The sequence below is a fragment of the Dermochelys coriacea genome, chromosome 2, assembly GCF_009764565.3.
Source record: "Dermochelys coriacea isolate rDerCor1 chromosome 2, rDerCor1.pri.v4, whole genome shotgun sequence".
NCBI classification, from domain to species: domain Eukaryota; kingdom Metazoa; phylum Chordata; order Testudines; family Dermochelyidae; genus Dermochelys; species Dermochelys coriacea.
This window is the reverse complement of record NC_050069.1, coordinates 255,134,970-255,207,058: the sequence shown is the minus strand read 5'-3', so window position 1 is coordinate 255,207,058 and position 72,089 is coordinate 255,134,970.

Genomic DNA, 72,089 nt, shown 5'->3' with positions numbered 1-72,089 from the left:
CCAATCTTCCAATTTGTCTAGGTCCTTCTGTATCCTATCCCTCCCCTCCAGCGTATCTACCACTCCTCCCAGTTTAGTATCATCTGCAAATTTGCTGAGAGTGCAATCCACACCATCCTCCAGATCATTTATGAAGATATTGAACAAAACGGGCCCCAGGACCGACCCCTGGGGCACTCCACTTGACACCGGCTGCCAACTAGACATGGAGCCATTGATCACTACCCGTTGAGCCCGACAATCTAGCCAGCTTTCTACCCACCTTATAGTGCATTCATCCAGCCCATACTTCCTTAACTTGCTGACAAGAATGCTGTGGGAGACCGTGTCAAAAGCTTTGCTAAAGTCAAGAAACAATACATCCACTGCTTTCCCTTCATCCACAGAACCAGTAATCTCATCATAAAAGGCGATTAGATTAGTCAGGCATGACCTTCCCTTGGTGAATCCATGCTGACTGTTCCTGATCACTTTCCTCTCCTCTAAGTGCTTCAGGATTGATTCTTTGAGGACCTGCTCCATGATTTTTCCAGGGACTGAGGTGAGGCTGACCGGCCTGTAGTTCCCAGGATCCTCCTTCTTCCCTTTTTTAAAGATGGGCACTACATTAGCCTTTTTCCAGTCATCCGGGACTTCCCCCGTTCGCCACGAGTTTTCAAAGATAATGGCCAAGGGCTCTGCAATCACAGCCGCCAATTCCCTCAGCACTCTCGGATGCAATTCGTCCGGCCCCATGGACTTGTGCACGTCCAGCTTTTCTAAATAGTCCCTAACCACCTCTATCTCTACAGAGGGCTGGCCATCTCTTCCCCATTTTGTGATGCCCAGCACAGCAGTCTGGGAGCTGACCTTGTTAGTGAAAACAGAGGCAAAAAAAGCATTGAGTACATTAGCTTTTTCCACATCCTCTGTCACTAGCTTGCCTCCCTCATTCAGTAAGGGGCCCACACTTTCCTTGGCTTTCTTCTTGTTGCCAACATACCTGAAGAAACCCTTCTTGTTACTCTTGACATCTCTTGCTAGCTGCAGCTCCAGGTGCGATTTGGCCCTCCTGATATCTTTCCTACATGCCCGAGCAATATTTTTATACTCTTCCCTGGTCATATGTCCAACCTTCCACTTCTTGTAAGCTTCTTTTTTATGTTTAAGATCCGCTAGGATTTCACCATTAAGCCAAGCTGGTCGCCTGCCATATTTACTATTCTTTCGACTCATCGGGATGGTTTGTCCCTGTAACCTCAACAGGGATTCCTTGAAATACAGCCAGCTCTCCTGGACTCCCTTCCCTTTCATGTTAGTCCCCCAGGGGATCCTGGCCATCTGTTCCCTGAGGGAGTCAAAGTCTGCTTTCCTGAAGTCCAGGGTCCGTATCCTGCTGCTTACCTTTCTTCCCTGCGTCAGGATCCTGAACTCAACCAACTCATGGTCACTGCCTCCCAGATTCCCATCCACTTTTGCTTCCCCCACTAATTCTACCCGGTTTGTGAGCAGCAGGTCAAGAAAAGCGCTCCCCCTAGTTGGCTCCCCTAGCACTTGCACCAGGAAATTGTCCCCTACGCTTTCCAAAAACTTCCTGGATTGTCTATGCACCGCTGTATTGCTCTCCCAGCAGATATCAGGAAAATTAAAGTCACCCATGAGAATCAGGGCATGCGATCTAGTAGCTTCCGTGAGTTGCCGGAAGAAAGCCTCATCCACCTCATCCCCCTGGTCCGGTGGTCTATAGCAGACTCCCACCATGACATCACTCTTGTTGCACACACTTCTAAACTTAATCCAGAGACACTCCGGTTTTTCCACAGTTTCGTACCGGAGCTCTGAGCAGTCATACTGCTCCCTTACATACAGTGCTACTCCCCCACCTTTTCTGCCCTGCCTGTCCTTCCTGAACAGTTTATAACCATCCATGACTGTACTCCAGTCATGTGAGTTATCCCACCAAGTCTCTGTTATTCCAATCACGTCATAATTCCTTGACATCACCAGGACCTCCAGTTCTCCCTGCTTGTTTCCAAGGCTTTGTGCATTTGTATATAAGCACTTGAGATAACCTGTTGATCGCCCCTCATTCCCAGTATGAGGCAGGAGCCCTCCCCTCACAGACATTCCTGCCTGTGCTTCCTCCCGGTATCCCGCTTTCCCACTTACCTCAGGGCTTTGGTCTCCTTCCCCCGGTGAACCTAGTTTAAAGCCCTCCTCACTAGGTTAGCCAGCCTGCTGGCAAAGATGTTCTTCCCTCTCTTCGTAAGATGGAGCCCGTCTCTGCCCAGCACTCCTCCTTCATGGAACACCATCCCATGGTCAAAGAATCCAAAGCCTTCTCTCCGACACCACCTGCGTAGCCATTCGTTGACCTCCACGATTCGACGGTCCCTACCCAGGCCTTTTCCTTCCACGGGGAGGATGGACGAGAACACCACTTGCGCCTCCAACTCCTTTATCCTTCTTCCCAGAGCCACGTAGTCCGCAGTGATCCGCTCAAGGTCATTCTTGGCAGTATCATTGGTGCCCACGTGGAGAAGCAGGAAGGGGTAGCGATCCGAGGGCTTGATGAGTCTCGGCAGTCTCTCCGTCACATCACGAATCTTAGCCCCTGGCAAGCAGCAGACTTCTCGGTTTTCCCGGTCAGGGCGGCAGATAGATGACTCAGTCCCCCGGAGGAGAGAGTCCCCGACCACCACCACCCGCCTTCTCCTCTTGGGAGTGGTGGTCGTGGAACCCCCAACCTCAGGACATCGCATCTCATGCCTCCCAACCAGCAGAGTCTCCTTCTGCTTTCTCCCCCCAGACATATCATCTGGTCCACTCTCCGCATTGGTACCTGTGGAGAGAACATGAAAGCGGTTAGTTACCTGTGTCTGTGTTACTGGAACCCGGACATTCCGCTTACCTCTTCTGGAGGTCACATGTTGCCAAGCTTCTTCACTGGCCTCTTGGCTCCTCTGTGCAACCTGCTCTATATCTTTAGAGCTTTGTGCCCCTAGAAGGCTATCCTGAGTTTGGTCCAGAAAATCCTCAGTCTCTCGTATACAACGCAGGGTCGTTACCTGTTGCTCCAGACCTTCAATCTTCTCTTCCAATATGGAGACCAGCTTGCACTTTGTACAGACAAAGTCGCTTCTGTCCTGTGGAAGAAAGACAAACATGGCACATCCAGTGCAGGTCACAACAGCTGAACCCCCCCCCTTCCATATCACCTACCTACTATGAGCTTCCTCAGAGACGTTGGCAAGATGTAAGCCTCACTGGGCTCACTCCAGGTGAACTCCCAGGCAAACTCCTGCTGTGAGCTGCTCTGCTGTCCCCGCTGCTCCGCTGCCGCTCAGCTGGTTCGCGAGGCTCTGGCTATTTTTAAACAGCCAGGCTTCCCTGACGCAAACACACAGACACCCTAATGCCCGCCCCCTGCAGGCTAGCAGCCAATCAGACACTCACTCAGGCTCTCTCCCTGCCCTCCCACTTGGGAGATCATGCTATCCTTTTCCTTCTACATTTCCTACTGACCAATTGTCAATTCCTCTCCTATAAGGACTTGACTCCCTATCCCCTGGAATCAGACATTTCTGCATTCATTCCTCCATCTTATGTTTAATCCTTTTCTTTCCCCATATACCATGCAATCCTGTCAGCTAATCTTCACAACACACAAACTGAACATAGGTGGTCAGAGTCTTAGCTAGCATAAATCACCTAGCTCCACTGAAGTCAGCAGAGTTTTGACCATTGGAGAATCTTACCCTGCATAACTCCCCTCTGCTCACCCTGATAACACTTGCATTTGTTGATGTTTCTCTTAAGTGCAGTTTAGCCCCTAAAGAGAAGTTTAGTGAATGTAGAGAAACAGCAATTTTAAATGAAAGATAGTTACCTGCAATCAGCAGCAGCTGTAGCAAATCAGTCAGTGAGGCACCACACTCTTCCCACACAATTAGCTCCAGCTGTAGCAAGCCACCCTAATAAAGATAATGGCCGTGGTAATAACAAAAATAAACAAACAGGTTGGAATCACAAGCACATCATCCCCCTTCCCCCTCTCCAGGGAGGAACTGAACAGGTTTTAAAGTACAAATGCATCTCTCTAAACACAGCAAGACCTCACCAATGCTCTTTCTCTAGTCAGAGCAGTTAAGGCAAGGCTTGGATCTTCTGCAAAGTTCATGATTTAAGTCTATGTTTTTTAAAATGCTCAGTGATTTTGGGGCCTCCATGTTTGCATATCCAACTTTAGACAAGGACCTTGATTTTAGAGGGGCTGTAGAGGCATCTGCAATTTCCGATTTGATCGGAGCTGTGGGTACTCAGTGCATTCTCAAAATCGAGCCTAAGGAGTCTTATATTGGGCATCCAAAATCAGTAGCTAGTTTTGAAAATTTGGACCTTCTTCTGCTGTCTGGTTCATCCTCTACTCACACCTTCAGGCCCCACTTTTTCTCACAAACCATTCACTCTTTAAACACTCCTGTCAGCGCTTTTAGTAGGATCTAAATATAAAACCAGTCAAACATCCACCTCATCCAATAAGCTAAAATTTAAGATGGAGGATAAACAAGTAAATGCCAGATGCAAAAAGATTGGACAGTCTTTGATTTTGGCACAGCACAGAAATTACTCAAGGCCTGATTCTTCTTACGCTGCCATATCTCTGTGGATTCCAATAGCGTTATTCCTGATTTACACCAGAGATCAAAATTAGGCTCACGGTTTCCAAATGATAGTCATCCCCCAAAGAGATTGTATGCTTTCTAGGGGTTCTGGAGAAACCTCTGGGATCTCCAATTCCCGCCTTTGCTAGGGTGACCATATGTCCCATTTTGGCTGGGACAGTCCCTTTTTTAAGCCCTGGCCCGGCCGTCCCGATGGTTTGGCAAAAGAGGGCATTTGTCCCATTTGCTCTTGCCAGCTGATCAAGTTGGCAATTGCAAATGGGACAAATGCCCACTTTTGTCAAAAAAAATGGTGTGTGCTATGGAAGAACGTGCAGGGGGCAAGCAGAGATGCCAGCCGTTTGCAGGGCGGGGGCTGGGCTGAAGGGGGGCACAGGCAGGGTTCCAGTGACCAGCAACAGCCTCGAATGGGGGTCCGGCAGGGTTCCAGTGACCAGTGACAGTCGAGGCAGGGGGAGGGGCTTCGGGTGAGCAGCTGGGGCGGGGCCCCAGTCAAGTGGCTAGGGCCAGCCCTACGTGGTGTCCCATTTTTCCTTTGGGAAATATGGTCGCCCTATTCTTTGCTCTCCCCACTTCTCTCAAGCCACCCATCTCGTGGTAATCGTCCCTCAGAGCATCAACCTTTAGCCAGCCAGAAAAGTCTATCAACTTCAGACTGCAAAGTCCCTGGGTAGAGACCTTAGACCATATTCATCCCTGGTGGAACCTCACTGATAGCACTAGAATTACACCAGGGTGAATCTGGCCCATTGGGGGTTCCTCGCAGTGTGTAAAATGCCATGTAAAGCAGAGACATTGAAGAATAATAGCAGTACAGCACAACCTCTCCTTAGGGAACCAGCACACTGCTTGCCCAGTGTTTCCATAGTTGAACTTCTGAAGCTACAGAGAGGGCTGGATAATCTGACTGGGATTATCCCTACCAGAGATAAATTTGGAACATCGGGATTACCACTTACATCCTGGTGCCATGGGATGTTGACCCTCAAATCCATTGATTTCAGTGGAAGTTAGGAGCCTAAATACCTTTGAGGATCAGGACCAAAGAGCTTCTGCACAATGACAGGGAGCTCTGCGGGGATAACCTGAGCCTCATGGCGAATCAGGATGCCTCCACCCGATTGGTCCTGGGAACCAGAGCTCTGGGGCAGACCCACTCAAGACCATTGGAGCAGCTTTTATAAAATGCAAGCATGTTCCTAGCAATGTTCCAGATACATTTGTGTTGCACAACCACAGACATTTCATGACATAAATCAGTCCCTATTTTAGAAAATTAAATAATAAAATCAGTGGATCAAATTGATAGATTTTTAGAAGGTGAGTCTCTTAAAAGTAAATTGAGTTCAATAAAGTCAAAGTAGGCTCCCCCCAACCTCCATTGGCTCCCAAAATCTTGTTAATTCCAAGCACTCGTCACTCACAACTGCGTTACATACAGAGATCACTGCCAATAATTAGGCATGTGTTGCCAATGCAACGGAAATCCCAGCAGAACTCCTATATAGCTGATGAAGAATTGCTGTGGTAGAGTTCTTGGAAATTGGAGACAGAAAGAAAAGGGTAATTCCTGAGGGAACCTCATTCTCATTAGTCAGTCATTATATAAAACTGCTCCTCTGTTAAAAGATGGATCATTTACTGAGAAGTCTGTTTGAAGTAATGTTTCCTTGTAGAAGAAAACACCATGTTTCTGATACAGCTCAGCTATGAAGAGCGGAACTTCTGCTACAACAGGGAATGAAAAACATCTGGCCAAATCCTCAGCTGGTATCAGAGGACCTGTGGAGATCTAGATAGACCCCATTTCGTTTTATATGGGAACAAATAAAGCCTAAGTAGAGTGTTGACTAACAAAACTGTGGGATCCCAAACCTGCTTGTGTTTACCAGGGTTTGGCACATCTTTCAGTGTGTGTGTGTGTGTTGCAGTTTTTCTGGAGTATGGCTAATTTTATTCTGGGCAGAGGCTTGTGCCCAAAGTAAAAATGTGTCCTACTCCAGTGATGTGTGCTCAGTGCCATCTATAAGGATGGACAGACTGCTTTCCCTCAGTGTACTGGCCCATACTATAGACCCCAGAGGAAGGGGCAGGGTATATGTGGAGCCTTAGTCTTGACTCCTCTCTGCCCAGTCTGAGTGATTTGTTCCCTGGAGATGGCAATGACTAAGTAGGGACTACTGTTGCATAATGAGAGGGGGAGGCTTTTTGCATGCTCCCCACAACTCTTGTGCATTCATGCAAAGGCCAGTCAAGATCTAGCTCTCTGGGTACATGGCTAGTCTTTTGGGGATGTCTTGCATAATGTCAGGGGTGTCTACTGAGTCCCATTCTTGCCTCCAGCCAATGAGATACTGCTGAGAGAAGACTGAAGAATCTAACCACCTGTCAATCGCATCCACTAGGTCAGGGGTTGGCAACCTTTCAGAAGTGGTGTGCCAAGTCTTCATTTATTCCCTCTAATTTAAGGTTTCAAATGCCAGTAATACATTTTCACATTTTTAGAAGGTCTCTTTCAATAAGGCCATAATATATAATGAAACTATTGTTGTATGTAAAGAAGGTTTTTAAAATGTTTAAGAAGCTTCATTTAAAATTTAATTAAAATGCAGAGCCCCTCAGACCGGTGGCCAGGACCCGGGCAGTGTGAGTGCCACTGAAAATGAGCTTGTGTGCCACAGATTGCCTACCCCTGCACTAGATCATACAGTGATTTGAGGGGCAACATTGTAGCTTGAAATTGCCACCCATATCTGAGAGGAGCATGGAGGGAGTTAGTGATCTGTGGCTGGGTAAAGGGTAGGCTAGGGACATAAGAGGAAGGGCCAGGGCTGGTAGGATGTACATCCTCCCCCACAAGTCCTGAGGAAGATTTGGTGGTGAGCTAATGCAGCTGGGGGGCTCATGCAGCAGTAAAGGGAGGTTCCTGGGGCAGCAGTGGTTGGAGGAAGTTCTGGCAACAGTGTTCCACGGGAGCGGCTCTTTCAAGAAATCAGAGAGAGTCACAGAGGACCCTGGAATGGACAAAGACACAAGGCACTGCTGAGGGATGATGGCTGGACTAGGGGTTTGGGTACTAGCCTCGGACTTGGGAGACTAAACTTCAGTTCCCTGCTCTGCCACAGAGTGTTGTGACCTGGGGCAAGTCACTGAAGGCTAGATTTTCAAAGGTATTTAAGCACCAAATGGAATCTATAGGAATGTGGCACCAAGGTGCTTTTGAAAATCCAAGTAGGTACCTATCTGCAACTTTAGGCAGCCAAATACCCTCGAACAGCTGGCCCTTCATCTCTTTGTGCCACAGTTCCCATCTGTAAATTGGCACACGGGGGCGTTGTGAGGGCAAATGCAGTAAAGATCGTGAGGTGCTCAGATACAGCAGTCAGATAGGTATCATAGGCACACAGGACTCTGATCTCCTTTGAGTCTCTTCAGTACCACTGCTCAATTCTTGGAGGAGGGATTCAAACCCTGGTGGGGGTCATAGGAACTGACTTCCTCAGTTTCCAGCGGGTGCTTGAACCCCACTCCACCCCAGGCCCAATCCCCACTCCACCCCTTCCCCCAAATCTCTGCCCTGCCCATGCCCCACCTCTTCCCACCTGGTTCCACCCCTTCCCCCGCCTCTTCCTGCCCCACACCTCCCCCTCCTCTCCAGCACCTCTTGCATGCCACTGAACAGCTGACCACAGTGGGCAGGAGGCACTGGGAGGGAGGAGCTGATCCATGGGGCTGCCGGTGGGTGATGAGCACCCACAATTTTTTTTCCGGGGGTGCTCCAGCCCCAGAGCACCCATAGAGTTGGCGCTAATGGTGGGAGTTTCTGCCTGCCAGATTCCCTGTCTGCTGCAGAGGATCATCTGAGCCCACATAAAGATTTCTGCCTGTCCCAAGAACCCAGGCTGATATGTAAAGGGAAAGGTTTCAGGCAGCTCTACTTCACTGTTTCCTGCTGCACAGTTACAAATAGTAAAGCACGTTTGTTGAGAGTGCGCTGCTGAGACACACAATGCACTGCATTGGTTTGCCTGGGCTTTTGATAACATCTTCTAAGTAGGGCACAGCTGGTCTACTTGCTTCATCAGGAGAGTAATAACTGGACGGTAATAGCTCTGCGGTAGGTAGTTTTTTTATGCTCCTCTTCAAACATAAAGAAATCCTTGATGAGAACACAGATTCAGAGCCTGTTGTTTTTACAATAGAGAGCTGATGGGTTTTGTGTTCCTTTAAGTTATTACAAAGCTCTTACATTCCTTTTTGCTCTCCTCATGGCGAGCTCTTCAGAAGCCTTTTGGGAACCATCATCTCTCAGGCTTTCTGCAGAGCTGCCTCTGAGCTGCCCAGAAAAATAGGACACAGCACAAAGTCAGAGTCTTTATGGGGACAGATATCATGCTGCCTTCGAGCAAGTGAATTTTTCCTCGTTACAACTCTGTTCTGGGCCACTTCTAAGTGTGGATTTGGGTGCTTTTATTTCAATCAGGGTTCGGCACTGAGAGCTTACTGGTGCCATATGAACCCCACTGTTTGAGAAATCTGCCAAGCAACATTTTCCTTCTGCTTTAGGCTTTCATTGGGGCTGATACTGTACTGCAGTTTCTGAAGTTAAAGTGCTTTGTGAAGGGGTTTAAGATCACTGTGTCATGTAATAACCACTCAGAACTGCTCAGCTCGCTATTGCTAGACCACTTCAGGTTGAACTTTGTTCACGTTACATTTGTTTACTCGTGAATTCAGAATTATTCCTTTGTTTGCTTCATCTCTCTATCAGACACGTGTGTGCTTTGAAAACCAGACTGCAGGTGAAAGGTAATTCTCAAAGTGCTGTTTAAAGCGCTGAAACCTTATGTTCAGTGCAGGCATTAAAACGATATTCCAGACAATCTCAGCAGGGCAAGTAAGGGCAACTAGAATCATTTGTTTTATAATGAAGATGAGAGTTTACAAATATTAAAGCTGTTCAGTCCTGTAGATAAGCGAAAACTCATCCTCAACATGGAGTGCTTTGCTAGTGCGTTACATAAATTTATTCTGTCTGTTACAATGTGTGAGCACTTAAGCTGGACAATAATTTGTGTATTGGGAATAGCTGGGCTAAGAATGGTCCAGGCAGAATTATCAGCTGGAGAATTCAAATCATAGAACAGTCTGACGTCTGAGCCCTTGGTCCTGCAATGAACTCCCTGTGGGTAGGCCCACCTATGTCCGTGCAATGTCCATTGAATTCAGCTCAGCATGGGGAACTTTTCCAAAGGGCCTGCCCACGCAGGGCTCATGGTCCTTAGAAATTAGACTGGGGCCTTAGTGGTTTGAGGAAAGGGAGAAATGTGGGCTTTGATGGAAACCCGAACAAAGAAAACAGTCATCAAAACTGTAACCTTATAAAACCTCAGTGCTGGAGTGGCCTTAGTGGGCAAACAGCCATGTTAGGAACTTAGGAATTGTCATAGTAGAGCATCCCAGTGGTCCATCTAGTCCACTATCCCAGTAGTTCTTAACCAGGAGTCCAGAGCCCCCCGAGGGGCTGTGAACAGGTTTCAGGGGATCCGCCAAGCAGAGCTGGTGTTAGACTGTGTGGGACCCAGGGCAGAAAGCCCAAGCCCGAGCCCAAGCCCCTCCATGCAAGGCTGAAGCCGAAGTCTGAGCAACTTAGCTTCACAGGGCACCCTTTGGTGTGGGGCCCTGTGCAATTGCCCTGCTTTCTACCCTCAATGCTGTCGCAGGCTTTGCTATGCAGAAAAGCAGTTGTTGTGTCACATGTGGGCAGTGAAGTGTTTATAGCATGTTGGGGGGGTCTCAGAAAGAAAAAGATTGAGAACCCCTGAAGTATCCTGCCTCTGCTAGTGGCCAGAGTCAGCCAAGAGAGAGAGATCATCAAACCACATAAAGAAACATATCTACCACATAAGGAAGCAACTAAATAAGTGACCCTGTGAATATCAAGTGCACCTATCTATGTCAATATAGCCGTTCATATTAGATATAATATTCTTTTAAATGTTCTTGTCATAAGGCCTGATCCAAAGCCTATTGAAGTCAACAGGAGTCTTTCCATTGACTTCAATGGACTTTGGATCAGGAACTTTTGTGTAATGTTGTCAAGTGCTGTTAAGCAGCTACTATATTCCACCCCAGAGCTGGCTGCATTGCATGTGGCAGATGAAGTCATTTCTATAGATTGGCCAAAATGCCCTCCTCACTTACACCATATACACCCCACTAAGACAGAGATTTGTTGCTCTTTTCCCTCTTTAAATCCTATTATGTGGTCACTCCAAGGGAGCTCAATATGATCTCTGTTCTGCCTCATTTATATTATTGAGCCAGTTAACTTTTGTTCCACAAATAATAGACTGTAACAGCCAATAAATAAGGGCTAGCCTTTGAATAAGAAGTGTACCCAGAGCAGAGGAGTGATTAGACATTACAAATCAAGGTGAGGAAGATGTAGCAACCTGACTGAAGGTAGCAGGTAGAAATGAATAGTGAAACATTTCCAAGGAGCTACTGCTTTTTCATTAAGAGGTGATATTCTGACAGTGTATAATATATAGACCTACAAGCTAGATAGACAAGACACTTCTTGCTTCCCTGTTCCTCAGACCAGTCTGAAGCCCCCCCAGGAGGTGGTGAAACTGCCCTTTAGGTTGGGAAACACTGACCCAATCCCTAATAATATAGTTTTCCTTTTTCACAGATGCTGTCTGGACAGTTCATCTTTTGAGCCTTCCCATCTAGGCTTATTCACATGATTATTTGTGACCACTCAGCACCACGTCCTAGCAGAGAGAGAGAGAGAGACACACACAGACAAACACGAAAAAACATTAATAAAAGTAATTTTTTAAGTACTGCATTTACTGTGTGCAGGTTATAATATCAGAACTGCGTTTGCGTTATTGCAGAATATGTGCAAGAAAGGACATTGCGTTCAGCGCCGCTGTGCTTTGCTCTGAAATCACCAGGGATTACCTCTTTGGCTTCACCCCCGTGACTGTTATCCTTGAATTACACGGAAATGGAATTTGTTCGTCAGAGGGCAACAACGCTGTTTCTTGCTGAAAATGCATTTTCAGAAATGAATAATTGAAAAAAAAATTATGGTAAAACGTTGGTTAAAAATATCACAGGAATTTTGCAGAAAATGGGTCAATTTTGAAGAAATAATTTGCACTTTTTTTGTCAAATCATGTCTTGGTTTTTTACCAGCTCTAATGACTAAGCAATGTACACTGAAGCCCTGTGTGCCCACAGTGTGCTCATTGGATGCAAGACGCAGAAGACGACAATCCCTTCCCTGAGGAGTTTACATTGTAAAAGAGGTTACACAAAATACACTGACAGATACAGAGGAAAGTTGATCCTCTTAGATAGAATTTTTTTTTTGTAATCTGTCCTGTATATGGTGCCCATATATTCAGACTGCAAAGCTTAACATAGTAGATAAGGAGCTGGTCAGTCTACATGCTTCTGTTATATTATATGTGGAATAACTGGTAAGTAGTGCCATATTGATCTCTTCTTGTACCGTAGGACTGGCGCTATTGTTTGTTTGGCTCTTCCTTTAACTCGTCTCTCTTTAATTGTTGTTGCTGGGTATTAGCAGGCACTAATGACTGTGCAGTAATGTGGTAGAATGTGTTGGAGGAGAACACAATGGCTGAAAATATTTAAATGCCACATGAGTTGTCCTAATTTACATTCAATTGTTTGTGCTATGTGGGGCTACAATTTTGTTAAGCAGACTTTCTGCCAGGCAAGGTGTTATAGAAACTCTATCCCTCAGGGAGGAAGAGATTGCTATTTGTAACTGCAACAAAAGGAAGAACTAGAAGTAAACAAGACATTTTATTTTTCCCTATGGTTGATTTTCTGTGAAATAAGTTTAAGCTTTAAACAACACATAATGCCCTTATCAATCAATAAGACATGCCAGACCCTGCATTTTGGGGTGATAGTGCACCTCGGGTGGTATGGTATGGTAGTTATTTATTTATTTCAATTTCAACAGACATAAAAAAACCCCACGTATTCCTGGCTCTGGGCATCCTGCCAGATACTTAAAAATTCAATCAAACTAAGACAAAAAGAGCACTAGCAAATGGAGAAAGGCCTTTCCAGGCACTAAAACAACCATTTACAATAAACAAAGCCTTCTTCCCTCAAGTCTCACAGAGCACCTAAACCTTTCAATGAAAACAACCAACCATCCACCACACCCTATGCCTGAGACACTGAATGCCTTCCCAAATACATGGGATTTGCCATGTTCCCTAAAGAGCCACAGATTTGGGCTACTTTGGAACCAAGTGAGGAGTAAATGCCCTGGGAGCAGCTCCCCCCCTTACATATCAAGGGAGCTCTAGTGCCTCTGCTGATCTCAAATGTGGCACGGGGGGATGGGGAAGCTCTCAGCTTGGAAAGAGGCTGGATGATATATTCACAGTTTACAATGATGAATTGCTTTCTGTCCCAATTGTAAATTGGGGAGGATGTTAAACAGCAAATACTGAAGTTAAACATTTTAAAATCTCTAAGTCTCGATAACTTGTACTGAAGAATTTTAAAAGAATTGGCCAAGGTGCTCTTTGAGCCATTGATGTCAATATTTAACAAACCTTGGAACATTGCTGTGATGCTTTTTCAGGGCATCCAAAACTGTAAGTCACCATGTAACTCCACTGCCTCAGCGAGAGAGATTTGCTGGTGCTAAACTGGTGACAGTTCTCTGTTACCCCAGTCTGTTAGCCACCCCAAACTTCTCAGGATTCTGCCAGCCTTTAGTTTGCCTTGCAGGTTAAAACTTGGTATATCCTAGTTCCCAAACTTCCCCGAAGTGTCCCCCTGTAGGGTGCAGCCCATCACTGGACACGAACAGTAATGACCAAGTCCTCTGCCTCCAGAGAGAGTGTCCACTCCAGCTTATTGATTCAACTGAGAATGCAAACTACTTTATACCACGGTACTGAGATAATGTTATAGTAAATGGAGAATAAGTTTATTAACAAAGAACAGAGATTCACAGAGTCAAATGATTACTGAGTAAGAATAATGGAAATAGGAATGGTTACAAATAAAACAAAAGTATAACACACATCTAAGAGACGAATCATAACTTTTAACTGGCTAAAACCTTTGTCTAAGAGAAGATTGTCATCTAAAGCAACTTCTCAGTACCACCAGTCCCCTCTGCCCCCCCCACCCTGGCCAAGGTCCAATTTTAATGGATGCAAAAAGTGCTGTCCTTTTCTGCTGCCCCAGGGATGGATAAGAAAGGGGTTCTTTTCCCTTCTTATAGTCCAGAGAACCTTTGAAATGAATCCTTTTCAAATGTAACTTCAAATGCTGAGGTCATGCTGCTTTCTCATCCTCCTGTTACCTTGTTCTTCCTGTTTACCTCACATACAAATGATTTCCTGTTGCGTTTGGCTTTTCCTGCTTACTTTACATCTAAGATCTAGGCAGACAGGTGAATCAACATTCCTTTGTCTGGGAGAAACTTGTTTAGCAACCCTACCTGGTTACATAGTTTCCATACATTTTTAGTACTTGCATACAACCTCTTGAGCAAACATCCATACACACACTACTTCGGATGACCACTACGAGAGAAGCTTTCATGCACTACCCTACACAACATTTATAACTAACTACTATGACAGCAGTGTATTTGGCGTAGTGAGTTTGTCAGGCCTGACAAGAGTTGCTTATACAGAGTAGTGAACCACCAGTGGGCCTCTGTCACAACTGCGGATGTCTCAATCTCCTAACCAGGGGGGATGACCCTCGAACAGCAGCTGGAAGTCTAGCAAGACAGCCCTTCCCCTCCTCTCAAAATCACAACTCACCTGAAATGGTGAGCAATGTTTACTGTCTCCTTCTGTTGTTCATCCCAAGCAACCAACATCATGTCAGTCTTCTCACCCAGCTGGCTCCATCCATGCTCCAATCATTACCAGACACTGACGTATATTCAGCTGCATCATCCGAGTTGGAAAAAAATGGAGAAAAATCACTGATTATCATACTGAAAACACTCCCTGCCTCCAGGGCCGCTCACTGTCCTGTCCAGTGACCCCATACACACATTGAACAAGAGCTAAGGCGTGAGATGCTATCAGAGAGGAAGTTCCTACAGGCCCCACAGCATCTGAATAGACAAGCCAGCTCCCCTCATTCCTTATGCTGGCCCTAGAGCCTGTGCAGCAATGAATCTCCATCCTGGTCAGCATTTTCTCCACTGATGTGGGCAAACTGCTTTTCCTTCTTTAATAATAATACTTACCTAGTTTCACAAGGGTGCTGTGAAGCTCAAGTGGCAAACTCTAGAGTATGCTCTTAACATGTAAAGCCCAATATTGATAACTATAATTTTGATAGCTAAGGGAATGAAAAGGCCTTTATTGTTTACCGAAATGCCATATAATTAAAAAAAATATCCACTTCACCCCCATCCTTCCCTCTCTCTTCAAATGAGACAAGAGACTCTGATTTTAATATAGGAATCTTACCAGCCATTCTAGCTTTACAATGAGCTAGATCAAATCAGCTGTTCTCTCTAAGAACTTAAGAAGCAGGAGGGGAAAAAAAGAGCATTTTGCAAGAAAATAACAGAGGACTTTTCAGGGCAACATTCTTTTGTATTTACATTTAAAACACTGGGCTTGAAACTCTCCTTTTCTATATCTTTCCATCTCATTCTCTCTATTCTGAGTGAACTCTTTAGAGCTGGTGGCACCTCTCCCTGAGATCATGCTTTATATGCATGACTCTGCTTTGTTTTTATTTATGTTATGCTTAGTTTCTGCTGCGAGTGCTTCAGAATGCTGTGCTAAATGGAAGTCTAGGTATTTTTGACAGGTCATCTGATGATCAGAGGCGGGGTATACCAGCTTTGAGCTGCATAATGCACAATTTACTTTTCAGATTTTTTTAAATATGGTTCTCATTCTTTAAACATAGTCGGTACCCATATGTGGGATTTGCTACACAGAGATATTAAGAGCTTTTGTATTTTTTGACAGTGTTTTTGTGCTACCTATCAGTTAATCCCATTAGGTTAGTTTTTTTTAAAAGATTAAGTTACAGCACAAACATGCATAAAATATTACAAAATAACCCAAACAGAGTGCTCTGTGTAGTAGGGAAATTTCAGGCCTGCACTGAAAATGTCATTTCTGCAAGTCCAGCGACTGCTTTTGTATGTGGAAGAAATTACATATTTCATAATGATTTTTATATAGTGTTTAAATGGTCTTGATTTATCTTGACATAGTCAATGGAAACAATATGTCTCTATGCCCTAGTATGCCAAAGCCACTTAAAAGACTCTTACTTGCAGCTGTGAGGTATCTTAACCTTGTCTTTTTATTATTGGGTAGTAAGTGGATTAATGCAAGCAACTTTCCTGAATTAAATGCTGAACTCAAGCCATCATCCTACTCCCTCTGAAGTAGATGGGAGTTTTGCCATGTCAGTGGGGACAGGATCATGTCCCCATTCATTACGGCTCAATTCTGTAATGTGCTGAACATTGTCCATGCCATTTGAAATCAAATGGCCATTGTCTCTGACTGGTGTGTAGGGGGAATGAACAAACTGCCCACCCACCCTGCACGAGGACCAGCTGCAGCACCTGTGCATGAGGAAGCACAGGAACTGCTCCCTGCATGTGCTCCCAGGGGTGCTCACTTCCTCCCAGGGTGTGGAGAGGAGGGAGAGTGTTGGTCCTGTTCCACTTTGCCCCAGCCTGAGGAGTGGGCTGGATGCACTGGGAAAACAGATTGCAAAGGTGCTGCAAGATGTACAACCCCCTCTCCCTCACCTGCATCTTGGAGAGTCCCTGAGGCCTTATCCTTCCCCCTAGCTCTTCTGGCTCTGCAGCACCCACAGCCTGGAGCTAAACAGCAGAGTTAAGCCAAAGGCGTTGACAGAGCTCAGCACTTTGCAGAATCAGGCCCTAACTACACTTTTTCCTTGCAGACCTGTAAAGCAGAAGTAGAAGAGTCAAACTAGTACTTTCAACTAAAGTAAGGGTCAGCAGGGCATAAGGGCTAAGTATTATTATTGTCCTAAAATGATCTTCAGAAACTTTGGAGGTTTAAAATTAGATACCAGTGCAAAGCACAGCCTTCAAAGTTGAAACACTCCTTGGATAGTAGTGATGAACTACTAGGGTGCCAGGAATACAGAATACCATATTGACTGTCTCCACTAATGCAACAAAAGGTTAATAAATTCATAAATTACAAGGCCAGAAGGGACCACTGTGATCATCTATCCTGACTTCCTGTATAGCCCAGGCCATAAAACTTCCCCAAAATAATTCCTAGAGCAGATCTTTTAGAAAAACATCCAATCTTGATTTTAAAATTGTCACTGATGGAGAAATCCACCACAACCTTTGGGAGGTTGTTCCAATGGTTAATTACTCTCCCTGTTAAAAACAGACGCCTTATTTCCAGTCTGAATATGTCTAGCTTCAATTTCGAGCCATTGAATTGTGCTATATCTTTCTCTGCTAGATTGAGGAGCCCATGATATAAATATTTGTTCCTCATGTACATACTTATAGACTGTGATCAAGCCACACCTTAACCTTCTCTTTGTTAAGTTAAATAGATTGTGCTCCTTGCGTTGCCAGTAGAAGGCATGTTTTCTAATCCTTTCATAATTCTCGTGGCTCTTTTCTGAGCCCTCACCAATTTATCAACATCCTTCTTGAACTGTGGGCACCAAACAGGACACAGCATTCCAGCAGTAGTTGCATCAGTGCCAAGTACAAAGGAAAAAGAACGGCATTATTTTAAAATAGAATGAGAAAGAGAACTACTCAGAAAAAAAGTACAGTCAGCAGAGAGCGAGGCTTACCGGCGTCTCCAGTTGTACACAGCATGACCCAGCTGGAGAGAACTGAAGTGGAAAGTGATAACTGGATTCTTCTGAACCTCAGAAATTAATGATGAATTGAAAGACATGAACACTGGGACAAATCTTCACATGGTGTAACTTGGCACAGCTCCATTGTCTTTAATGCACTGTAGCTTCTCTGATTTATGCTAATTGCGGATCTAGCCTGCTGACTGTTGCTGGAGAAACTATAGCCTGGGAGAACCATACGTACTGGGAAGGTTCATAATCAACAGAAACTCAGAACCTGTTGGTAGTCTGCATTCACAAACCCATCAAATGACACCGTAGAAGTTAGTTTTACTCTGAAAAGTGACTATGCCAAATAGGACAGTATGCCTAACTATGCTTTCTCAGTCAACACATCTGCTCCCTGTGCGTATGTCTTACTGAATAGCAAAGTGTAATTCTCTGCTTGGGGAGAATGCGCTAAAAATAGCAATGCAGCTCTGGCAACGTGGATGGTAGTTCAAGCTAGTTGCCCAAGTACAAGCCAATCTGAGGCCCAATATACATCTGGGGGGGGAGGGGTAGAGGCTAGGGTGAGCCACCACCTGTGCAGCAGTGGCCACATTGCTCGTTTTAGCATGCTACCTAGACCACAGATCATGTGTGTATATCTACCGAAGCTCAGAATTACACTTCCCAGTTCCAGTAATATAGACATACCCTGTATTTAGAGGCAGATCTGCTGATTTCAGTGATGCTCTTTGCACCTATTAGTCTTGCAGAGCTAACATTGGTGAGAGAAAGTTCTCGATTCTGCTTCATTTTGTGCCTCATCAACAAGTATTGTTTACTAAATTCCAATCAGTTACACCTGTGCAGCCCCATCAAAGTCTAAGGGCTTGTACATGTGGAACTGAGGGTCTAATTTGACCTACAGAAACTTTATGACTGGGGATAGTTTTTGAGAAGAAAAGAGCTCAGCTTGTCTGTCAGATTCCATAGTTTTAGAATATGTCTACTACTTGCATTTTTGGTCACATGTTAACTAATGCAATTATAAGTTCTAGGATGAAAGGACACAATTTGCGTAGTACCTACATGAGAATTTACAGTTGTGTCAATATGACTAAACATTCAACTGTAGATATATCCTTACTTGTACTACTATTCTGCAATAATAGCTACATACCACTTGGCTACACTATAGATGCCTTTCTGGTGCAGCGATAACAGTATAGCTATGTTGGCAGAGCCCCCTAGGGCAGATGCGATGTACGTCAAACAGAACGAGTTTGACTGCTGGTGTAGGAACAGCACCTCCTCACAAGACATTGTTTATGTTGACAGACGCCCTCTTCTATTGGCATAGCTATGTCTACACTGGAGTTTTGCTGGCATAGCTATATCAGCTAGGGAGTGTGCTTTTTCTCCACACCTCTGACCAACACAGGTATGCTAACAAACCTTTGTAGTGTAGACCTAGCTATAGTAAAAATAGAGCTGCACAAAATCATTTTTAAGTGTCACTTTCCCAAGTAATCTCATACTTTAAGCCTTAGATCCTCATGACATCAAGAAAACATTCATTCTAATCTTCATAGCAGCCACATGGAAATGCATATCCCAAGAGAGGCTCAAACCAGACCTCCTGTTACTGATCCCAATGCCCAGTTCTAGTTATAAAAACTAAAGGAAACACAAGGAGTAAAATGAATCATTCCCCAAATCTGATGGACCCAAGAACTGTTTACAGAGTAGCAGCCGTGTTAGTCTGTATTCGCAAAAAGAAAAGGAGTACTTGTGGCACCTTAGAGACTAATGAATTTATTAGAGCATAAGCTTTCATGAGCTACAGCTCACTTCATCGGATGCATTCATTCCGATGAAGTGAGCTGTAGCTCACGAAAGCTTATGCTCTAATAAATTTGTTAGTCTCTAAGGTGCCACAAGTACTCCTTTTCTTTTTAAGAACTGTTTAGTTTCAGACAGATCACTTCCCAGCAATTATTCACAAGATCACTGCTGCTTGACTTAGCCTGTAGAAAAAGAGAAAAACAGAAGACAGAAAGCAAGCTGTCAACAGCCATATAGGATGATAATACCAATTTAAACTTGACAGGATTGAATTGTATTATACTTGAATAAATGTCCAATTCCTACCAACGTGTCAAACTAAAAGGCAAAGTGATGGGCAAATCTCCAAAGGTTTTTGGTTTCAGTAAGTACCTAAGAGTTCTGATGATTATCCCCAAAGCTTGTCTGAGAAACAATGCAGATCAGCAATATGGGCTGTAAAATCAGATGACAACAGCCTATCTGGTAAGATTTCGGGTACTCCCTGACTCAACTTGGGCCACAACTATTTCACCACATCTTGGATGGATCCCAGCAGGGCAAAGGCAAAAGAAAAATAAAGTTGAAATACAAAAAAAGTTAAGCAACTTTTTCAAACCTCCAGGTAGAGTCAGGGCTGGTTTTGATTGACTTGTGGGGAACGGTTCTATATTTTCTCCAAACTATATTGCCCATATCAAACACATACCTGCTCCCACACTTACCTGTGTGTCATAACTTGTCTATCTTTCAGTCCTTACTGTAACAAGCATCTTCCTTCAAGTTAAATTGTGCAGAACCGCCTGGGGGAAGGGGCAAGAGGGAGGGAGGCACAAAAAAAGTCCCTACATTGGGCTTGGGCTAAGTCAATACTCCTAGGGAAGGAGTGAAGCCGAATTAGAAATGTTTCCTACTTATCCAAGTTGCTATTACAGGGCATCTGGAAAAAGCAGTAGATGTGCTTCAATTTCCTTACTGGTTGGTGTTTTGGCCCCATGAATCTATGTAGTGAATAGACACGTTGATTATGTCCCTGATATACCCTGAGACTCATGGCAGTGACCTTCTCTGCAGCATACAGGCCTAGGGGAAAATTAAATGGGGATCGATAACACAGATCGGGGCTGCAGAAAAGTATTAATGCCATTGGCCATATTATTTTTCTGCCTTCCTGATGGGAGAACGATGCATGTCTGCCCCCATGATCTTACTGCTGGCCTACGTGCTCTTCCCTCTACTGAACAGAGTCCCAGGGCCGTGGAGAGCTCTCTTTGGGTTCCAGGAGAAGGGAGGAATGCTGCAGTGGAGGTAGTTGTGAACTTTTTCCCCATGCGGTAAGGTGGGGAAGATCCACCTGTCAATTTAAAGTGCATGGCCCAGTATGATTTGATGGGTTATTTCAGTTTAGATCAGGCCAGGGTGTATTGAACTCAAAGAGCATCCTGGCACCTGTAGAGAGGGCAAGTGCATTAAGCAGGAGAGAGGACAACAATGCAATGACATGTCAAAAGAATATTTTGCAATTTGTTCAAAGCTTAACAAGAAACTAATGAAGCCGATATGAAGTGAGGGTGCTACAGCGAAACAGCCTTGCCTGGGTACTCATCCTGGCAGCGGTGTTCTCTCTGACCTACCAGAGGGTTTAAAACAGTGGTTCTCAGCCTATTTACCACTGTGGGCTGCATATGCAGCTCTCTGTGTTAGGTGGGCCGCACTCACACAATATTTATACTCCCTGTATGGCCCTAAGGATGTCACATGGGCAGCAGCTATGTGCTGATTGGCCACAAGCAGCCCACAGGTTGAGAACCACTGGTTTAAAACCTGCTCAAAAGGGCAGCAGGCAGAGTTGCAGTAATCAAGCTTCAAAGTCATAGTTGTAGCACAATTTTATTTCCCTCCTATGCTGCATTACCACCTTTCAGATCCCAGGAATATATCTCTTCAGAGTCAAAGATGGCTGTGAGCTAATGTTTTAGAAGTATGTGAATGTCTATTTGATATCATTATCACTATCTATATTACAGTGCTGCCTAGAGGCACCCAGCGGGGTCAGGGCCCAACTATGCTTGGGTCTGCACAGATACACAGCAAGAGACAGTCCCTGCCCTGGAGAGAGAACTATTTAACAGCAGTACTGTTAAACCCATGTTCAAAAATGATGAGTCATTCCCCCCAAAATCATAGGATTGGGCTTAAAAATCACAAGAGTTTAAAAAAAAAATAACAGGTTTTTTAATTAATCTACTGACATCATAACTTTTGGGGTTCATATTTTCAAGCTTTCCTCTGCAACCATGAGGGATAGAAACTTACTTTAAAAAAAAAATAAAAACAGAGACTCTCAGCTACTTGCATGCCTCCGGGCGCTGGGATTTTAAGAAGAGCACCAAATGTCACAAGATTAGTATAAAATTGCAACATTTGAAGATACTGAGGCAAAGTGTGAGAGAAAAGCTGTATGAATAGTACTGTAGGAGTGCGCAGGAAGGCCATACCCCCTTGCTCTTGGATTGCTAACAAGGCAAGGATTATTAGGGAATTAGCAGTCCCTCTAGGCAGGGCCAAGTAGCAAGTAGTCCAGGGCTCTGGCCTCAGGCAGGGCAGAGCAGCAAACAGTCTATTTCCTGATGTCTTAGCTCAGGTAGGCAGCAGATAGACACATGCCTCTTGTCTTAAGGTGATGAGGCTGCCACTCCAAGGGTGGGATTGGCAGCAGGGGGTAGGGTGACCAGGGTCCACCCTTCTCTGCCAGGTCCCAGCTCAGGGCCCTAACAGTGACAGAGTGTCCTGCCACTGGGTCAGCAGGGCTCAAGCTGAAACACACTGACCAGGCAAGAACCAAACCAGAATATAGTCTAGTGTCCCTGGGCTACTTCCTATGACCCTTTCGTTCAGTACCTCAGTTCCATGGGTGTCCTCTGTCTCCCAGGGGTGGGTAGATAGCTAGCGGCAGTCCTAGCAGCTCCTTGGTGCCCTGGTCAACCGGCAGCTCTGGCAAGTCCTCAGCACTGCAGGGATCCCCTTCGGGCTTTGGCTCCAGCAGTGGGTGGAAGATGCCTGTCTCTTCTGGCAGTTCCAGCCCAACCAAGCTGCAGGGTCCACCTCTTATATTTCCTGCCCCACTCCTCTGCTTCCGGTGGGGTGGGAGCAGTGTCCTGGCTCCGCCCACCAGGAGGTGTGCAGGGGTTCCTGTCTGTCAGTCTCGGAGGGAAGCCATGCCCCCTCACTACAATTAACATTATTTTTAAGATGAGAAAACTCAGCCAGAGAGTTCACACATGAGAGGAACTCTGCAAAAGTTAGGAGCGGGTCCAGATTAACTGGGTACAGCACTGATTTATTTGGAAAAGGGATGGAATTGATACATGAGGGGAAGGAAGAAGTGTCTATGGAAATCAAATATGCATGGATTTAGGGGCTATGACAGCACAAGTATTTTTGACTCAGGATGCTAAGGTCAGCCCTCAGGCAAGTTGGTGTTGGTGACAATTTGTTAGACCTGCTCCTCACTTTTCTTCCAGACCATGCTCCTTTCTCCTTCTGGGTCTCCAGGCTAGCCAGGAGCACAAAGAAGGGGCTACAGCAGCCTCTAGTGACTGGAAGTGGGTTCTACAGCTCTTATCTGCATTCCCCATGGACATGAGAGGATACAGCTGGAGTGTGGGAATGTGTGACAGGACTGGCAAATGTGTGAGTGCCACATGAGATGCATAACTTTTGGCAGCCATGAAAGTGTATGAGGGAGTCTCCCATTGGCTTCTTTCCAGTGGACATAACAGGTAGAAAGTTCTTCTTTGTGGCCTTTTAGTTGCAAATTTACTGGCAAAAATGGGGCCTTTAATTCTCCTTTATAATAAATCCTTTTTAAGAGGCGACAACTTCTTCAAACTACCCCTTCTCCCAAGGCTGATACATATTCAGACCTACATCCCCACTGTTAAATAGTGACCCTGTTTTGGAGAGGAAGTTTGTTTTTTATTTTTATGAGGTGTCTCCAGTACTAAGTACCTGTCACTGTGCTTCGGTGGGTCACAGCTGAGAATACCAGATTCAGGACAAACTGTTGAGAAATGTGGCAGACCAACCCCAAAATCTTAGGTTTCAGAGTAGCAGCCGTGTTAGTCTGTATTCGCAAAAAGAAAAGGAGTACTTGTGGCACCTTAGAGACTAACAAATTTATTTGAGCATAAGCTTTCGTGAGCTACAGCTCACTTCATCGGATGCATCCGATGAAGTGAGCTGTAGCTCACGAAAGCTTATGCTCTAATAAATTTGTTAGTCTCTAAGGTGCCACAAGTACTCCTTTTCTTTTTTCCCAAAATCTTATTTTTCCATAAGATATACCAAGCCAGTAACAAAAGTAAACTTCTGTCTCACCACACTGGTTAACAAGAAGTCAGAAATTCAGTCTCCTTAGGCATTCCAGCCCTTGTTTCACCACCCAGACACTAGACTTAGTGATGAGTGGTTGTTTGAAACCAATTTCATCAAACAAAGGGTTCTTCTAATCCCAAGAGATCTGCCACATAGCCAAGCCAACATATACCTCCGATCTTACCCAATAATCATGCTGTTGCCAATCCGTTAGTATCTAATATCTAAAGGTTTATTTATAAGAGAAAAGAAAGAGGAGAGAGTTAAAATGGTCAAAGGAATCAAATATATACAACCATTGAAAAATTCTTGTATCAGCTTTGAAGCAGTGATGTTACAGACTGCTGGTTTGTAAAGTCTTTGGTAACTTCCAAAAGATTGGAAGGTCCTCAGTCCATTGGTTGGAATGTTCTTTTTAGTTTAAGTCCATAGTCCAGAGCAGGAAAGAGGCAAAATGGAGATGCTTCCAGGACTTTCTATACTTTCTCCCATTTGGAAGGAACGCTCTCAGTTTTAGTTTATGAAAAATTACAAGCACAAGATAGAGTCCAGGGTCACATGTGGTAGTCACATACTCTTGCATGCTTTGATGAGTCATAGAAGCAGTCATTACCCATATTATGGCTTCCCTGGGAAGGCCCATCAAGCGGGGTCAGGCTTCTTCTATTATCTATTGTGCAAACTAAGTGTCCTTTAGTGGCCCATTAGTTTGAATGGTCCATTCACAGTGTGCTGGTCAGACTGGATGTAAACTACCTTGTGGGTGTTATCCAAGAGCAAATATATTTGAAATACTGGTATATAGTCAATATTCATATCTTTAGATACAAAGATGATACATGCAAACAAACAGGATAATCATATTCGATAGATTGTAACTTTTCCATTGATACCTTATTACATACTTCCTATACTGTTTGTTGCAATTTTGTAACAGTGGTAGCAATAATGATCTACATAGTCATATTTTAATCATACAGCGTCACAGTACCACCTTAGATTTGCATCTCTTTTAACTTTAGGGATGACGACATTTTAAAAACACCTAATAATGAGATAGGGAAATCCTTGATAGGCAGATCCCTCTTCAAATCATGAAAAACTTCAAAGTTCCTTTAGCAACTTGAGCAATCTTCAAAGGGATACTCTCGAGACAATTTTCAGAGTAGCAGCCATGTTAGTCTGTGTTCGCAAAAAGAAAAGGAGTACTTGTGGCACCTTAGAGACTAATAAATTTATTTGAGCATAAGCTTTCGTGCCACAAGTACTCCTTTTCTTTTTTCTCCAGACAATGTGAAATCTTTAAATGGGAGCAAACTTCATTGATCTGAAGTCTCTGACGGACAAGACCTCCTGCTGATAGGAAGCAGTTGAGGAAGGATCTTTCTAATGGTGGATAGACTTTGAAGTCATGGGAAGCAGGAATTGCTAATTACCTGCAAGATCCCATTCAGTCAGAATCTTCTCAGCTCTGCCAATTGGAGAACAGTATTGCTTTGCAAATAGAAAAGGAGGATTTGTGGCACCTTAGAGACTAACATTTATTTGAGCATAAGCTTTCGTGAGCTACAGCTCACTTCATCAGATGAGCTTATGCTCAAATAAACTTGTTAGTCTCTAAAATGTCACAAATACTCCTTTTCTTTTTGCAAATAAAGACTAACACGGCTGCTACTCTGAAACCTGTCAGTATTGCTTTTGTTCCTTTCAAAGTATAACATAAGAATATGAAATTTGGGGCCTCAATTCAATCAAGGCCTCATTCAGCAGATTCACAGATATTTAACTTATTTACATATGTGTGCAATAATTACAAAACATTCTTATAGCTGCAACACTGAATTTTCTACATCATCATTACCACCGGCTCCAATCCCTAGTAGAAGTTTTTCTCTCAAGACTTGAAGTAAAGTACTTGGGTCTGTGTAGCTTCTTTTGATGATGTTTTATTGCCTATAATACAGCACAGCTAGGTGAATACAGCAGAAAAGTATTTGTTGCAAATATTTGTGACATAATTCCTTCCCCCACTTGTTTCACTTGTCTTTGTAACTCCTTTTATGTGTAAAAGGAAAAGGAGGACTTGTGGCACCTTAGAGACTAACAAATTTATTTGAGCATAAGCTTTCGTGAGCTACAGCTCACTTCATCAGATGCATGCAGTGGAAAATACAGTGGGGAGATTTATATACACAGAGAACATGAAACAGTGGGGTTACCATACACACTGTAAGGAGAGTGATCAGGTAAGGTGAGCTATTACCAGCAGGAGAGCGGGGGAGGGGGGAGAACCTTTTGAAGTGATAATCAAGGTGGGCCATTTCCAGCAGTTAACAAGAACATCTGAGGAACAGCAGGGGGTGGGGGTGGGGAATAAACATGGATTTGTGATTATTGAGGGAGTGGGTTGTATTCACTATAATGGTCTTGGAAAGCAAAAACACTGTGAATACTAGCATGCATAAATATTCACAGGAACAGCCTCACCTGAAGTGCTTCTGTGACCTTTTTAAAGGAAAGTAGTAAAGTTCATTGCTTATACTATTTAGAAATAGCTATACAATAAATTGATACCTTGGAATAAGAAAGAGGCAGACATTCCCTGCTGCAGGGTCTGTTTTTTATTAATTTCTAGATGTACTGATTCTTAACTTACATGGTAGACATCTTGCCAAGACTGGCTGTCATAAGATACCCAATCTGTTCATACAGTTAGATACCATAGGCACAGTTCTCTGGAAGCCATAGAAGGCCATAAACGTTTTAGAGAGTAATAAAAACAATACTTATCATGAAAGTCTTGTCTACATTTGAAATGTTTCTGTGTAGATACTACCTACGCCGATGGGAGGAGTTATCCCATTGGCATAGGTAATCCTCTCCCTGTGAGGTGACAGCTAGGTCGATGGAAGAATTTGACCTAGTGTTGTCTACACTGGGCATTAGGTTGTCTTAATTACATTGTATATTTCAAGAAACTGTTAGAACAAAAATAGCAGCTCTCCAAGAAAAGAGTAGGTAGAGGAAATCCAAGAAAGAGAGTAGGTGGATTAGATGAATAGTTCATCTAGACTATGGGTGAAAGCCTGGTCCCACTGAAATCAAAGGGATTCACATGGCTCTGTCAGTGTCTTGTACTGCATGCTTCAAAGGCCAGCATAATCACACACCTGACAACACAACATCCCCAGTTGTGTAATACCATGGAAGGGGAGAAATTTCTTCCTGAACTTACCTAATGAGCACATTGGGTTAGATTTTTAATTGGATGCATGCAAATGCATGAGTATAGTTGCATGCAACTAGCCTCTGTGTGCAAATACCTGGAATGCATGGAAATTGCATATATGCATGGATACATATGGACATTTGGGCACCTCAGTGGCCACACATGTGTTTGAACATTGGAGTTTGTCTGAAAATTATTTTCCCAGGGAAATTTTTTACAAAAATTAAAAAAAGTACATTTTTATGACAGTTTTTTAGAATTTTTTTAAAAAAACTACTATATGCCACAAGGGGCCACAACAATGGTTCCCGTAACCCACCCAGCAATATTGTTAATCTATCCAACTATACTCTTAGCCCAGCAGAAGAATCTGTCCTATCTCGGGGCCTCTCCTTTTGCCCCTCCACCCCCACGAACATGATACAGTTCTGTGGTGACCTAGAATCCTATTTTCGACGTCTCAGACTCAAGGAATATTTCCAACACACCTCTGACCAACATATTAACCCACAGAGACCTTCCTGCCAACACTACAAAAAGAAGGATTCTGGGTGGACTCCTCCTGAAGGTCGAAACAGCAGCCTGGATTTCTACATAGAGTGCTTCCGCCGACGTGCACGAGCTGAAATTGTGGAAAAGCAGCATCGCTTACCCCATAACCTCAGCCATGCAGAACACAGTGCCATCCACAGCCTCAGAAACAACTCTGACATCATAATCAAAAAGGCTGACAAAGGAGGTGCTGTCGTCATCATGAATAGGTCGGAGTATGAACAAGAGGCTACTAGGCAGCTCTCCAACACCACTTTCTACAAGCCATTACCCTCTGATCCCACTGAGAGTTACCAAAAGAAACTACAGCATTTGCTCAAGAAACTCCCTGAAAAAGCACAAGAACAAATCCGCACAGACACACCCCTGGAGCCCCAACCTGGGGTATTCTATCTGCTACCCAAGATCCATAAACCTGGAAATCCTGGACGCCCCATCATCTCAGGCATTGGCACCCTGACAGCAGGATTGTCTGGCTATGTAGACTCCCTCCTCAGGCCCTTCGTTACCAGCACTCCCAGCTATCTTCGAGACACCACTGATTTCCTGAGGAAACTACAGTCCATTGGTGATCTTCCTAAAAACACCATCCTAGCCATTATGGATGTAGAAGCCCTCTACACCAACATTCCACACAAAGATGGACTACGAGCCGTCAGGAACAGTATCCCCGATACTGTCACGGCTAACCTGGTGGCAGAACTTTGTGACTTTGTCCTGCCCCATAACTATTTCACATTTGGTGACAATGTATACCTTCAAATCAGCGGCATTGCGATGGGTACCCGCATGGCCCCACAGTATGCCAACATTTTTATGGCTGACTTAGAACAACGCTTCCTCAGCTCTCATCCCCTAATGCCCCTACTCTACTTGCGCTACATTGATGACATCTTCATCATCTGGACCCATGGAAAAGAAGCTCTTGAGGAATTCCACCATGATTTCAACAATTTCCATCCCACCATCAATCTCAGCCTAGACCAGTCCACACAAGAGATCCACTTCCTGGACACTATGGTGCTAATAAGCGATGGTCACATAAACACCACCCTATATCGGAAACCTACTGACCGCTATTCCTACCTACATGCCTCTAGCTTTCATCCAGATCATACCACTCGATCCATTGTCTACAGCCAAGCGCTACGATATAACCGCATTTGCTCCAAGCCCTCAGACAGAGACAAACACCTACAAGATCTCTATCATGCATTCCTACAACTACAATACCCACCTGCTGAAGTGAAGAAACATATTGACAGAGCCAGAAGAGTACCCAGAAGTCACCTACTACAGGACAGGCCCAACAAAGAAAATAACAGAACGCCACTAGCCATCACCTTCAGCCCCCAACTAAAACCTCTCCAACGCATCATCAAGGATCTACAACCTATCCTGAAGGACGAGCCATCACTCTCTCAGATCTTGGGAGACAGACCAGTCCTTGCTTACAGACAGCCCCCCAATCTGAAGCAAATACTCACCAGCAACCACACACCACACAACAGAACCACTAACCCAGGAACCTATCCTTGCAACAAAGCCCGTTGCCAACTTTGTCCACATATCTATTCAGGGGATACCATCATAGGGCCTAATCACATCAGCCACACTATCAGAGGCTCCTTCACCTGCGCATCTACCAATGTGATATATGCCATCATGTGCCAGCAATGCCCCTCTGCCATGTACATTGGCCAAACTGGACAGTCTCTACGTAAAAGAATGAATGGACACAAATCAGACGTCAAGAATTATAACATTCAAAAATCAGTTGGAGAACACTTCGATCTCTCTGGTCACTCGATCACAGACCTAAGAGTGGCTATACTTCAACAAAAAAGCTTCAAAAACAGACTCCAACGAGAGACTGCTGAATTGGAATTAATTTGCAAACTGGATACAATTAACTTAGGCTTGAATAGAGACTGGGAATGGATGAGTCATTACACAAAGTAAAACTATTTCCCCATGGTATTTCTCCCTCCCACCCCAGCCCCCACTGTTCCTCTGATATTCTTGTTAACTGGTGGAATTAGCCTACCTGCTTGTCACCATGAAAGGTTTTCCTCCTTTTCCCCCCCTGCTGTTGGTGATGGCTTATCTTAAGTGATCACTCTCCTTACAGTGTGTATGATAAACCCATTGTTTCATGTTCTCTGTGTGTGTGTATATAAATCTCTCCTCTGTTTTTTCCACCAAATGCATCCGATGAAGTGAGCTGTAGCTCACGAAAGCTTATGCTCTAATAAATTTGTTAGTCTCTAAGGTGCCACAAGTACTCCTTTTCTTTTTGCGAATACAGACTAACACGGCTGCTACTCTGAAACCTTAGAATTTTTTGATTTCTTGGTGAAAATTGCAAGATGAGAGATGTAGTCCAGCTGGGGATCCTATCCTGTGATCGGGTGTTCAAATCCCACGCTGTGCCCAAAGGTGTTAAAGGACAATATTTTGGGCCTGGGTAGCCCTGCCCCTACAGAGCATGCTCCAACTGGAGAGGAAGCTTAAAAGGGAGCAACTCAGTTCAGAAGGGAAAGGCTGGGAGGAAGACAAACCTACCTTGAGGCTTCTGAAGAAGGGTGCCGAAGAAGCCTGCCTATGAGGAAGAGGACTGAATGCTGAGCCCAGTTGGGGCTGAAGGTTTAGTTTTCTTTTCTTTTTTTTTTTGCTGTCCTATATTGGACTTGGAGACATAAGGGAAGACAGATGGTAGGAAGTGACCCAGCGAGGCAGTTCCAAGGGCACTCCAGAGTGCTAGATACTGTTGGCTCTCATAGGGCCCTGGGTCTGAGCCTGGTGAAGGGGAGGGTCTGGCCTCTTCTATAAACTGCCCAGGTTGCAGGAGGGGCATAAGCCTCAATTCCACCCCATCCCGCCTCTAGTAAGGAGAGGGTAAAGATGTTGAAAACCCTGAGGTGAAGAAAAGCAACATACAAGGAAAGTCCTTCCCACTAGGAGTTGTGAAACTGGAAACAGGGTGCACTACCCATTAGGATGCCTGGCACTCGGAGGACTGTTATATGGCCCATAGAGGAAAATGGGGAGATACCAGGAGCAAATTACAACTCCCATGAGGCACAAGGGCTCACATTTTTGGCAAAATCTTTCAACAAAAGAACAAATTTTTCTGTGGAAAGCACACATTTTTGGACAAAATTTTTGTTTTGTTGAAAACCCAATTTTTTGTTGAAAAACAGTTCAAATGGAAAATTTTTGCTCATCTCCAGTGAACACCTGATTTGCATGCACACCTTGGGTATTTGTGTGTAGCTACGTACGGAATACACACATGTGACACTTGCACTCACCTAATTTGCATTTGGCCCTTTTGGTTTGGTAGCATAAGGATTGATAGCCCTGGTAGGTTGTTGTTTGTTTTTTTTAAATCCCAGTTAGTGCAGAAAGCAGATGCTGTTCTCATTCATATAAATGTCTAATCCTTTAATGATTTTTACTAAACTGTGTGCTAGGTGACCCTGGATTCCCTGGCCCTTTGAGTTATCAGTAATTTTAAGTAAAATAATTAGCTTTTGCTGCAAGGAGCAAAATGACTTTTTTCTGCTTTCAAGAGACTGTAAATGAACCAAAGTATTAAACACACTTCATCTCGGCAGCTCCTCAGATGCAATTACAGTCTCTAAAGATCTTGTAACACCTGCACCTTTTAATATGAAATCCAGTTGAGAATCTGAAAGTAATGTGGCAGAGATGACCATACATCATAACAAGTATCTTAGATTGCACATAACCTTGGTGCAATAAACAGTACATCAACTATACTGTTCTTATTTTTTCCACTATGTGAAAATTGCATTAAAAATCTATGTTAAAAGAATGTTAAGGTTGCAAAGTCAAGCGTTCAAAAGTTTGGAAATGCTAGCATTAAGGTTGTCTTAATTTCCCTCCCTCCCCCGTGCATTATAATTAGGGCCCTGAGAAAATCATGAATTTTTAATAGAAAAGAATCACAGGAGTGTCACAGGTAAAGTAGCAAATTTCACAGGATATTCATGGAGAACAGTCAGGAAAAGGTCACTGCTGCATTGTTGTGCACAAAACCAGCCGCTGAGTCCCTCATGAGCAGCTGTGATTTTTTTTTTTCAGCAGTGGGGAGTTGGAAATGGGCATCTGTGCTCATGGAGCTCGTGTCCAGTGCAGCTCATCGTCCCCCATCCTGAACTGCTGCCCATGGATTAAAGTGGCCATTCATGCATTCACAGAATACTGGGCACTCTGGCACTTCTGGGAATAGCGTGGGCCTGCCCTTGCCAGCGTGATCTTGCCTCCCCCGCTGGCATTGTCAAGTGCATGCCACCCCACCATGACCTGATTGCTCAGTGTAAATACTGAAATACTAAAGCAAGAAGGGTTTTTTAAAGAAACGCGGACAAAGCAATTAATTTTTTTCTCTTAACTCATACTTGGAAACAGCTGAACCATTTTAGTTGACACTTTAAAAGAGCAGTGAAAGGCGGAAACATCTTTGGTTTGCATGTATGAGTCACCTTTTAGAGTTTTAATAGCTAGAATAGTGGTTCTCAAACTTTTTTTTCACAGACTTTTGACAATTGCTAAAGGTCTTGGCAGATCACTTAATGATCTTTCCAAATGTTGATTGTACCGTTAGCTAACTATTGTAAAGCGCTTTAGATAAAAGCCCGAAATAACATGAATTCGACTATAACACGGTAAAGCAGTGCTCTGGGGGGCAGGGCTGTGTACTCTGGCTGATCAGCGCGTCAACGTGTCTGGCTGTGACACGCTGCTCTGAGCGGCATGTTAAAGGTGCCAGGCCGGGGCCAAGGGGTTGGATAAGGGGCAGAGGGTCTTGGGGGCAGTCAGGGGACAGGAAGCGGGGGGTTGGATGGTTTGGATGTTCTGGGAGCGGGGCGGTCAGGGAACGGGGGGGTTGGATAGGGCATGGGAGTCCCGGAGGGCCTGTCAGGGGGTGGGGCTGTAGATAGGGGTTGGGGCACTCAGGGGACAGGGATCGGAGGGGGGAATGGATGGGTCGGGGGTTCTGAGGGGTCAATCAGGGGGCGGGAAGTGACTATAAATAACGGAAATGGTTGAGGCCAAAGCAAGTTCAATATAATGCGGTTTCACCTATAACGCGGTAAGATTTTTTGGCTCACAAAGACCGCATTCTATCGGGGTAGAGATGTATGTAAAAAAACCTTAATAATAATAATTTTTTTTGTTCTACAAATAAAGCACACAACTCATATTAAAATATCAGTATTCTTACCTTTCTAATGCAATGGATGTGCCCTCTCTCCCCTGCCATGGCAGCCCCCGAGCTGGGGCTGGGAAGGAGGGCCGTCTCTCCCCAGCAGCCCTGGAGCTGGGAAAAGTCTCTTCTTTCTCTGGGCGCCGCAGCCCTGCATGTCCCAAATTCCCCCCACCCCGTCTTCTCACCCCACTGACCCCTCCCACCTACCTCCTATTCCCCTCAAGGCCACCACCTCACCTTACATGTGTGTCTTCTCCAGGGTCCAGGCACCTAATTAGTGGAGCCACGCCTGCACAGCTCCACTAATTAGGTGGGTGGCCCTTCATTGTCTCATTTGCGGCCGCCCAGGCACTCACCTCAGAGGGAACTGTCCACGGACCACCCTGAATGGAGCTCGTGGTCCGTGGACCGCAGTTTGAGAACCTCTGAGCTAGATGACCTGCTTAGGCCCTGATTCAGCAAGGTACTTGAGCATCTATGTAACTTTAAACATGGGAGTAATCCCAATGGACCGAAAGAGACTATGTACATGCTAAAGTAAGGAACATGTTTAAGTGCCTTGTGGATATGGGGCCATAAAGTGGAATGTTTGATAGCTTCACATGCAAGGAATTAATACTTTGACTAACATTGGAGGTTGGTTTCACAGCAGAAAATGCATGCCGTCTGTATATAGTTTCTGGTAACCTCTAAAGATGATTTCAGAACCATCTCGCAAAGAGATTTTATTGTAAGACTGAACAACATTCATTTTATAACACCTAGCACACTGCTGTGTGACTGGACTTTGTCTGATATTTCTGTTTCAAGTGGGATTAGCTATTCAAAAGCAGATGTGGTAAATACTTAAAATGTGCATTTTAAAATCTTGCCCTCGTGTCTTTGCTAAAAGAATGCCTGGATTCCGAAATCATGGGTTAAATGAATTCTTTCATGTGGTAAAGTAATGGTTCCATGTTTATTGTTTCATTCTGTCATTAATGGCAACTACCTTTTCAGTTTCAGAGTAGCAGCCGTATTAGTCTGTATTCGCAAAAAGAAAAGGAGTACTTGTGGCACCTTAGAGACTAACAAATTTATTAGAGCATAAGCTTTCGTGAGCTACAGCTCACTTCATCGGATGCATTTGGTGGAAAAAACAGAGGAGAGATTTATATACACACACAGAGAACATGAAACAATGGGTTTATCATACACACTGTAAGGAGAGTGATCACTTAAGATAAGCCATCACCAGCAGCGGGGGGGGGGGGGGGGGGGGAAAGGAGGAAAACCTTTCATGGTGACAAGCAAGGTAGGCTAATTCCAGCAGTTAACAAGAATATCAGAGGAACAGTGGGGGGTGGGGGGGGGGAAGAAATAACATGGGGAAATAGTTTTACTTTGTGTAATGACTCATCCATTCCCAGTCTCTATTCAAGCCTAAGTTAATTGTATCCAGTTTGCAAATTAATTCCAATTCAGCAGTCTCTCCTTGGAGTCTGTTTTTGAAGCTTTTTTGTTGAAGGATAGCCACTCTTAGGTCTGTAATCGAGTGACCAGAGAGATTGAAGTGTTCTCCAACTGGTTTTTGAATGTTATAATTCTTGACGTCTGATTTGTGTCCATTCATTCTTTTACGTAGAGACTGTCCAGTTTGGCCAATGTACATGGCAGAGGGGCATTGCTGGCACATGATGGCATATATCACATTGGTAGATGCGCAGGTGAAGGAGCCTCTGATAGTGTGGCTGATGTGATTAGGCCCTATGATGGTATCCCCTGAATAGATATGTGGACAGAGTTGGCAACGGGCTTTGTTGCAAGGATAGGTTCCTGGGTTAGTGGTTCTGTTGTGTGGTGTGTGGTTGCTGGTGAGTATTTGCTTCAGATTGGGGGGCTGTCTGTAAGCAAGGACTGGCCTGTCTCCCAAGATCTGTGAGAGTGATGGGTTGTCCTTCAGGATAGGTTGTAGATCCTTGATGATGCGTTGGAGAGGTTTTAGTTGGGGGCTGAAGGTGATGGCTAGTGGCGTTCTGTTATTTTCTTTGTTGGGCCTGTCCAGTAGTACGTGACTTCTGGGTACTCTTCTGGCTCTGTCAATCTGTTTCTTCACTTCAGCAGGAGATTATTGTAGTTGTAGGAATGCATGATAGAGATCTTGTAGGTGTTTGTCTCTGTCTGAGGGGTTGGAGCAAATGCGGTTATATCGTAGCGCTTGGCTGTAGACAATGGATCGAGTGGTATGATCTGGATGAAAGCTAGAGGCATGTAGGTAGGAATAGCGGTCAGTAGGTTTCCAATATAGGGTGGTGTTTATGTGACCATCGCTTATTAGCACTGTAGTGTCCAGGAAGTGGAATGGTCCAGGCTGAGGTTGATGGTGAGATGGAAATGGTTGAAATCATGGTGGAATTCCTCAAGGGCTTCTTTTCATGGGTCCAGATGATGAAGATGTCATCAATGTAGCGCAAGTAGAGTCGGGGCATTAGGGGACGAGAGCTGAGGAAGCGTTGTTCTAAGTCAGCCATAAAAATGTTGGCATACTGTGGGGCCATGCGGGTACCCATAGCAGTGCTGCTGATTTGAAGGTATACATTGTCCCCAAATGTGAAATAGTTATGGGTGAGGACAAAGTCACAAAGTTCAGCCACCAGGTTAGCCGTGACAGTATCGGGGATACTGTTCCTGACGGCTTGTAGTCCATCTTTGTGTGGAATGTTGGTGTAGAGGGCTTCTACATCCATAGTGGCTAGGATGGTGTTTTTAGGAAGATCACCAATGGACTGTAGTTTCCTCAGGAAATCAGTGGTGTCTCGAAGATAGCTGGGAGTGCTGGTAACGAAGGGCCTGAGGAGGGAGTCTACATAGCCAGACAATCCTGCTGTCAGGGTGCCAATGCCTGAGATGATGGGGCGTCCAGGATTTCCAGGTTTATGGATCTTGGGTAGCAGATAGAATACCCCAGGTCGAGGTTCTAGGGGTGTGTCTGTGCGGATTTGTTCTTGTGCTTTTTCAGAGAGTTTCTTGAACAAATGCTGTAGTTTCTTTTGGTAACTCTCAGTGGGATCAGAGGGTAATGGCTTGTAGAAAGTGGTGTTGGAGAGCTGCCTAGTAGCCTCTTGTTCATACTCTGACCTATTCATGATGACGACAGCACCTCCTTTGTCAGCCTTTTTGATTATGATGTCAGAGTTGTTTCTGAGGCTGTGGATGGCACTGTGTTCTGCATGGCTGAGGTTATGGGGTAAGCGATGCTGCTTTTCCACAATTTCAGCCCGTGCACGTCGGCGGAAGCACTCTATGTAGAAATCCAGGCTGCTGTTTCGACATTCAGGAGGAGTCCACCCAGAATCCTTCTTTTTGTAGTATTGGCAGGAAGGTCTCTGTGGGTTAATATGTTGGTCAGAGGTGTGTTGGAAATATTCCTTGAGTCTGAGACGTCGAAAATAGGATTCTAGGTCACCACAGAACTGTATCATGTTCGTGGGGGTGGAGGGGCAAAAGGAGAGGCCCCGAGATAGGACAGATTCTTCTGCTGGGCTAAGAGTATAGTTGGATAGATTAACAATATTGCTGGGTAGGTTACGGGAATCATTGTTGTGGCCCCTTGTGGCATATAGTAGTTTAGATAGCTTAGTGTCCTTTTTCTTTTGTAGAGAAGCAAAGTGTGTGTTGTAAATGGCTTGTCTAGTTTTTGTAAAGCACAGCCACGAGGAAGTTTGTGTGGAAGGTTGGTTCTTTATGAGACTATCCAGTTTTGAGAGCTCATTCTTAATCTTTCCCTGTTTGCTGTAGAGGATGTTGATCAGGTGGTTCCGCAGTTTCTTTGAGAGTGTGTTGCATAAGCTGTCAGCATAGTCTGTGTGGTATGTAGATTGTAATGGATTTTTTACCTTCAGTCCTTTCGGTATGATGTCGATCTGTTTGCATTTGGAGAGGAAGATGATGTCTGTCTGTATTTGTACGAGTTTTTTCATGAAGTTAACAGTCACCATCCTAGCCACTATGGATGTAGAAGCCCTCTACACCAACATTCCACACAAAGATGGACTACAAGCCGTCAGGAACAGTATCCCCGATACTGTCACGGCTAACCTGGTGGCTGAACTTTGTGACTTTGTCCTCACCCATAACTATTTCACATTTGGGGACAATGTATACCTACAAATCAGCAGCACTGCGATGGGTACCCGCATGGCCCCACAGTATGCCAACATTTTTATGGCTGACTTAGAACAACGCTTCCTCAGCTCTCGTCCCCTAATGCCCCTACTCTACTTGCGCTACATTGATGACATCTTCATCATCTGGACTCATGGAAAAGAAGCACTTGAGGAATTCCACCATGATTTCAACCATTTCCATCCCACCATCAACCTCAGCCTGGACCAGTCCACACAAGAGATCCACTTCCTGGACACTACGGTACTAATAAGCGATGGTCACATAAACACCACCCTATATCGGAAACCTACTGACCGCTATTCCTACCTACATGCCTCTAGCTTTCATCCAGATCATACCACTCGATCCATTGTCTACAGCCAAGCTCTACGATATAACCGCATTTGCTCCAATCCCTCAGACAGAGACAAACACCTACAAGATCTCTATCATGCATTCCTACAACTACAATACCCTCCTGCTGAAGTGAAGAAACAGATTGACAGAGCCAGAAGAGTACCCAGAAGTCACCTACTACAGGACAGGCCCAACAAAGAAAATAACAGAACGCCACTAGCCATCACCTTCAGCCCCCAACTAACACCTCTCCAACGCATCAACAAGGATCTACAACCTATCCTGAAGGACAACCCATCACTTTCACAGATCTTGGGAGACAGGCCAGTCCTTGCTTACAGACAGCCCCCCAATCTGAAGCAAATACTCACCAGCAACCACACACCACACAACAGAACCACTAACCCAGGAACCTATCCTTGCAACAAAGCCCGTTGCCAACTCTGTCCACATATCTATTCAGGGGATACCATCATAGGGCCTAATCACATCAGCCACACTATCAGAGGCTCGTTCACCTGCGCATCTACCTATGTGATATATGCCATCATGTGCCAGCAATGCCCCTCTGCCATGTACATTGGCCAAACTGGACAGTCTCTACGTAAAAGAATGAATGGACACAAATCAGACGTCAAGAATTATAACATTCAAAAACCAGTTGGAGAACACTTCAATCTCTCTGGTCACTCGATCACAGACCTAAGAGTGGCTATCCTTCAACAAAAAAGCTTCAAAAACAGACTCCAAAGAGAGACTGCTGAATTGGAATTAATTTGCAAACTGGATACAATTAACTTAGGCTTGAATAGAGACTGGGAATGGATGAGTCATTACACAAAGTAAAACTATTTCCCCATGGTATTTCTCCCCCCCACCCCACCCTCCACTGTTCCTCAGATGTTCTTGTTAACTGCTGGAATTAGCCTACCTTGCTTGTCACCATGAAAGGTTTTCCTCCTTTTTCCCCCCCCTGCTGCTGGTGATGGCTTATCTTAAGTGATCACTCTCCTTACAGTGTGTATGATAAACCCATTGTTTCATGTTCTCTGTGTGTGTATATAAATCTCTCCTCTGTTTTTTCCACCAAATGCATCCGATGAAGTGAGTAGTAGCTCACGAAAGCTTATGCTCTAATAAATTTGTTAGTCTCTAAGGTGCCACAAGTACTCCTTTTCTTTTTACCTTTTCAGTGCGACTCATTCGTCACAGTGCAAGCAAAATATAGGTATGCGACTGGCAGACCTGTCTCATGTAATCTTTTTTTGCTATGAGCTAGCTGAGCCTAAAAACAGAGGCAACTGGGTGTGGTGATATCTCTGTAGGTATGCAAGGAGCAATTTCAGGCTGACATAGGTTAAGCTTTTTATAGCTCCAAGTGGGTTTGTTAGAGCGGGAGGCTCTCTTTGGGCTTGCCCAGCAGAGCCGATGCCTAAGGCCCACCAGAGTTCTGATGTGGGTAACAGCAGTAGCAACATATGGGGGCTTACACTGCAAGTCCTCCTACTACCAGATAGTTGTGCCAGGGATCTAGGATTATTATTATCTGCTTAAGGTTAAGGCCCTACTTCATTTGCGATATTGTGGAAATCGTGGATCCTGCAATATTAGGTTTCCACTGCAGTTTTGATATTAATTAACTTACTTTGCACAGTCCACAATTGTGCATGCATTTTGAGTATGCAATTAGTACTGCATTAACATTCAATGCCTGTAAAAGGCGAAAGTGACTGGACTTGATGACTTCTGAGTCTTCTGAGTTTCATATTGTACCAGTCACTTTAAAAAAAAATGAATGTAACATAGTTGCAGCAAAATGTATGGTCATCAAAAAAACTTAGCAGGTATAACATAATACTTGAGGGTTTATACTGTTCCAGCAAATTTTTCTTAAACAAATAGGTCTAGTTTGGCTTTTCTAAATTACCACTATTAATAAAGGTCCATTATTACTTTTCCACTATTTCCCATGTCTTATCCGCAACTCAGCGCAATTATTTGAAGATCATCTCGCTCTTCAAGTAAGTAGCACCACAGCACACCAGACACCTTCCAGACATTCAAGAATGGATGGTTCTTGCTTTGAGGAGCTCATATATAAGGACTGAAAAGTGCCGTAGTGCCCTTCGTTCACTGCAAGATGGGAACAGTAGCACTTGCCTGCCTCACAGGGTGGGGGGTTATAAGGCTAAAGGAGCTCAGGTTTTATAAGTAGCTAAGATAGGTGAGTTCTGACCCCACACAAGCTGTGTAGATGGGTTGTGGGTGTGGTGGGAAAGCCATCTCCTGACACCACCCAAACACGCTTATTAAAAGTAGCCATTCTCCCTCCGCCACTTCAGAAAATGAGACCCAGTGTGCCGTGACCAACCCTACCTCATTTCAAATTCAGCTCAAATAACTTGCTAGCAAAGTACTTGCCTTTCAAATTCTCTAAACTACCACTACCCAAGAACATTCCTCCCATTAGACTCAACAAGCAGACCATGTAATTGATCATGAGTGTAACACCCTCCAGAGAGTTCTTTCATGACACTCCAAGGCATTTTAAACAAATACTGTTTCCTTCTTTCTTTAAATGTTCTGGTAGGGCAGCAGTAGCCAGGAGCTAACAGTGTAAATGCCATTTTAAGTACAGTTTGCAGTGGATGAGCCAAATTCTGCTCTCAATCACACCTGTGTCAACCCAAACTGAGCTATTTTGGGTGTGTGCCAGTGTAACTGAGAGTGGAATTTGGCCTGGTTATTTGTTTCTTCCTCTTTTCAATCTGATCCTAGCATAGCATTGTTCTTTCGGCTGCAGTATAAGCAGTTTTTATCCTCAGAGGGTCTCAAAGCATTTCACAAATTTTAATCAATTAAAAGCCTCACAACAGCCCTTTGAAGCAGGTGGCAATACTGTACCTATTTTACAGAGGGGGAAACTGAGGCACAGAGACCTTGAGAGATTTACCCAAAATGCTGCAGTGGCACACTGAGAATGGGAGTGCTCTAATCACTGGACAGCCCCGTTTACTGCACAAGATGTGTTTGTCTCTCACAGGCACTATGACATCTGAGTGATGCCATTGGTTGCATCCTCTGAGAATGGAGTGTAAAGCTGGATGTTATCTGCATGCTAATGGGTGATGATGCGGTAACACCTCACAATTGCTCCTAAGAGTTCCATGCATAGGTTGAAAAGGAGAAGGGACAAGTCTGATCCCTACAGGACTCCACGTACCATACAAAGGATCTTGAGAGCTTATCACTGCACTGAGAGAGCTGTTGGAATGAAATGAATAAAGCTGGTCTGTCTACCCATGCCAACACACATAGGTGGGTCAGGAACCTCTTTTAGTCACCTGTGTGAAAAGCCCAACAACAGATGGCAAGTGGTAGCAAGTGGGTGTTAATAACAAGGCTAATACAGGCAGATAATTTAGGGCCTGCTTCTGCTTGTATTGAAGTGAATAGCAATGCTCCCATTGATTTCAGTGGTACCTTAGTACTAATATAACTCCCAGTATGCCCTCTGCAGGTGCTTAAAGGAACAAGATAATTTTAGACGAAGATCAGCTAGAAATCAGTGGAAATCATCCTGTCTGGAAGAGACCAAAGTCTCCTTCATTTTGTTCAAAATTGTAAGAATTTGACCCCCTCAAATATTGGCTCCCTCGGTTTTGAACTCACAACAACTGCTCACAGTGTGGCCCACAATGTGGGAGAGGTTGCTCTCTGGTATTTCCTGGCCACTCAGTAGCAAGAGGTACAGGAAATCTCATGAGAGCCCCTTCTCCTGAGATCTGCTGCTTGGTTTTTCATACCTAAGAGTTCAGATAAGCATTTGAATATGTGGATACTTGTTTTCAAATAAGTATGAATCTCAAGCTGCAAAATCAGGGGAATCTTGAGTAGGAGTACAGAGGTTTTTTACCGGTGTATTTTGCACTGGTGCGATCACTCCTAGGATACTGTGTCCAGTTCTTTTGCTCACAATTCCAGAAGGATGTTAATAAATTGGAGAGGGTTCAGAGAAAAACCACGAGAATGATTAAAGGTTTACTGCTTTATAGTGATAGACTCCAGGAGTTCAATCTATTCAGTTTAGCAAAGAAAAGGTTAAGGGGTGATTTTTATCACAGTCTGTAAGTATCTACATGAGTAACAAATATTGGGCTCTTGAGTCTACCAGAGAAAGATATAACATGATTTAATGGCTGGAAGTTGAAGCTAGACAAATTCAGACTGGAAATAAGGCATCGAGAGTAATTAACCATTAGAACATTTTACCTAGTGTTGTGGTAGATTCTCCATGACTGACAATTTTTAAATTGAGATTGGATGTTTCTCTAAAACATCTGCTCTAGGAATTATTCCTCAGAGGATTGCTCAGGGGCGGGGCAGCCTATGACCTGGGCTATACAGGAAGTCAGAGTAGATTATCACAATGGTCCCTTCGGGCCTTGGAATGTATGTATCTATGAATGTGACCTCTGCCTTCGACATAGTTCTGCACTTTTATGTATTAGAGCACCCCAGAGCCACAGATTCAATAAACAAAACTTTATTTATTGAGCCAGTGGCACTTTGCATGTTGTCAGCTAGCTAAGGGTAGTTTCAGATCAGCTTGCTGAAAGTCTCTCTCGGGCACCAATTCAGGCTGATCCAAAAATGCACTGTTGTCCATTGTGGGAGAGAGCTGATAGATATATTATGAAGAGTATGGAGATTAGCGCCTTCCTACAGTCATTCAGAGACCACTGGAGACTCAGCGTCTTTGAACAACAAAAATAAGTAAATGTATTTTTAAAATGTAGGCATACAAAATAAACTATTTAGAAGCAGGAACTGCATATCCAATTCCCTTTGAACTCTGCTTCACTTCTCCACATCTCCGCAACATAAGTCTGACCTAGGGGAGCTATTTGCAAGTGCAGTCAGGGAGTTTCAAACCTATGTGAGCAGCTCCTGCATGTTGCACTGTGGATCAGTCAATACCACAGAGGTACAATGATGCTCTGCATCAAACGTTCTGCGTATGCCTTATCAAGGCCTATTGGGGGATGAAGTCATCAGATGTTGTTCCGAGCACAAAGGTTGCTCACACGTTTGGAGAAGAAGGGTGTTAATCTCAGCACTGTCACAAAATTTGGTACCCTGGGAAAAAATAATAACATGAGTTTCTGTTTTTATCAGATGGCTGATGAACACAGTATTTACTTTCTTAACCCTGTTTCTATCTTTCCCTACAGATTTCCCACCTGGAGGCATAATAAGGTAATTTAATAACTGATCATGACATTTGACTTGACTAAAAGGAAGTGTACAGTGGGTTGAGTTTGCATATCCGTCTGCATGGATCTATACTTCCATATTTCACAAACTGCCCTGCATTAGTTGGTTCCAAAAGCAGCATGGAGGAAAGGTGCTATAATATATTTGAAACCAGTTATAGAAATTGTAGGCCTGTCTTTTCCACCACCATGCAGCAGTTTAGACCTGTGCAAAGTGGCCATAAAGCACTACTGCACAAGTATGAATGGCTGCAAAAACATGCAAGGCAATAGCAAATCATATACTGTGTTTCTAAGTTGTAGAGGAGTTATATTTTAGCCTAAAGAACATAGCTCATTCTGCCCACCACTGATGGAGAGATCCTCATAATCATTTCAAGTAGCACTCTTATTAGTCTCTTATGGTATCTACATTAATCACGGTCAACACAGCTACCTTATGTGATTCATGTAGAAATCAAGTACATACTGTATCTGTTACACAGCTTCAGTTTGATGGGTTAATTAAGTGATAATCAAGTGATGTCCTAAGGTCTGGGCCATAATTTACCGCAGTAGCAAGCATGATGGATTAAAGTAGTAATTCTGCCTGATCAGATAGACTCCATACTATTTTTTTCTCCTTTGAATTCAAACAATAGAATTTCATCCTTCAGGTAAGAGATGATGCCCTTCAAGAATGTTGTGTGTTTGTGGGTGGATATAAGAGAATGGACTCTGATAGAAAGATATATGGGGGGGAGAGGGAAGATGTCAATGAAGTACAATGTAGACAGGACTGAAAACTGGGCAAACCATCAATATCACAGCTCACACCCACTTGAACTGAGCTGTGGGTTCAGGATTCAGTGTATTTCAACCCATGTGCAGTCATGAAAGCTCGGAGAACATGAGCGCAGATTATTCACCTCCTTCCCCCCACCCCATCAGCCTCACTTGCTCCCCAACCTTTGCAGTTATCACCTGCCTTCCAACAAGTTCCACAGCTCCTACAAAGGAACCTATGGGGCAGATGATTGAATATTGTTGGGTAGTGGGTGTAAATCAGCTTTGAAATTGATGTTAGCTGAGTAGCCTCTGGATTTATTATTTATTTAGATTGGTAAAGAACGTAGAAAAGTGCCAATTCCAGACTCTAAGCCAGTGGTCCGCAAAATGTGGAGTATGCCCCCCTGGGGGGGTGCAGAGGAAAGATCGGGGGGGGGAGCCTGGGGCAACCCTGCTCTGCTCCCAGCTCCAGACCCGCCCCCAGCCGCAGCTCTGGCCCTGGCCCCTGGCTCCGAGCCCTGACCGCGGTGCTACTCCACTCCTGGCCCTGGCTCTGACCCCAGTCTTGGCTCTGCTCCCAGCCACAGCCCCAGCTCGGGCCTTGGCCCCCAGCTCTGCCCGCCGACCGCAGCTCCCAGGAGTGTGGACAGATTCCATTACTGGTAAGGATGCGCAACATAAAAAGTTTGGGGACTACTGCTCTAAGCACCCTGAATGTTTATTTAAAAACACAAATGGAGACATGAAGACAAACCTTTGAAGCCTTTATATGCCAGAGATACCCAAAATTGGACATGACTTAGAGCATGAAATGCACAGTCAGTTTAAATCAAACATGAAAATAATTAATTTAAAAAAACCAAAAACCCTGAAAGGTCTGAGGCAAGTTGTTTAGGATTTATATCAAGGAACACTCAAATGATATAAAGTAAAATGTGCAATGCAAATTGGTATTAAAAGCTTAATACACCCTTCAAAGGAATGGGTTTCTCCTGAGAACATGGGAAGCTGAATTGAACAATGATAGGCACACATCCTTGGTTCATCACAATTTCCCAAAGTGGCCACTGGAAAATATCAGAACAGAAGGTTTCTTTAATATCTGTCAGCAACTAGCAGCATCAGCTAGCTTGCATCAGCAAAAGATAAAGCATTCAGTTCTCTTGGGCCAACTCACTTTCTTGGTGTCAACATAACTGATGTGTAGTATCAGCAAGTTCATGAAGTTATCAGTGGTGTTGTCAGTCCATTATATGACCTTGGATTTGATGCTGGATGATATTAATCACTGAATGGTAATAAGGCCTCTGGGCCCTATGCCATGTTACTTTTCCCTCACAGCATTTTCCATTCACTCTTCCTTGTTGTTTAATTTTTCACATTTCTTCTCTCAGCATGTCACACTGGCTGCACAGTGTTATGCTTCAGACTTTAACAGGATTGACTGATTACTACATTACCGCTCAGAATCACTTTAAACAGAGCTCATTGGAAGGATGTTGCAATAGTTATGAGCCAACATCCATAAAGAGCAGGTTAAATCAATATTTAGGGTGAGATTGTATCATGGAGGTCACAGATTGTGTGACTTTCCAGGACCTCTGTGACTTCTTCCAGGGCAGGGCTGGAGCAGCAGTGATCCCTGGGGCCGCCAGAGCAGTGATCCTGGGTTGCTGGAGCAGCCGGCTGGCCATCAGCCCCGGAGTGACCAGAGCAGCAGTTTCCGAGGCCACCAAAACAGCTGCCCCAGGGGTGAAACGCAGACTGGGGTTGGGTCAGCCCCTCTAGGGCTGGAGCAGCAGCATTCAGTCCCTGCCTCAGGAGCAGCAGGGGGGGCTGGAGCAGCTGCTGGAGGTCAGTCCCTGGCAGCACTCTGATTGTTAGTCCCTCCCCCTCCCCTGGGAAGCCACCACTGGTCCCTGACTTTTAGTAAGAATACCCGTGACAGAATCTTAACCTTAATCGTTATTTACTGACCACACTTACCAGCTGTTCTTTTGCTCCCACAATTAAGAATAGTAGAACAACACACACTCCAGCCCCTGCTTCTCTTCACAAGGAGCAACGGTAGTAATAGCTTTTGAGATAAGAATGTCACTTTGTTCCTTTAAAATGTCATGTATGCAGTGAACCTGATTTTCAGGCCCCCTTACACTGCCAGAGAGGTGTAAAAGGGCTTTAGCGTAAATAAAAATCACCCCACTACTGTGTACTATTTTTAATTTATCATTATTATTAGTGCTGGCAATGTGCATGATGCTGTAAAACTCAATCCCTGACAAGAATCCCTGCCCTGAAATGCATACAATCTAAGGGTTAGATTCTGCCTTCCTTACTCACATGGAGTACCGCCTTGATTTCCTAGTAGTCCCATTGCTTTCAGTGAGACTCCTTGGAGTGGGTACTGATCAGTGTGATTAAGGGTGGCAGAATCTGGGCCTGGGAGGAGGCTAGGGCACACAGGAAGCCCCAAAGGCGGAATAATGGAGGACATTTGGTTTAGTTTGATTTATTTCATGTGGGCACCATGGAAAACCTGTGTTTAATAGGGATTTGAATGTGCAGTGGCTGATGTGGCAAACTGGAATTAAAAGGGACTCCTAATCAGTGTTCCCTCTAATTTTTCCCACCCATGTGTGGAATGAATTTTGTTATATGCACCAATATGGAGGTGATGTGTGACACATGACCTTTATACTGGTGCACATAACAAAATTCATGGTGGTGGCAGTGGGGCTGAGGGGTTCGGAGTGTGGGAGGGGGCTCAGGGCTGGAGCAGAGGGTTGAAGTGCTGGGGTGTGAGGGCTCCAGCTGGGAGTGTGGGCTCTGGGGTGAGGCCGGGGATAAGGGACTCAGGGCTGAAGCAGAGGGTGGGGGTGGGGGTGGGGGTGAGAGCTCTGGCTAGAGGTGCAGGCTCTGGGGTGGGTCTGGGGATGAGAGGTTTGGGGTGCAGGACGGTGCTACAGAAGGGGGAGAGGACTCCCCCAGCTCTCTCTCCTCACAGCAGCACCTGGGCTGGCAGGGGAGATGTACTTCTCCCCACTGTGGTAGTTCTGGGGCTGGAGCTGCAGGATAGGCACCCCTCCCCAGGCCCTGACAGGTGCAGCCAGGGCTGGGTTTGGAGTAGGAGTGGGGCACCGTAGCAGGTCTGGACTGGGCCACCTGGGTTCGGGCCAGGCCAGACTGGCCGTGGCTGGGTTCAGGCCGGGGTATGGGTGCAGTAGCCACAGCAGGTCCAGGCCACAGGAGGGGCGTCCTGGCCGCGGCAAGTCCAGGCCAACCCACCCAGTCCTCCGTGCCCCTCCCACGGCCAATCCAGGGGTGGGTTCCTTGAGTGCCTGCACAGTGCTAAATAGGCTGCATGGCCATGCAGATTACAGGGAACTTAGCTCCTAATAATGACTTGCATTTATGCAGAGCCATTCATCCAGCAAGATCTCAAAGTATTTGGCAGGGTTTGCATGTAGTAATCACTTCACCCATCACAAACATACAGCCACTGGCTGCAACAGCTTTTTAATAACACACAGCAATGTCACATACACCATAGTTGATGGCAGGAAGTGAACACTTCATCCATTTGTAACTGCAACGGGAGTTAAAGATAGGCAGAGTGAAATTACAGCTTTAATATTATCGGCTGTTAGGCCTATTTGAATACATTTGCAACAACTGCTTTAATTTTATATCTGCTAACGTGCCTCGGTAATCATAACATTTCCCACTTACAAAGTGTCATAAAGCATGTAAAATTTAAAACTGTGCAGCTTTGTTTATGCAGAAATGTTCCCCCTGAGCTGATTACAGTGTTTGCCGAGTGCTAGACTTGTGCCTTTGAGTTGCAGTGGTGCATAACTTGCATTGCCACAGGAGTGAAATCAGTGGTAGTACCTCAGCTGCTCTTTAAAATCCCACTAGGTGCCTATCTACTTCTTCAGGTGCCTAAGTTACCTTTAAAAATCTCACTTTGTGTCTCTGAGGCCCATCTGTGAGACACAGTTCCTTCCCTTAGCTCCTGGCCTATATCAGGAGTAAAAGATGACATCTCTCATGGCTGATGTTTTGGGGAAAGAATCTATTCTTCTATCCATTCCCCCCATCTGCTCTGGTGAAAGGTAAGTAGAGACACTGCCCTAGCTTCCTCCTGTGTGCCTGGACCGAAACTTCAGTTAACCCTTGCATGGCGCAATGGGGGATGCTTACCCGGATGTGGAGCTGTGATCTAGTGATATCTGTCTTTGTGTTTCACCTAGGGCAGAATTCTAGTTTACTCTGGCTTCTGCTGCCTTACCATAGAGCAAAGAGCCCCTATCAGTGGAAAGTCATCTGGGGCCACAACCTCTCATCTGACAGGGAATTGCATGGGGAGGTGTAACCCACAAAGAGGGCTCTGCTGGCCAGAGAACAATGTGTCCATAGCAAAAGCTAACCTAGTGCATTCTGGCTACAAGCCTATAGAGCCCCTGGTGGAGTTTAAAACTGCCTTTACTGGTAGACAGTGGTGTCTAATAGACAGGGAACTTACTTGGTAGTTGCAAAAAGAACAGGAGTACTTTTGGCACCTTAGAGACTAACAAATTTATTTGAGCATAAGCTTTCGTGGGCTACAGCCCACTTCATTGGATGCATAGAATGGAACATATAGTAAGAAGATATATACAGAGAACATGAAAAGGTAGAGTAAGAGGCTAATTAATTAAGATGAGCTATTATCAGCAAGAGAAAAAAAACTTTTGTAGTGATAATCAAGATGGCCCATTTAGACAGTTGACAAGAAGGTGTGAGGATACTTAACATGGGGAAATAGATTTGATATGTGTAATGACCCAGCCACTCCCAGTCTCTATTCGCAAAAAGAAAAGGAGTACTTGTGGCACCTTAGAGACTAACAAATTTATTAGAGCATAAGCTTTCGTGAGCTACAGCTCACTTCATCCGATGAAGTGAGCTGTAGCTCACGAAAGCTTATGCTCTAATAAATTTGTTAGTCTCTAAGGTGCCACAAGTACTCCTTTTCTTTTTGCGAATACAGACTAACACGGCTGCTACTCTGAAACCAGTCTCTATTCAAACCCAAGTTAATGGTATCTAGTTTGCATATTAATTCAAGCTCAGCAGTTTCTCATTGGAGTCTGTTTTTGAAGCTTTTCTGTTGCAAAATTACCACCTTTAAGTCTGTTACTGAGTGGCCAGAGAGGTTGAAGTGTTCTCCTAGAAGTTTTTGAATGTTATGATTCCTGATGTCAGATTTATGTCCATTTATTCTTTTGCGTAGAGACTGTGCGGTTTGGCCAATGTACATGGCAGAGGGGCATTGCTGGCACACGATGGCATATATCATATTGGTAGATGTGCAGGTGAGCAAGCCCCTGATGGCGTGGCTAATGTGATTAAGTCCTGTGATGGTGTCACTTGAATAAATATGTGGACAGAGTTGGCATTGGGCTTTGTTGCAAGGATAGGTTCCTGGGTTAGTGTTTTTGTTGTGTGGTGTGTGGTTGCTGGAGAATATTTGCTTCAGGTTGGGGGTTGTCTGTAAGTGAGGACTGTTCTGTCTCCCAAGATCTGTGAGAGTGAGAGATCATTTTTCAGGATAGGTTGTAGATCTTTGATGCGCTGGAGAGGTTTTAGTTGGGGGCTGAAGGTGACAGCTAGTGGCATGCTGTTATTTTCTTTGTTGGGCCTATCCTGTAGTAGGTGACTGCATGTTAAGTATCCTCGCATCTTCTTGTCAACTGTCTAAATGAGCCATCTTGATTATCACTACAAAAGGTTTTTTTTCTCCTGCTGATAATAGCTCATCTTAATTAATTAGCCTCTTACTCCACCTTTTCATGTTGTCTGTGTGTGTGTGTGTGTGTGTGTGTGTGTGTATATATATATATAATAAAATCTTCTTACTATATTTTCCATTCTATGCATCCGATGAAGTGGACTGTAGCCCATGAAAGCTTATGCTCAAATAAAATTGTTAGTCTCTAAGGTGCCACAACTATTCCTGTTCTTTTTGCGGATACAGACTAACACAGCTGCTACTCTGAAACCTGTTACTTGGTCGTCGGGAGCCCTGGGTTCTATTACTGACATGCAGTGTGACCGTAGGCTTGATATGGGAGTTCTACATTATACAGGGGAGACAAAATCTTCCTTTTTCCTCAGTGCTATAGAGTGGCACAGGGCCTCTCCATGGCTGCTACTTTAGGGCTGTAGTAGGCTCCGGTAGGGTTTGGATGGTGAGTCTGCACACTTACAGATTCACAGTCCATGCCCTCATCCCTGTGTACACCTTATCAGCAAAGAAGCTTTGCACAAATGGGATCTGCAGCACCCCATCCCCAGATAACCCATGCCCTTCTGCATCCTGTGCAGCACTGGTTCTGTGTTATACTGGGTCTTCTGCACCTGCAGAACGGAGGGTGGGCAGACAACAGTTGCCCTCTAATGGATATTAGACAAGCTCCAATGGAAGCTGTTCTTTTCTCTGTAAAATAGAAGGGAAGAGTCTCATTATTAACCATAAAAGGCATTGTTCTGCTCCATATATCCTGACAGTGATTTATGTGAAACATAAAGCATGCGAAAAGCTGCCATAATGTTGTCTATGCTCTCCCTCTTGAGAGAGTAATAATTGTAAAGCTGAGAAACCCAAGCCCACTTTACTGTTATATATGAACCATGCGTATAAATAGTTTGAGAGACAAGTGGTGAAACAATTGCTTATTGAAGGTGTTTATTTTTCATTGGCTTTGCTTGCAGGGCAATAATTCAACACTTGTTTGTGACTTTTATTAAATATGATGCCCACTCATCTTTTATGAAAAATGTTTATGCCAAGTAATCTATTTGAGTTGGCATCTCAATATTTACACAGTGAAAATATATTGCATATGGCTAATCTTCTTATATTTTACTGCGCCAAGCATTTTAAGGAACAATATAATGAACGTGGGCAGCTTTCATGCTGTGCAATAAAATGCAAATTAATAGAAGCTTTTAACAAAGGTATTTGAACTCATGGATCATAGCTGGGCTGCCAGCATGTTGCTTGCAAACAAAATGACATTGCACAGAGAGGTGTTTTGTTTTGTTTTTTTTAATTGAAGTGAAATGTTGTGGCTTGTGACTCGTGTGCCTTAAGAATGTGAACTATATAGTCTGATGGAGGATTGCCATTTGTTTTCATGCTTAGGTTTGGTTTGGCCCTTTTGGTTTCATTAGATATTGTTTAGAGTCAAGCTATATTAAATATTGGCAGTGAAATTATTAATACTCGAAATTTTTCCTTTTTTGAATGTTGGGGGCCTTCTGTGAAAATGCTTTGTTTACTGAGATTTTTCATGTGACAAAAAATGCCATCAGGACTGGGATATCACTGCTGATGTTACTGAAAAGACATTGTTAATGCCAAGTGTTCAAATACCATGTATCAGATGTCCCAGAATCATGAGATTAGCTTAGAAATCACAAGATTTTTCTTTTTTTTAAAAAAGAACAATTTTTGACTTCTTTATTTGCCTTCTGCTTTTTGAGCTTTTAGGGTTCATATTTCAAGCTTTTCTCCAGAACCATGAGGGCAAGAGATTTACCCTCTTTTTTTAAATGTTAGTTGAGATTCTCATTTAATCACCTGACTCCAGGCGTTGGTGGCTTTAAGAAATTCACCAAATATTGCAAGGCTAATAATAAAATAGCAAGAGCTGGCAAAACTGAAATTTTAACTGCAGCTTTGCATGGGGCATTTTTGAGTTTGGAACTGGGTTGGCTGAATTTGTCACATGGTTGAGGTCACATGATGTTTCTTCAAAATCTCTTATTGAAAGAATTTAGAGAGCGGCAAGCAGGCTTGCTTTCATTACATGGACACCTTATCCCTACTCATCCACAGAAGACAACGTCAGGTTGGGAGATGGAAGTCTATTTCAGAGCCTCTTATGAGGAGGGGAATTGCGTGGGGAAGGAGGGCCATGGGCCCTGATGGGGGGCCAAATACCATGTCTGCATCTCCAAATCAAACTCCAGAACTTTGGAACAACTCACTGTGGTAGATTTGGAACTGTTCTGTAATAATTTATTAATACTATATGTTCGCCTTATTTTGGGTATATTTACGGTATGAATATATTGGTTTAGTTTAATAAGAGATTGTGAGAAAAACCAAGTAGGAAGGCAAATAAATGGATCAAGATAAACCATTTCTCAGCATAGACTACTCCTGGGGGAATTCTGCACTACTGCTCATGCACAGAATTCATGTTCCCCACAGATTTCTTTGGTTCCCCACAGAAAAATGACTTTCTTGTGGGGAAGCAAAGGGAAAACACAAGAGCGGTCATGTGACCCTCCCCAGCAGTATGTTTTGGGTGCTCAGGGCAGCCGACAGAGAAGTAAATCACTGAGGGGCTGGGGCAGGACTGGGGAAGACCTGGCTGGTGGCTCCTACACTGTGCCAGGCTCAGCTGCTAGTCTTGGCTGGGCTGGGGAGGACAGGACTTCCTCTTCCCCTGCACGGCATCTGGGGCTGGGTCAGACCCACCCCCAGATTTCTCCTCAGGCTGCAAGAAGATCTGCAAACCCTCTCAACCCACACCTGGATCCCCTCCACACTTGGATCCTGCCGGGCTGAGCCTTTCTGCCCACACCTGATGCATCTGGCATGGAGGGGCAGGACCCTGGGGTGTTTCTGTGGCAGGCCCGGTCCTCGTGCTGTTTCAGAGTTGGGTGCAGCTTCACTGCTGAGTCCGTGTCCTGGGGGGGGGGTGTGCTGCACAGTGATCTCCTACCTTTGACAAATAACATTTGAGGAATTTTGCAGAATTTTAAAATATTGTGCGCATAATTTTTAATGTTTTGGTGCAGAATTTTTTATTTTTTGGTGCAGAATGCCCTCAGAAGTAAATTGTTAAGAGACAATGCCAGGACAGGAAAAGGCCTCAGATCACAAGATTTGAAAAGATGTCTGGTAGGTTTAAAGAGGAACACTCTTTCCCAAGGGAGGGGAGTGAGGGGGAGTAGTTCAGGGGAATCATACTGAGACACAGGGACCCACTGGGGATGTTTGAAGAAGCTTGGCCTGCCTAAGTTACCATCCAGTGATGGGAGGTCTTTAGGTAAGAAGATGTGCATATAGATTATTTATTGTTTTAAAATCCTTTTTCTCAAAATGCTTTGTTCCTACTGTTAAAACAAACAATATTTTGGTTTTAAGAAACATGTTTGATTACTTCATACCACTAGTCACAAACTCCTCAAGTGAAGAACACAGTTGCCAACTTTCACGTGGTAAATAAGCACCCCGACTTTCACATAAAACCAAAAATCAAGTTAATCCCATTTCAAAACAAGGCTAAAACAAGCCAATCCCTAAGAACCCCAACACCCTATGTGACTAGATCTCCCCAGTGTGCAGTCTGGGACTGTGGTGGGCCCGCTGTGCTCTCTCCCCCCTTGGCCCTGCTTGCTGGGAGCCGATTAAAAAAAAAAAAAGAAGCAACAAACTACAATAAGCTACAAGCCCAACAAGCCAAAAACTAGCCAACAAGCAACTCACAAGCCAATTACTAGCTCCATTTCTGCATTTTTTTCCTGGGTTTGGCATGTCTGGTGAAGAACCACCAGTACCTAAACCCAGTTCGACTTACTGGGTGAGCACAACTGACACTCAGAGTATTGTGCATTTCCACCTGGGGATAGGTAGAGGCAAAAGGTCTAAGTCATGAGTGGTGCGCTAAGCGAGACCAGAGGGGGACAGAGGTGCAGATAGCAATGTAACTGTGACTCTCAGATTACTAGTTCTCTACGTAGATATCCCATACTGAGAGTGTTTTACTCCATGGCTCAATAGGTAGTTTATCTATGGAAAGGTTGGTGTACTGCTCTCACAATGCGAAAAGTGCATGCTTTTTTAGAGAAAAAAATTGTTGTATAAGCAGCGCTAACATTACTTAAAGGGGCAAAGGTAAGTATTATTTCAGTGTGAGGAGTTACAGCTGAGCCAGGATAACTAGGAAAGTGTAAAATAGTCCATTTTCATATAGGTTGTGAATCCAAAACCAAAATCAAATTCACAACCCACATACTCAATCCTATCTCTACTTTCTAATTCAGATGTACAACAGTTTGATTCAGCTGCATCAGAGTGAGAATGGCTCTGCTTTATCTTTCTGGCTTTCACTACTTTCCATGAGTTGGAAGAAAGTTTGGATCAGGGGTTCGAGGCTCATCTCCAATATACATGTCATCGAGTTGAGGTTTAATGTCATCTTGAACATGATTTTATCACTCCTTTATGTAGAAAAATCAGCTGGTGCTTCCTTAATGATAATATGTGACCTCTTTGTATTTTCTTTTTTTTAAATTTTTAAATGGCACACGATGTGCTGAAGAGTTTGTGTTCAGTCCATTCACACATTTCCGTGCGTGTAAACCAGAAGTGAAGTGAATGGAATTACCACTTAGTAAAACTGGTGCAAGAAACAAATCATGCCCAGAAATCACTCAGCTGGGTGACCCAGCCATATCCTTCCCGTTCCTTAAAAGTAAAACGGGACAAAAGAAGATGGATACATTAATGAAAATGAACACAACCTTGGTTCGGCATCATGGCCAGGCACATGTGGGGGAGCACAGAAGCTGCTGCTTGTAAACGGAACCTGACAACCCTGTACACATGGAAACTGACTCACTGTGGCCACTGATTTATAAGGCTACTGATCAACAGAGACCAAGAGCAGTGGTAGAATGCTGCTTCAGCCACGTCCATAAAGGCAGTGTTTACATCAAACACCCCACTTGCAGCATTTGTAGAAATATCTGTATGCTAATTACCATCCCAGGTTTTGATTAGTGTATGCATGTATTACAGCATCCACACATTCATTGGACTACACACATACTCCACTACCCCTCTTATTGATTAGATACCTACACATGCCTGGAAACAGTCATTTGTTTTTAGCTTATACATATTTATAAAGGCAGGCATCCAAATATGCATCTATGGTCCAGCTCATCTTTTGCTGTCTTGCTGTCTGAGGAATACAAGTGATCCACTATTCATGATTATATACATGCTTTTTTTTACATCTCTGTCTCTGTGCTATAACTGCTTCACTCCCTAATGTAGTCCTGCCATTCAAATTACAAAAATATTTCAAAACCCCCTCCCCGCTCCCTATTTATGCTGCATCCTACATATACATCACACACTCCGAAATACATTTCCTATGTGAAATATTCTGCTGGCCTACTCAGTTTTCTGTATGTGGAATATTTTCATAGTGTACAAGTCAGTGTCTCAGCAGCCACATGTTTATTCATCCAGTTATTCTTAGGGGACTTTTTCAGTCGATAACTGGGATGTGATATGCTACTGCTCTATACCGTGTTTGTGAACACAACAGAGTGTACAGTGCAGAGTAAGGCAGCGTCCAGAGCTTTATCCTCTGTCCTTTCTCCTGTTACATGAATGCAGATTCCGTGCTTCAGATCCAAGCCATCTGGGATTTCTTGCCCACAGGTTGTCCTTCTACAGCACAAAGGCTGTAGTGATTGAGGGCATTGGACTGGGAGGCAGAAACCTGCGTTCTGTTCCAAGCTCTGCCCCACTGACCACTGCTTCTTTTGGCAGAGGGTGGAACTCGCCGATCTGCACTGTACTAGCTCTGTCTGCAGCGAGCACATGCCCGTCTATATACTCAGCCATAGACCCCATGGTTTGCCTAGAAGGGTGTTATCTCAAACTCTGAATAGTAACCCTGTGATGTTGGGGCTCAGCTTCAGATGGAAGTGCAACCTGACATCTGGGATTGAGGTTCACACAAACATCAACCAAAGATTATGTGTAACAAGGGTGGGGTGCTCTTTAACAATTGTTAGTATGGTTTCCAGATGTTATGGACTGAGATGTAGGGGGTCTGGCCTGGTTGTCAGAGCAGGAGTAAGGTCTACTGGGCAGAGCAGGCTGGCAGGTTGGGGAACAAAGCCAAGGGCCAGTACCAGGGTCAACTGCCAAGTACCAGAGTCAGGGGTCAAGCCAGAGTCAGAACCAGGAATTGAAACTGAGGGTCAGAGCCGAGGTCAGATACCAAATGCCAGTGCCATGGTCAGAAGTCAGAGCTTGGGATCAGAGCCAGGACTGGTAATTGATGATTGGAGGTGAGGATTAAGGACAGGAACTGGAGGAGATGTAAGGATCAAGCACAAAGCAGGAGCACAGCGGGAACAGGAGTGAAGGCAGGAGCAGAGCAGGAATCAGGAACAGGGTTGATGCAGGAGGCAGGCACAAACAGAATCCAATGCAGCCATAATAGGAAATCACCTTGTAGCTCAGAAAAAATTCCTATGCCTCCTTCTGCCTTAATCAGTGTGGTGACGAGTGATCTTCCAATCGGGGGTACCTGGCTGAGGCTATAGTCCTACTAGTTCCTTGGTCCCTCAGGTTTTAGCAGATATTGGGTGAAGGCCAGGATACAGCAGCTGTTTTGGGACTCCCCGGCCTGAGTTCATGACCCAGGACATCCCACCAGCTCTGTGACTATCATGGTGTTTTCTGTATGAACTTTTTTGCTGAAGTGCTTCCCAATGCAAGACTGTCTGGGATGGTCTAGGCAGGTAGGAGAAGATGGTCACCTAACATCTTCCACTTAAGGGTGGATAAGGGACAGTGTCAGAACTATTCGCTCTGATGATTCTGGTTCATTCTCCAGGAGAACCTATGAACCTGATTTGCCAAAGCTCTGTCTCTCCTCGGTCCATGCAAATTGATTTTGGAGAGGGAAAATTTTTGAATTATTCATACTAACTTTTACCTCTTTTGGGGGATCAGACCATCTCCATAGCCTAACCAATCTCTGTGTGTGGTTTGTTTTGTTATTTTTAAAGAGAGGCACAATGCAGATACCCACCAAGCTCTCATAACTCTAGAAAATAGCATGTAATTTCCCCTCTTGGGCCCATCAAGTTGACTAGGTAATGGCTGATCTATGGTGGGTTGCTGGGTCCATATTATTAATACTTGTTAGGAGTGCTAGTGCCAATGTAGGATCCAGGCCTGTATTTTTGCCTGAGATAGTATTTTGAGATTTGCTTGCCTGTTTGATTTTTTGGTACATATACATTTTTACTAATATGTGTGAACAAAGGGATCCTTACTAAGGACAAAGACACTGTGTGTGTTGCTTTTGCCTAAGCCAGATGGGTTTGTTAGTGTAATGGCAACAGATAAAAACAGTTAAAGAGTTACTGGGCATGGTGGAAGTGTAATATATGAGCGCACACTTGAAGACTGCCTCAACTCCTATCTCAAGGCAAGGTCAAGCAACCAGTCGGGAGAGGCAAAGGGGGATTAGGGCTGGGGGAAGGTAAAACACTAGAAGACCAGAGAAATGCCTTCCTTGACCATAGCACAACCTCATTCTTTACCACTCCCATGGGGTACAAAAGAGGTGGGATGAAGATCCTAGACTCATGACCCCCCAAAACAAAACATGGCCATAAGTTGTAAGGGATGGGAGTGTGGGTGCGCCTGCTGAGGAGGGGGAAGTGGGAACACTGGGAAACAAGGCTCTGCGGCGTCAGAGTTATGGGACACATGCTTGCTGGAAACTGACCCAAATAAACATCACATTGTCTGCACTTCAGACTTCTGGTCTTCTGCTTTCTGTCTGCATGACAAGAACCAGGGGAGAGGATGAAGGGAAAGCCCTTTAACAACACTCTTCTCCTAGAATACTAGTGTAGCTTTCCACGAGACATGCAGGAATCAGAATTACTTATACACATCATCCGTCAGCATTGGAGAGGACAAGGAACCTTTCTAATTCCTTTGAATCTCTATTTGAAGTTATGGGTTCTGTATCTATATAAATTGCTCTGGTAAGACATGAATAAAGACTAAAACCAAATCACCTGGGCTTTAATTATGAAAGCCCCAATTCCACAAGGTGCTTAAGGACATGCTTAATTTTAAACACTTGATTAATCCCATTGCTATTCAGCAAAGCCCTCAAGCATGTTCTAAACTTTAGGCATTGAGTAGCTCCATTGAAACTGCTTTACTGAATAGGGATGGCATTATTCCCATGATAAAGTTATGCATGTGCTTAAGTGCTTCCTCCAGCATGCTAAAAGATACATCTGCTTGACACAGGAATATAGTGGTTTCCATCAGATGATTGATTACCATTCATTAGAACATCAGCACATCAAAATGATCTCTTTGCTACACCTGTTCAATAGCTCATGATTTTCCCCATGAACCTGGCACATTCAGCAATAATCACCTGTTTAATCAATCAGACAATCTAATGTTTGCTTTTGTATTTTAAATAAAACAAAAACTAGTCTCCTGGGCTGAGTTTTGCCCCCAGGAACATTTGTCCAACAATTCCACTGAAAATCCGGTGTTTGAAATGGAAATGCTGGTATCTTATCCACGATGCCGAAATGGAAGAACAATAAAAACATGCCCGGGAAACCTCCTTACTGGTTTTCAAGGAAATAGACTTCTAGGATCGAGGCTGGCACAACTGATAAAGAGAGCTTTAAACTAGGAATTAGGGGGAGATGGTTGGGAGATGTCCAGGTAATCTCCACGCCAGATTTTAGCATTTAGAGGGAAGAAGACGAAGTAAGAAAGGATACAGCTGTGGGTAGGAGAACGTATATAAGGAGCGAGGGTGGTGTGGATACTAGTCTAATAGGTTATACTGGCTGTAGAATGACTGTGCCTAATAGGGTACAAAATGTGAGCGAGTCTAAACAGCAAAAATTAAGATGTTTGTATACCAATGCGAGGAGCCTAGGTAACAAAATGGAGGAACTAGAGCTACTGGTGCAGGAAGTGAAACCAGATATTATAGGGATAACAGAAACATGGTGGAATAGTAGTCATGACTGGACTACAGGTATTGAAGGGTATGTGCTGTTTAGGAAAGACAGAAACAAAGGTAAAGGTGGTGGAGTAGCATTGTATATCAATGATGAGGGAGAATGTAAAGAAATAAGAAGCGATGCAATGGATAAGACAGAGTCCGTCTGGGCAAAAATTACATTGGGGAAGATAACTAGTAAAGCCTTTCCTACGATAGTGCTTGGGGTGTGCTATAGACCTCCGGGATCTAATCTGGATATGGATAGAGCCCTTTTTAATGTTTTTAATAAAATAAATACTAATGGAAACTGCGTGATCATGGGAGACTTTAACTTCCCAGATATAGACTGGAGGACCAGTGCTAGTAATAATAATAGGGCTCAGATTTTCCTAGATGCAATAGCTGATGGATTCCTTCATCAAGTAGTTGCTGAACCGACTAGAGGGGATACCATTTTAGATTTAATTTTGGTGAGTAGCGAGGACCTCATAGAAGAAATGGTTGTAGGGGACAATCTTGGCTCAAGTGATCATGAGCTAATTCAGTTCAAACTAAATGGAAGGATTAACAAAAATAAATCTGCAACTAGAGTTTTTGATTTCAAAAGGGCTGACTTTCAAAAATTAAGGAAATTAGTAGGGAAGTGGATTGGACTGAAGAACTTATGGATCTAAAGGTAGAGAGGCCTGGGTTTACTTTAAATCAAAGCTGCAGAAGCTATCGGAAGCCTGTATCCCAAGAAAGGGGAAAAATTCATAGGCAGGAGTTGCAGACCAAGCTGGATGAGCAAGCGTCTTAGAGAGGTGATTAAGAAGAAGCAGAAAGCAAACAGGGAGTGGAAGATGGGAGGGATCAGCAAGGAAAGCTACCTTATTGAGGTCAGAACATGTAGGGATAAAGTGAGACAGGCTAAAAGTCGAGTAGAGTTGGACCTTCCAAAGGGAATTAAAACCAATAGTAAAAGGTTCTATAGCCATATAAATAAGAAGAAAACTAAGAAAGAAGAAGTGGGGCCGCTAAACACTGAGGATGGAGTGGAGGTTAAAGATAATCTAGGCATGGCCCAATATCTAAACAAATACTTTGCCTCAGTCTTTAATAAGGCTAAAGAGGATCTTAGGGATAATGGTACAAGACAAATGGCAATGAGGATATGGAGGTAGATATTACCATATCTGAGGTAGAAGCGAAACTCAAACAGCTTAATGGGACTAAATCGGGGGGCCCAGATAATCTTCATCCAAGAATATTAAAGGAATTGGCACCTGAAATTGCAAGCCCATTTGCAAGAATTTTTAATGAATCTGTAAACTCAGGAGTAGTACCAAATGATTGGAGAACTGCTAATATAGTTCCTATTTTTAAGAAAGGGAAAAAAAGTGATCCGGGTAACTACAGGCCAGTTAGTTTGACATCTGTAGTATGCAAGGTCCTGGAAAAAATTTTGAAGGAGAAATTAGTTAAGGATATTGAAGTCAATGGAAATGGGACAAAATACAACATGATTTTACAAAAGGTAGATCGTGCCAAACCAACCTGATCGCCTTTTTTGAAAAAGCACAGGTTTCAGAGTAGCAGCCGTGTTAGTCTGTATTCGCAAAAAGAAAAGGAGTACTTGTGGCACCTTAGAGACTAACAAATTTATTAGAGCATAAGCTTTCGTGAGCTACAGCTCACTTCATCGGATGCATTTGGTGGAAAAAACAGAGGAGAGATTTATATACACACACACAGAGAACATGAAACAATGGGTTTATCATACACACTGTAAGGAGAGTGATCACTTAAGATAAGCCATCACCAACAGCAGGGGGGGAAGGAGGAAAACCTTTCATGGTGACAAGCAGGTAGGCTAATTCCACCAGTTAACAAGAATATCAGAGGAACAGTGGGGGGTGGGGTGGGAGGGAGAAATACCATGGGGAAATAGTTTTACTTTGTGTAATGACTCATCCATTCCCAGTCTCTATTCAAGCCTAAGTTAATTGTATCCAGTTTGCAAATTAATTCCAATTCAGCAGTCTCTCGTTGGAGTCTGTTTTTGAAGCTTTTTTGTTGAAGTATAGCCACTCTTAGGTCTGTGATCGAGTGACCAGAGAGATTGAAGTGTTCTCCAACTGGTTTTTGAATGTTATAATTCTTGACGTCTGATTTGTGTCCATTCATTCTTTTACGTAGAGACTGTCCAGTTTGGCCAATGTACATGGCAGAGGGGCATTGCTGGCACATGATGGCATATATCACATTGGTATATGCGCAGGTGAACGAGCCTCTGATAGTGTGGCTGATGTGATTAGGCCCTATGATGGTATCCCCTGAATAGATATGTGGACAGAGTTGGCAACGGGCTTTGTTGCAAGGATAGGTTCCTGGGTTAGTGGTTCTGTTGTGTGGTGTGTGGTTGCTGGTGAGTATTTGCTTCAGATTGGGGGGCTGTCTGTAAGCAAGGACTGGTCTGTCTCCCAAGATCTGAGAGAGCGATGGCTCGTCCTTCAGGATAGGTTGTAGATCCTTGATGATGCGTTGGAGAGGTTTTAGTTGGGGGCTGAAGGTGATGGCTAGTGGCGTTCTGTTGTTTTCTTTGTTGGGCCTGTCCTGTAGTAGGTGACTTCTGGGTACTCTTCTGGCTCTGTCAATCTGTTTCTTCACTTCAGCAGGTGGGTATTGTAGTTGTAGGAATGCATGATAGAGATCTTGTAGGTGTTTGTCTCTGTCTGAGGGCTTGGAGCAAATGTGAAATAGTGCATCCACTATCCACTTCCTGGACACTACGGTGCTAATAAGCGATGGTCACATAAACACCACCCTATATCGGAAACCTACTGACCGCTATTCCTACCTACATGCCTCTAGCTTTCATCCAGATCATACTACTCGATCCATTGTCTACAGCCAAGCGCTACGATATAACCGCATTTGCTCCCACCCCTCAGACAGAGACAAACACCTACAAGATCTCTATCATGCATTCCTACAACTACAATACCCACCTGCTGAAGTGAAGAAACAGATTGACAGAGCCAGAAGAGTACCCAGAAGTCACCTACTACAGGACAGGCCCAACAAAGAAAACAACAGAACGCCACTAGCCATCACCTTCAGCCCCCAACTAAAACCTCTCCAACGCATCATCAAGGATCTACAACCTATCCTGAAGGACGAGCCATCGCTCTCTGAGATCTTGGGAGACAGACCAATCCTTGCTTACAGACAGCCCCCCAATCTGAAGCAAATACTCACCAGCAACCACACACCACACAACAGAACCACTAACCCAGGAACCTATCCTTGCAACAAAGCCCGTTGCCAACTCTGTCCACATATCTATTCAGGGGATACCATCATAGGGCCTAATCACATCAGCCACACTATCAGAGGCTCGTTCACCTGCGCATCTACCAATGTGATATATGCCATCATGTGCCAGCAATGCCCCTCTGCCATGTACATTGGCCAAACTGGACAGTCTCTACGTAAAAGAATGAATGGACACAAATCAGATGTCAAGAATTATAACATTCAAAAACCAGTTGGAGAACACTTCAATCTCTCTGGTCACTCGATCACAGACCTAAGAGTGGCTATACTTCAACAAAAAAGCTTCAAAAACAGACTCCAAGGAGAGACTGCAGAATTGGAATTAATTTGCAAACTGGATACAATTAACTTAGGCTTGAATAGAGACTGGGAATGGATGAGTCATTACACAAAGTAAAACTATTTCCACATGGTATTTCTCCCTCCCACCCCACCCTCCACTGTTCCTCTGATATTCTTGTTAACTGGTGGAATTAGCCTACCTGCTTGTCACCATGAAAGGTTTTCCTCCTTCCCCCCCTGCTGTTGGTGATGGCTTATCTTAAGTGATCACTCTCCTTACAGTGTGTATGATAAACCCATTGTTTCATGTTCTCTGTGTGTGTGTATATAAATCTCTCCTCTGTTTTTTCCACCAAATGCATCCGATGAAGTGAGCTGTAGCTCACGAAAGCTTATGCTCTAATAAATTTGTTAGTCTCTAAGGTGCCACAAGTACTCCTTTTCTTTTTTTGAAAAAGTAACAGATTTTTTAGATAAAGGAAATGCAGTGGATCTAATTTACCTAGATTTCAGTAAGGCATTTGATACCGTGCCACATGGGGAATTATTAGTTAAATTGGAGAAGATGGGGATCAATATGAACATCAAAAGGTGGATAAGGAATTGGTTAAAGGGGAGACTGCAACGGGTCCTACTGAAAGGAGAACTGTCAGGTTGGAGGGAGGTTGCCAGTGGAGTTCCTCAGGGATCGGTTTTGGGACCAATCTTATTTAATCTTTTTATTACTGACCTTGGCACAAAAAGTGGGAGTGTGCTAATAAAGTTTGCAGATGATACAAAGCTGGGAGGTATTGTTAATTCGGAGAAGGATCGGGATATTATACAGGAGGATCTGGATGACCTTGTAAACTGGAGTAATAGTAATAGGATGAAATTTAATAGTGAGAAGTGTAAGGTTATGCATTTAGGGATTAATAACAAGAATTTTAGCTATAAGTTGGGGACGCATCAATTAGAAGTAACGGAAGAGGAGAAGGACCTTGGAGTATTGGTTGATCATAGGATGACTATGAGCTGTCAATGTGATATGGCTGTGAAAAAAGCTAATGCAGTTTGGGATGCATCAGGAGAGGCATTTCCAGTAGGGATAAGGAGGTTTTAGTACCATTATACAAGGCACTGGTGAGACCTCACCTAGAATACTGTGTGCAGTTCTGGTCTCCCATGTTTAAAAAGGATGAATTCAAACTGGAGCAGGTACAGAGAAGGGCTACTAGGATGATCCAAGGAATGGAAAACTTGTCTTATGAAAGGAGACTTAAGGAGCTTGGCTTGTTTAGCCTAACTAAAAGAAGGTTGAGGGGAGATATGATTGCTCTCTATAAATATATCAGAGGGATAAATACAGGAGAGGGAGAGGAATTATTTCAGCTCAGCACCAATGTGGACACAAGAACAAATGGGTATAAACTGGCCACCAGGAAGTTTAGACTTGAAATTAGACGAAGGTTTCTAACCATCAGAGGAGTGAAGTTTTGGAATAGCCTTCCAAGGGAAGCAGTGGGGGCAAAAGATCTATCTGGTTTTAAGATTCTACTTGATAAGTTTATGGAGGATGGTATGATGGGATAATGGGATTTTGGTAAGTAATTGATCTTTAAATATTCAGGGTAAATAAGACTAATCCCCTGAGATGGGATATTAGATGGATGGGATCTGAGTTACTATAGAAAATTCTTTCCTGAGTATCTGGCTGGTGAATCTTGCCCATATGCTCAGGGTTTATCTGATCGCCATATTTGGGGTCGGGAAGGAATTTTCCTCCAGGGCAGATTGGAGAGGCCCTGGAGGTTTTTCGCCTTCCTCTGTAGCATGGGGCATGGGTGACTTGAGGGAGGCTTCTTTGCTCCTTGAAGTCTTTAAACCATGATTTAAGGACTTCAATAGCTCAGACATAGGTGAGGTTTTTTGTAGGAGTGGGTGGGTGAGATTCTGTGGCCTGCACTGTGCAGGAGGTCGGACTAGATGATCAGAATGGTCCCTTCTGACCTTAGTATCTATGAATCTATGAATCTAAGTAGAACTGGAGCCACAGCCAGAATTTCTTCACTAATCTGCACAGGACAGAGATTTGCTTCTTGTTACCTATGGGTCCTATTTTAATGTGTTTTTAATTGCCTATTCAACATACCTAGCAATTAAGGCAGAATGATATCTCTTCTTCTGAAAAATGTATGAGCTTTACAATTCAAAGTAATTGTTCTTGTTAATTAAGCACTGCTCTATTTTCTGTTGGCTGTATTCTCTGCATTAAAGAGTGTTAATGGTCTCTGAGATTTCATTAAAGGGCAAATGGTATCATCCCGCTTCCTTGCAGTCACAAAGGGCAAAATGTATCCTTCAACCCTAGGCCTGAACAGCATCTTAAGTCCTATTCTGAAGCCTCTAGTCAGGAGTGAAAGTAAGGGGGTACGGGCCAGTACGGCGTACCGGTAAAAGGTAGCCGCCAGTACTGGCCCATACCACTGACTTTAAAGCACTGCTGCCGAAGCACTTTAACTTCGCTGCCCCTTTTGCGCCCCTGATTGGTGGCCCTGCCGGGTCCCTACCAGCAGGGTTGGCAATGGGGGGGCACAAAAGCGGCACCGACGACCTGGCAGGGCCACCGATGTGGGGTGCAAAAAGGGCAGCACTTTAATATTGCTGGCTCTTTTGCCCCCCGGCCGCTGATGGTGGTGGGGGGGGGCAAAAGAAGTAGCTGCCCCGGGCCCTTTAAATCGCCACTGGAGCCTCGGGCGGCGCAGGCCAGGGAGCACAGATGGACTGGCTGGGGGATGCTGACCCCCAGTCTCACCCCTTCCGCCTGAGGCCATGCCCCTTCCGGGAGGTCCAGAGCGGCCCTGTACCGGTAAGATCTGCATTTTACTTTGACCCCTGCCTCTAGTGCAACCTTAGTGCTGCCTAGGCTTTGTACTGGCCCCTGTGTGCCAGGGTGAATATCACCCTGTGCATCTCTCATTCATAGAAGTCCCAGATTAGTTACTTGGACTGTAAACCCTTTGGGGCAGGGGCCTTCTCTGTATTATGTGCATGTATCAATGGGACCCCGATGATCCCTGGATTGGGGTCCCCAGCACTGCTGCCTGAAGCCCACCGAACTGTTGTCATTCTATTGCATAGAAGTGGGTGGGATAGGCTGCAGGGAGCTTTCTGTACCCCAGAATGAAGAGGGGTTTGTTGGATGTGTGATGGTAGGGCCAGCAGACCCACGACTGGATAGATGAACTGGCCAAGCCAGTCAGGACTGCAGAGGAGTTGCAATGGGCTTCTGCAAGTAAATGTTGCAATAGAGGTTGTGGAGCGACTTCTGCTGCAACTCCACACCCTGAATGGAGGGATTCTGACCTCTTCACCTCATTTAACTCTGTATCAGAGACCAGAATTAAAGCATTGTGCATGAAATTCACCCCTGTACAGAGGGCCAGCACAAGGCCAATGCAATATCTGAGTTCCACTTAAACCTTCCACAAAGAAATTGTGAAGTGTGTAGGCCTTGGCACTGGGGTGAATTGCAGTTGATATACACTCTGCTGTATGGTTTTAACTGCATCTGCGCTACTTTTCAAGCACATGAAAACAGCCAGTTTTTCTAGATCTCTCTGTGTTATCCTGTAGCCCAACTTAATGCACAAGATGTGTAGTGTTTCGGAAAGCAGCTCTAAAGAGACACACAAGGCAACTGCTTCATTTAACTCCTCTTGACGAAGTGATCTTTCATGGCCACGATGCAGCATCCTGCTAAGCCATTATGAATTCAACAATGTCATTACTGAATGGCTGGCTCACGTCACTGTCTTTCAAAAATACATCTGTACCAACTTTTTTAGGCATGGATTTAAAATACTGTTCTGAACCCTAGGATCTTTCATATTCGGATGGTTACAGTGCAATTCCAGCTTGGGTGTCTGTCAGTCAGGTGGATGCTCAAAATATATTTACAGCAATTTAGCGCTGTATTGTATAATTTATTTGAATTTTTAATTTTCCTTTAAGAAACACACTACCTCTGATTATATGATTGTTTACCTTGTTTGTTCATCCTGCCACACACAGGCTGGTAAGTAGGGTGAAATAATGTGTTTAAAGGCTCTCATTGGAATAATATTCTTTGGACTGGAGGAGATGAGTACTTTAGAAATGTGTGCATGTGTGTACTTGTTACACCTGGCAAATAGCACAGCATTTGATTTGAGAATGTTTTAGCTGTGGCAATGGGGATTCATTTCTGTTCTTGGCTATACAGTGAACCTTCTATAGTCAGCTACAGATGCACAGCTATCAAAGACAGCAATATACACCAGGTTTGGCCACACAATAACTGACTGCACATAAAACAGCATTATGCATGACACTACTGTAAGACATGCAATAATATTGATGGGGTCCAGCCAAGATCTGGCGACTGTTGTGTTAGGCACAAACACAAAGGGACAGTCCCTGCCCCAAAGCGCTTACAATCGGAATAGTCAAAACAAAGGAACAGAGAGAAATGACTCATGCAAGATCACGCAGCAGGTCAGTGATAGAGCTGGAAACAGAAGCCAGATCTCTTGGCTCCCAATACATCGCTGTAGCCACTGGACCACACTGCTATACGCACCCATTAGGGATGCACAGTAAGTGACTGCACCTAATGCAGCAGTGTGCACCAGTTCTTTGTGATAATGTCGAATTAGATTTTATTTTTTATATAACTTTAGTAAATATATTACATAATTGAAATAATTTATTAATGAAGCACAAATGGTATTTCTAAAAATGTGGATGATGTTAGCTTAACATATGTCAAACAATTCTGGCTCACTTCGCTCTAAAGTCTGCGGTCATTGAAATCCATCATTACTCCAGATTTACTCTGGGGAAATTGGGAGCAGAGTTTGGCCCTCAGGGCCAAATCCTAAGCTGGTGTAAATTGGTGTAAATCTATTAAGTTAAGTCTGATCATAAAACCAGCCATACTGGTTCAGGCCAATGGTCCATCTATTCCAGTGTCCTGTCTTCTGACAGTGGCCTGCTCAGAAGACTACTCAGAGAAGTGCTTCAGAGGGACTGAACAGAACAGATAATCATCAAGTGATCCATCCCCTGTCGCCCATTCCCAGCTTCTGGCAAACAGAGGTTAGGGACACTACAGAGCATCCTTGCCCATCCTGGTTAGTAGCCATTGATGGACCTATCCTCCATGAACTTATCTAGTTCTTTTTTTGAACCCTTTGTGATAGTCTTGGCCTTCTGTATTTATGTGCCCCATTTTCATGACTTAAGCTACAGAGTCAGAGACAGATCCTGAGCATTGCTCAGCGCCTGTGACACCAAATGCTTTCTACGTGGACTTCAGTGAGAGGCAGGTGTCATCCAGTGAGCACGGCACTGACCTAGGAGTCAGGAAAGTTTGGTGTACTCCAGGGATCGGCAACCTTTTAGAAGTAGCATGCCGAGTCTTCATTTATTAGCTTTAATTTAAGGTTTTGCGTGCCGGTAATACATTTCAACGTTTTTTAGAAGGTCTCTCATTATAAGTCTATATAACTAAACTATTGTATGTAAACAAGGTTTTCAAAATGTTTAAGAAGCTTCATTTAAAATTAAATTAAAATGCTGATCTTACACCGCCAGCTTCCTCAGCTCACTGCCAGCCTGGGGTTCCGTTCACCTAGGCCAGCAGTGGGCTGAGCGGGGTCTGTGGCCGGGATCCCAGCTGGCAACGGGCCAGCAGCCAGAACTCCAGACTGGCAGCGGGCTGAGTGGGGCCGGCAGCTAGGACCCCAGGCCAGCAGTGCGCTGAGCGGCTCAGCCCGTTGCCGGTCTGGGGGTCCGTCCGCTGGCTCCTGCCAGCCAGGGTCCCGGCTGCAGGCCCTGCTCAGCCCCGCTGCCGGTCTGGGATCTCGGCCCTGTCTACAAAGAGTAGGTACCTACCTTCTCCCTAGTTCTAGCCATTCTCTTTCTCTCTCTGCACTGAGATGAGGGTGGGAGTGTGCTGAGTACAGGGCTGGGGGTGAAGGAGCAGGCTGGGGGTTGGGGTGCAGGGTCTGGCCAGGAGCTAGAATGAGGGAGGGGGCTCAGGATTGGGGCAGGAGGTTTGGGTGTGGAGCGCTTACCTGGGCAGCTCCCATTTGGTGCGAGGGGTACAGGTGGGAATGTGGGTGTGTGTGTGTGCAGGAGCTCCCGTTTGGTGTGAGGGGTGGGGGTGGGGATGTGGGGGGTGCAAGAGTCAGGGCATGGGCTATGGGGGGGCTGGGGATGTGTGTGGGGTGCAGGAGTCAGGGCAGGGTGCTAGGGGTGTGTGAGTAGTGTGCAGGAGTCAGGGATGGGGGGCTGGGTATTTGTGGGGGGTGCCGGAGTCAGGGCTGGGGTTGTGGAGGGGTGCAGGGGTCAGGGCACGGGGCTAGGATGTGTGGGGGGTGCAAGGGTGAGGGCACAGGGCTGGGAGTGTGTGAGGGGGGTGCAGGGGCAGGGCAGAGGGCTGGGGATGTAGGCTGGGGTTGTGGGGGTGCTCCCAGCTCATGGCAGGGGGCTGGAGGAGATATGCCGCTTCCACCCCCTTCCCCAAGGTCCCCGGAGCAGAGGGCGTGAGCACGCTGCATCTCCACTTTTCCCTCTCCCACTCCGTAGCAAGGGCCGTCAGCTGATCAGCCCCAAGGAGGGAGAGAAGGAGGTGCAAGTACCCAGCACACTGGGGGAAGAGGCGGGGGAAGGGGGAAGCTTGCCTGCCCTGCAAGGAGATAGCAGTGGGCAGGGGGCCGAGAAGAGCAGGCCGGGCTGGGCAGGATTTTTAATGGCACACTGCTGTCTGCTGGGGTCCCCAGCAGACAGCAGCATGCCATTAAAAATTGGCTTGCATGCCGTCTTTGGCACGCGTGCCATAGGTTGCCAACCCCTGGTCTATTCCTAGCTCCGCTGCATGAGCTTGGAGCAAGTCACTTCATCCTTCCACTCTAGCAATTTTCCATGTAAATTTTCAGTTGTTTGGGGGCCTAATCCTGCAAGGTTCTGAGCACCTCTAAAGTATGCCCCACCCCAGCGGGCTCCAATGGAACTGAGAGTGTGCAGCTCTGTGTAGCTAGCTCCATATGTTCTAATTAATCTCTTTTCCACAAGCGTCTTTCGTAATATAATTTCACTGTGGTCTGAGCCCTAAAAAATAGAATCAGATGTTGCAGCAAAGTGATTACACAGGGTGTTTTTTCCATTAAAACTTATTAGAGCAAGAAGCGCATTTTAGGTAAACCAACCGGATCTCTGCGAACGCTGAAATGGCATCTCAAAATATAGTTACAGCATCTCAGCTCTATGTTGTACAATTCATATGAATGTTTAATTTTCCTTCGGGAAACACACTACCTCTGATTATATGATTTTTTTACCTTGTTTGTACATCCTGCCACACACAGACTGGTAAGTGGGGAGAAAGCACGAAGCACAGTATCTAACAATTGCTGTGCCACTGGGTACAATGTAACTTAGACATCTAATTCCCTGTATACAACCACAATTAAGGCCTTTGACCTGTATACAGTGTTTGCAGGATCACACCCATAATGGATTATTCCGACTGTTGTGAAAGTTCTGGCTTCCATGGTCACAAGGCTATCGGTATTGGTTGACAGTTGTTCCAGTCACATGTAGTTGTTGTAGGAGGTTGTAGTGAAGGAGGAAGAGAGAGATGTCTCTTGGGCAGCCAGGATCAGTTCCAATGGGGCTCTGCGTATCAGGAGAATGGCCTTGATCTGAACTCTGTATTCAGTGTGTTCCCAACAATTTCCGTTGCTGAGCAGGTGAGCTGCTTGAGGGCATGGGGACTCATTCTGAGATAAAATGAACAATAAGATGAATTGCAATAGATCAGCCACAAAAGCTGTAACAAAAGCACAGATTCCCACGTCCAGATCTTCATTTGGTAGGATCGGGCACAATCATCTGGCGGGCTGCACATGGAAACAGGGGGCTGTTGCTACTATTTGAGCTTCCAAAGGCAGTCTGGAATCTGAGAGGATGCCAGCGCTGTGCAGCGATTTGATGGGCAGAGGCCATCCATGGATGTGATAGCTTTGGAGGACAGGAGTTTATCAGGGAGTTTGCCTCTTTCCACTGCCATCACCTCAGTCTTTTCCAGGTCCAGCTGCAACCAGCTGCTGTTCATCCAGCTGTTGATCTCAGAGACCTTGGAGATGATGCTGTTTTCTGTTGTCATAAAGGAGATGTAGAGCTGGATGTTTACCTTGTACTGCTTTGACACATCAGTTCATGCTGTCTCACTAGCTCCCCCAATGGCTTCATGTAGACATTGCTCAGGATGGGGGAGGGAACAGAGTCCCCACATGAGAGAATCCTGGAGGTGGAGGAGCAGTTGCTCATGATGACCCTTTGATTTAAGAGGAAAGACCTGAGTCATTGTAGGGGGTCTGATGTGAATGTGATGTCAGAATTGCAGGGCATTGTACCATTCCATCAAATGCTGCAGACAGTTCTGGCAGGATTTATATAGACATACTTCATTCCTCTACTGACTGGCGGTCAGTGCTGGTTCGGTCCTATTCCCAGGCCTGAAGCCAGATCGAGAGGGATCCAGAAACTTGGCAGCAGAAAGCTGGTGTTGGAGACTATTTCTGGCTAGCTTCAGGGTCAGAGCCACAGGTGGTAGCTCTGAATGCTGCCAGTACTTCTGCTACCTCTCTTTGTGTGAATGGGCTGAATTCTTAGGGATTTTTGCATCCCTAGTCCTCAGCTTGGTTTGCTGCTCAAGGAGATTAGCGAGTTTGTCTTGGATGTAGGTGAACTTTGAGCCACAATATAAAAAAAAAACCATGGACTCATAAGCGTTAGAGATTAAAAAGCCATATAGATCATAAAATCCAACACACAACCCTTCCCCCATTGCAATACATTCACCAGTGGTTTACCATCACTTCCTTGGTTATTCCTCTGACTATTAGATCTCACTGGCCCATATGCCACCCTCCTGTGCACAAAAGACACACCTCTTTATTTGTCTTTTTAATGTCTTTGATTATTTGATTTTAAGTATCATAAAAAGGTGAAGGTGTGAAATACACTTAAGTAATTGATGGACATTACCGCTGATTTTGCCCTGAAACATATTTAACAATTCGTAAGACTTAAAACTTCACCATTGTTTTATACAACATCAACATGACTCTAAAAATGCGTGTTATCAATAATTCAGTGTATCTTAGTGTCTGACAACCCTTGCTTCCTTAGTTTGAGACAACCCAATATATGCAGCCATGTAAGAGTAATATGTCTCCTAACAATTATTCCAGTTTTGTTGCACTTCGCTCAAGTGGCAGGGATATCGGAGCATCTGGTAGGGCTGAGTTAACATGATACTGTTTATGCTTGTGCTGCTAAGTCAGAGATGGGGGTGATTCTTGGAGAACAAAGGAGCCTTTCCAAATGTAATTTGAGCCTCCGGCATCACTGAGGCTATGTACACACTGCAGCTTACGTTGGTATAAGTTGTGTCGCTCAGGGGTGTGAATAAGCCAAGCACCGACCCAAGCACCAGTGTGGAAAGCACTATGCTGTTGGGAGAACTTCTCCCACTGACATAGCTGCCGCAGCTCACAGGGGCTGAAGTAATTAAGTTGATGGAGAGCTCACTCCCATCAGCTTGGAGCGTCTGCACTACCAGCACTGCTGTAAGCTCTGTAGCGTAGCCAGAGCCTGAGTTTTGTAAACAGCCAGTAGACCCGATCTGGCAACCCTCACTGACATAAGTCATCCTTTGACTTCCATGGGACTGCTTGCATGAGGAAGGTTTACTCACATGGCTAAGAGTGGCAGAATCGGGCCCCCAGTTGCAGGGAGGGAGGTGTAAGAGCCAGTTTCACACACTGTATGCCTGCGGAAAACTCTCTCATGATGGGGGTATTTCCAGTAGGAGCCAAGGAAGGTTTCCACTTCCTCTGTACGATCTGATTGGCAAAAATGGGGCATATTGGGGAAGAAAATTTGCCCCCACAATCTTGCTCCTACCTCTTCTCTCACTTCCACCTCCTTTCCCCCTCCCCCACTATTCTCATTCCTCTTACATTACCACTCCTTGTATCTCCTTTCCATCCTCTTTGCTTCCTTCCTCCTATCATACTGCTACTGCCTGGATTCTTCCCTCAAGAGCCCTTTCTCTTCCCTCCAAAATGCCTCCTCCCTTTCTTCACTATTAGCAACCCCCAGGCCCTCCCTCTGTTGCTTTATTGTCCTGCATTTTGTCTTGTGGTGTTTTGTCCTGTCTTATTTAGAGTGTGAACGTATCGGCGCAGGGCACTTCCCTTGCCTGCACGTACAAAGCACAGTGCAAGT